The sequence below is a fragment of the Lactuca sativa genome, chromosome 2 (genome assembly GCF_002870075.4).
Source record: "Lactuca sativa cultivar Salinas chromosome 2, Lsat_Salinas_v11, whole genome shotgun sequence".
Classification (NCBI taxonomy): Eukaryota; Viridiplantae; Streptophyta; class Magnoliopsida; order Asterales; family Asteraceae; genus Lactuca; species Lactuca sativa.
In genome coordinates, this window is record NC_056624.2 from 185,986,084 (window position 1) to 186,058,172 (window position 72,089).

The 72,089-nt window shown below is 37.2% G+C and overlaps 3 protein-coding genes and 1 non-coding gene across 4 annotated transcripts in view; 1 reads left to right on the forward strand and 3 right to left on the reverse strand.

The window, feature by feature from the left end:
• LOC111876469 (uncharacterized) overlaps positions 1 to 487 on the forward strand; it is an 11,690-nt gene extending 11,203 nt beyond the window's left edge. Inside the window, exon 2 of the mRNA XM_023872998.3 lies at positions 1 to 487. This exon is cut by the window's left edge and continues 498 nt beyond it. Within this exon, the coding sequence (XP_023728766.1) occupies positions 1 to 223 (223 nt within the window). The 3' untranslated portion in view covers positions 224 to 487.
• Positions 488 to 33,324: 32,837 nt separating this feature from the next.
• On the reverse strand, positions 33,325 to 37,076 carry LOC111876423 (50S ribosomal protein L12, chloroplastic). Its single transcript, XM_023872948.3, has 2 exons — positions 36,396 to 37,076; positions 33,325 to 33,496 (listed from the first exon to the last, which is right to left on the reverse strand). The coding sequence occupies exon 1, from the start codon at positions 36,977 to 36,979 to the stop codon at positions 36,410 to 36,412; it is 570 nt and encodes a 189-aa protein (XP_023728716.1). The 5' UTR covers positions 36,980 to 37,076; the 3' UTR covers positions 33,325 to 33,496; positions 36,396 to 36,409.
• A 1,423-nt stretch (positions 37,077 to 38,499) lies between these two features.
• On the reverse strand, positions 38,500 to 38,571 carry TRNAP-UGG (transfer RNA proline (anticodon UGG)). The gene has a single exon. It is a non-coding gene; the product is annotated as a tRNA-Pro (tRNA).
• A 2,204-nt stretch (positions 38,572 to 40,775) lies between these two features.
• LOC111876422 (monodehydroascorbate reductase 4, peroxisomal) lies at positions 40,776 to 43,709 on the reverse strand. Its single transcript, XM_023872947.3, has 7 exons — positions 43,489 to 43,709; positions 42,871 to 42,922; positions 42,627 to 42,707; positions 42,250 to 42,368; positions 41,936 to 42,155; positions 41,747 to 41,865; positions 40,776 to 41,664 (listed from the first exon to the last, which is right to left on the reverse strand). The coding sequence occupies exons 1-7, from the start codon at positions 43,606 to 43,608 to the stop codon at positions 40,933 to 40,935; spliced, it is 1,443 nt and encodes a 480-aa protein (XP_023728715.1). The 5' UTR covers positions 43,609 to 43,709; the 3' UTR covers positions 40,776 to 40,932.
• Positions 43,710 to 72,089: the final 28,380 nt, after the last annotated feature.

Consider the following 72,089-nt stretch of genomic DNA (forward strand, 5'->3'; position numbering starts at 1 on the left):
GAAGAAGTTGAAAGATGAGGAGAAAGATGGAATTTCAAGAAAAGAGAAGGGAGAGAAAGTAGCATCGGGAAAAGTGAACGCCATCGGAGAAGATGATGAACAAGGAGGAAGCCGTAAGTACAGTGCAAGGTTTGAGGCTGAGAGGGTTTGGATGGAATTGTATAGAGTTGATAATTTGGGTTTTGGTAGGGTGTCCTTCAATGGAATCCAATCACTTGAGTGATGGTAGTGGTAGCGGTAGGGGTATTTTGGTCAATACAATGATTAAGATTTCGATTGATAACGATCTTAACGTGCCTTGTTTATATTGAAACGATATAAATGCACGTTTAAACAAGATTCAGAAAAGTTTATATTGCATTGTCTTTGTTGTACATGATGCTCTATCTGAATAATGGATGATCGATTGGGTTTCAAATTTGTAAAGATCATTACTGTGACTTTTTAAGTGTTTAATAGAAGTTATTAAACAGGAACTTGTAAGTTACTTTGGTTCTTTTTCAAATGCGTAAACATCATTTCTGTGACTTTTTTCTGAATAAAATTTTAATAGCAGTTATTAAACAGGGACTTGTTCGTTACTTTGGTTCTTTTTTGGATAAGAAAAATACAACTCTTCCTTAGATGATTAGATCTACTTGCTTCATAAAAACACCTACTATTCCATATGAATCTTGTGACTCATGAGTCATGCACATCATAATTCATATTTCGTAATATCTATTCATTGTGTACACGTCGTTTATAAAATTCCATTAACATAACATTTTTGTGGTTATAGTTGACCAATAAATCATTTTTAGATTTAACAAATCTTTTGTGAATTTGTAGCACTTGGAATTTAGATTTAACAAATCTTTTGTAAATTTGTAAATTTGTAAATTCAGATTTAACAAATCTTTTGTAAATTTGTAGCATAACATAAGGGCCACTAAAAAAACAAAATAGTTCATTGAATAAATTTTGATAAAATTGTGTTACTTATTTTGAATGCACTTTGAACTGCAAAATTAAAGTTATCATATTTGTCCAAATCTTTTTTAAAACAACTTTTAATATTTTTAATCTTTATAAATTGACTATTATATCTTTTTTATAACTCTAAATTTAAAACATCATCTATCAAAATATCATATTTATCTAAATTATTATTTTTAACAAAAAAAAAGTGAGATAATATACTTCAAATGAAACAAAGGCTACATGTTGGATCAAACATTGCAATTTTTAAGAAAACAAAATAAAGTTTGAAGGTGATACAAAACCTGATTGAGAACTTCAACACTATTTCTTTTATTTCTGGGATCTGCAAATTCAGCTACGAGTTTTGGGTACCTTGTATAGTTTGTAACGTTTTGTTAATGTTATATGAAATAGCATTTAGATTTAGAGTGTTTTGTTTAAGCAAAACCCTAGAAGCTTGTAGTGTCAAACGAAGTTTTCTGTTTAAAACGGAGCGTTTTGTCAAACGCTATAATCTAGAAGCTCTCAAACGCTCCGTGCCGAACACGTTCTTCATTAACAACCTATAAAAATCAAACTTTCCCTTCAATTTTGTATACATGTTTTTTGTAGAACGTATATAAAAATAACAATTACAAACCAAATAAAAAGATTAAACTAAATCTAATTGTAAGTGGTTCTTCCCACGTACTAATATAAAACAAAATCACAAAGTATAAACTTGAATCGTAGAGTTTATCTTTTCATATTAAACTGACGAAGTCCTCTTCCAACTTTATCCTCCAAGTTGACATCGTTTTTTCATCGACGTGTTTTAGTAAGGATATTGGGGGATTTTTCAATTTTGAAACTAACGGTATTATGGTCAATATTGGTTTTATTAATAATTAAAATGTTTTCAAATAACAAAAACTGATTAAAAATATTTAAAAATGGTTAAAATAAATTTTTTTTGGACAAATATGATATTTTAGGTGTTTATATATATATATATATATATATATATATATATATATATATATATATATATAAGAGAAATCATCATTGTTTACAAACTGTTTCCAAAATAAGATTCATATAAGAGAAATCCCAAAATCTTGAAATAAAAACATACGGAGGAGCATGATCACGTCTTTGTCTTTCTGCGATCCTGAGAAGTACCTGAAACATAATCCAACAACTGTAAGCCCAAAGCTTAGCCAGTTTCCCCCACAATACCACTACATAGCAAATAACACAATATTATTGTCACACCCCAAAACCAAGAACGGCGGAAACGTTCTGGGGCGGAGGACGTCATGTACAGTATCACAACAATGTAAAGTAGTAAACAAGCAACAACATCATCCATTACATTAATAATATATATATTATACAAGTGTGTTCTGTCAAATTATAAAAGACACAAAAGCATAAATCAAAATGAAAGATGAGTCTTGAATGAGCTCCATCTTCTCTAAACCTTGCATCTGTACATGTCTATAGATGACCTAAGGATACAAGTAATTTTGAAAGCGAGTATCAGCTTTGAAGCTGGTGAGATCATAAGTATTTTAGTGTCTTAATTTGTATGTATATAAATTGTAAGTATTGAAAATGTATATGAACTGTAAGTATGGAAAATGTATATGAACGGTAAGTATGAAAATGTTTGTAAAACAACTATAAATGTTTGAAAAACCCTAGAAATCCCTATGATTCCTACTATTATATAAGGGTGTCTTCTACCAAGACCTAACTGTTCTGAACGTAGTCTTCTACCAAGACTTAACTGTTCTGTATGTTCGTTTCTTGTAAAAGTGTGTAATTTTCTAAGTGTAACTATCATTAACAAAATATAGTTTTTATGTTTAATGATTAAGTGAAAAGATCACTAAATATATGTAAATGGAAAATTAATGTAGTACTGTAGTGTTGTATTATAGGAACTACTGTTGTACTAACTACCTTAAACCAGATTTATATTAAGGTATCATGTGATTAATTTGCACCATACTATTGACTTGTAACAACGACATACGTATGGTCGTAAAAAGAAATGACGTTTGGCACCCATAGACCTGCAGGTCCGGCTGTAGCTAGCAGCAAGGTGTAGGATAGTCAATCCAGTATAGATCTATACGCAAACTCACGCTCTACCTTCAAGAGACTCTGGCTACAACTCGGGCCATAACATTGAAGTCATGCTCCGATACAGGATCACAATTTTTGTCAATGTATATATGTATATGTAATGTATTGTTGCTCGTTCTAGTATCATTGTATATGTTCTCTTTATAGTATAGTTGTATATGTTCTTCCTCTAGTATAGTTGTATATGTTCTTCCTCTAGTATAGTTGTATATGTTCTTCCTCTAGTATAGTTGTATATGTACTCATAGTAATGTAATGTATATGAACGTATGCCTTTGCTACCCAAAGGTACTGAATTGACTGAAAGGAACTATTATGTCCATATATGTATACATGATATATAACTAATATTTAAACGACCTTCGGACGGGTACCCGATATCCTATCTGACCACATCCAAATCGAGGAAAAGGAAACAAGGTGGATAGCCTTCCTAAGTCTTTTAAACATTACTTATATGACTATACATATATAGGCATGCTTATAACAGAATCTCTATGTAAACGTAATCATGTAATTGTATAGTAATGTACTGTGTGTACTAGCTGTAATGTATGTTCATTCTATCTAGCAAGTATTGACTCATGAATGAACTGGCTCATTGTATGATATCGCGTTCTAGTAGTAGTTCTAGTATCTTCCTAAACTACCCATATGGTAGCTTACTAGTAATATAATTGGTACGTATGAACATGGATGTATACCCTTGCTACTCAAGGGCATTGGATGAACTGGAAAGACCTTTTATGACTATATATGTACACATGATATATAACTAATATTTAAACGACCTTCGGACGGTACCCGATATCCCACCAGACCACATCCAAATCGAGGAAAAGGAAATAGGGTGGATAGCCTTCCTAAGTCCTTTAAACATTTCTTATATAATTATACATATATAGGCATGCAATTTATAATATAAAATCATAAAATAAGTTTTGTAAAACCTTTGAACATAAATATTTTCTAAGAAAATATCGACTTGATGTCGATCTATAAATCGGTTTTGAAGGCATGGGTTTGATAAAACGGTTTAGTATAAAGAAACCTTTGTTTGCAAACACAATTGAAAGTAGGTTTGAAATGTAATATACAGAGTAAAATGTACAGTGTAATAAGGAGTTTTAAACACATAAAGTGTTTATGTAAAACATTTGAAGGAAACTGTTTGGTAAAACGGTTAATGAGTAGTAAATCATTTGAATGCTGCTTATTAATCACATGTGATTGATATAATAAGTAGCATGATTCTACTTGTATCCCCCCATAAAACATTTAAAAACAGTTTAAAACATTGATTAAGGGGTATGAACTCACCTGTTGTGGGCGATACGGATGAACTGAAGAGGTAGGACCGCTAGGTGTCAAGTGAAGTCTTGAACACACTCTATGATCCTAGTTAACATATAATTTCACATATATGTAACAAATTAGTCTATAAACAACTAATAAACAAGTCAAGACACCCTAAGACATGCTAAACACCTTTATCAAGTGTTATTAGCCTCTAGGATTGCATCTAAGTGTTTGTAGGGGAAGCTATTGTGTGTAGGGTTCAAGGAAAACTCCACAAGGGAGTTCACGACCCTAATGACACTACCAAATGAGTTTACAGTCGTAAACTCATGATTTTACAGCCGTAAGCTCATACTTAGGTTACCATTTGATGTTTGATGCTCTATAAGGCCCTAATAAGCATTTCTACTTAATGACTTGGTCTATGGAAGAGTTTAGGGCATAATATAACTCCTTTTAGGAGTTTACGGCCCTGGGACCATACCCCTTGGAGATTACGGCCGTAATCTCCCTTGGGAGGATGTTTATGGTGTTTTCAAGTCCCTAAATTAACTAGGAACTAAACTAGGCTTTTGTACTTGGCTTTAGAAGAGTTTATGGCACCATTTGGCACCATTTTATGGAGTTCATGGTCCTAGAACCTTTTGGGCCGTGAACACCTTACTCTTGGTGTTCTAAGTGTGTTATCTAGTCCTAAACTCATTTAGGTACATGTCCAATTTAGTCTCTTGGCTTAAGGAGGGTTTTTAGGGCATTTTGGCACCTAAACATGGAGTTCACGGCCCAAGAACTTCCTTGGCCGTGAACTCACTTTCACCCTTTGTTTCTAATTGATTTGGTGGTCTAAACATGTATTGGTGGCTTCTAGTTTGAGTTCCAAGGCTTTGAGGGACATTGGGACACTTTCGGCCCTTAAAATGGAGTTTACTCCCCAAGGTGTTCTTGGGCGGTAAACTCACATATCTTAGTGTTTTGACATGATTTTGATGTTTCTAAACACAATCTAAGCTATATAATATAACTAGATAGAAGTACTCACAATTTGGGATAAAAATCCGAAGATCCGTGAGAGAGAATTTTGGCTTTTCTCTAATTGGAAATGTAACTAATGAATTATTTTGGTTCAGATTTCTATATATATAGTCCTGGGATTTTTGGCAGAAAATATTTTTATTCCCGGAATGAACTCTAATATCCTAGAGTATTGGAATAACAGTGTTGCACAAAACCCTAGTGCATCCACTCTCCTGATATCTCCTTAAGTGCTAATCCTGAAATACTCAAACTTATACCCAAAGTCTGGAATTTCACTGTAACTGTTCTAACTTCTATTGGCTTCATATGGTTTGTTCAGAATGGAAATTTCAGGTTGTCACATCATCCCCTTGTTGAAGGGAATTTCGTCCCGAAATTAGAATTTAGGTAAGGAAGTAGGTATGAATGATCGAGTCATGAGGAGGAAACTTCCTAATTGATTGGTTCTAGCGCTCCTAAGTGAAATCGGGTTCTCGGTTGGTATCTCAATTAAACCTGGCAATGGGGCGGGTTTGGAGCGAATCGACCTTGATCCAAACCCTTTTAACAAATTTCAAAATCCGATCCAAACCCGCTCCGTGACCCGCAGGGTTTTGAATAGTCAAACCCATACCCTTATCCACCGAATCGACATATATCCAAACCCGCCCCGTAACCCGTAGGTTTTTTGAAAAATCAAACATATTTATCGTAAATCTTAAAATAACATTTATCAAATAAAACAAATGTTGATTTAGAAAACACATTAAGTACTCGAGGACTTTCGATTGGAATTAAACTCATTATTGTAGTAACTTCTGATTGATTTTTGACCGTCAATTGCATTGATAAATAATAGCAATTAAAAACTTTCTTTCGGTTGATAAATGACTTCATTGATATAAAAATTTAATTGATGATTACTTGATGAAATCCAAATGAATGACATCATGATTCTTAGTAGATGATTGGAAGTCTAGAAATCAAGTCCTCGAGACCCATGTAAAAACAGTTTAGTCTTTGGTCTTTTCTTTTTGGACTTTCAATTGTAATTAAAAGTAAACTTTAAGTAGTATAAAATACAAATATATAATTTTAAAATTTATAATTCTAAAACTTATATGGGGCGGGTTATAAATGGAGCGGATCAATGATGATCCACACCCGACCCTTTTAATAAAAGGGTTAGCGGGTACGGGTCGTTAACGGGTAAACGGATCAAAAACTATGCTCCAAACCCATATAATTGTTAAGGTTTTGGATCGGATCAGGGTCAAAACCCGCTCCATTGTCAGGCCTAATCTCAATGAACCTTCACTAATGGGCGACAGCGTTGATTCATCCGCTTGACCACTCGGTTAAGGGTCACTACGGTTCTAATACAAAGGTGTGGATCTCGACGAGTGGACTTACAAAATTCCTAACAGAAAGGTATGGTTTCACGATCGAGATGCGAAGAGTAAAATGTACGTTACTGAGTTCGCGGAGTAGGTCTAGTTTGTGAGGCACAGGACCGATTCTGGTAAGAATCTCAGAGGTCCTAACTATATTTGATTTAGCTTTTCACGCAATACGAAGCGTATTAAGCCATTCCCAGGGTGAGTTTTCCTAAAGAACTTGGTTTCTCACTTGAAATCTCTAAGGTTTCTTTTTCTTGTTTAACTTCCCAGTCAAAGGCCACCTCTTTTTGGGTCAAAGTCGTACCGGTTTCTGTAACTTGTGAGGAGTTCTGAATGAACTATGACAGTAGGTCTGTAAGACCTAGAATTTGGCGAATGTCTGTCGGCGTCTCTGGTGCCGACTAATTCCCAACGGTTTCGGATCAATTGCCAGAGTACTCAAGAATTTCCACATCACTAATAGTGTGTCTTAGGAAATTTTGACTCTTCAATTCCAAAACTTGAGTTTAGAGAACTTTGCGAAAAGTATCTCTGAAGGAAATGTTTCCATGGGTTTCTTCTTACTACGAGGGTAGATGAATAAGTCATTACATGGAGAAATGAAGAACTAATCCAAGTAAGAAGTACGTACCTTACTCATTTAGCTCCTGAAAACTATGGGCGTATTGGTCCTATCCGGAGGGTATCACTACGGACTCGAAGTGTCCGCATCGAGTTCGGAAGATAGTCTTCTGGACATCCTTCCCTAACACTCGAACTGGTGATATTCGGATCTCAGATCCATTTCTGAAAGTAATTCTTTCCTTGCATTTGCTCAACCATTTCATCTATGCGAGGCAGAGATAATGATTTCTAATGAAAAATCTTGACGGAGTCCTCGATATCCGAGGTACATATGATGCAATCCGTCGATCTCTGGAAGAATATGACCGGGGTTCTCCAGGGTCAGAAGCCTAGTCTTCTAATTCTATTTCTGTGTAGTTCGTTAAGTCGTCTATATTGTTCTTGTATCTCCAGAGTGTTTAGATTGAATGGAAATCTGTTTACGGGAGTCATACTGGGTTCTAAGTTTGTTCACATGATGATGTGATTACTCGTAGTCTTGATCAGTTCTCCATCCTGAAGTTCATATTAGAACTCATACATGGTTTCACAATCACAATCTCGTGTATACGAGTCGTATATAATTAAGATTGAAGAGGTAGTCGAATAACTGATTCTTCTTTAAGCTCGCATCCCATCGAGGAAAAAGAAGTTAAAGTGGAATCATCAATTCTAAACCTGTAGAACCTTGATTATATATCACTCTTATGTATACATTCCTCAGTGATAGATCAACCGCATGAATCCTTGGATTAAACTTGACGTACTGCATGAGTGGTACTTTGAGGATTTCTTCGGAAAAGAGAAGAACTAAGAGGTACTCCACGCATGATTACTTCGGTGTTTTGATATGACGGCTTCGCTGGAAAAGCGATCTAGAAGAAAGAGATGTACGTAAGAAGCTGATTGTTTCTTGATGACGACATGATTCTGATAGCACGAAAGATAAGGATTTTGTAAGCGATTCTGGTTGACCCTAGATGTACTTCGATTGCTCAATCAAAGAGTAAGAGTATGTTCTCGAAAGGTTGACCTACATCCCTATGATGCAGTCCTAGAACGGAATGGAAGTGTGTTCGCGAAGGTTTGACCTACATCCCTATGATGCAATCCTAGTAATGAGTAGAAGTAAGTTCGTAGAATAGTCTCAAGACGTTTGTCGTTCAAGCCGAGTTATCGTGGGTTGGTGAATAACAGGATCCAACCACTAAAGGAGACTTGGAAATGTCTCCGGAGCTAAATTACTATAGTCCAATGACTTGACTAAAGCATGTTTCAGATAGACTCCAATGAAAGTATGATAAGAGTACTTGAATGAAGAATGACACAGAAGTTAGCCGCCTGTCAAAATCTTTGATATTCATGACGTAAAAGTTCGGGAAAATGACCTTGTAAAGGTCTTACATCACATCTAGAGATGATAGTTCTTGACAGCATAAAGACCAATCCAAAAGTACTTATCGTACAAGATAATTTCATAGAAAATGCCACATCAGGCATAGACAGAAAACGATTACTTTCTAACAAGGAAAAATGAAGTAAGGCTGATGAGTTATTAATTAACTCTTTGATCGATTAGATCTTTGTAATAGGTATGCGATGAACGTAAAAACAGTAAACAAAACACAAGTATGAATCAAGATGTGTCGAATGATTAGATTACTCGATCCTCAGCAGAGCTCCACTAAGAACTTCCGTTGTAGAGGATTCTAGGGTTACAAAACAAGAAGGATAAATTTGCTGAACAATAAATCTCTAATCGTTACTAATCGTCCTCTCTTCTAGGATGCATGCAAGCATCTATTTATACTAAATCCTACAAAAATCACGGATGGACAGGACCATACCGGAGATACATATTGGACTAGCTAATGAGCCCAATAGACACAACACAAAATACGGCCCAACAATCTCCCCCTTTGCGTCAAATTGGAGCGAGACTACATCTTCTTCTTGCTTGGGCCAACAGCGGGAGCCTTCTTTACTGTATCAAACAGACGTGTGATAAGTGCAAGGATTGTCTGTCTGAAGCGAATATACCATTGAATCATATCATCAAAGTACTTGATATCATCCGCTGTGTTCTGCTTGCATCGATGGATGATCCCTAAAACGTGTTCCAAACAGGCAGTGGTGTAGAGATGTTTGTCTGCCAAGGCGAAAAGACATTTCTGTCCTTCGTTCCTGGTAAACATGATAGAGTTTCTCTTTGGGTCAATTTTTCCCATCTGCATCATATTGAGATCACTGGCAGAGCCAACAGGAGATATGGTAGGTTTCTTCTTGAACACGCTCGCAATCTCCTGATCCATCAAAGCAACCTCCATGATATAGCATACAAGCATCCTCTTAAAGTGGTCGATGATCGGACCATATTCAACTTCGTTTGTAAGAAGGATGTTGTGCAAGATAATCCAATCATGGGGATTAAGGTTGGGAAGATCTGCAAGTGAGATGGCATGTTCAGTCTTGGTAGAACCCCGTAGTACCTTGAACCGAATGTTGGTGATGTTGCCTTCCCTGTACGGCTTCAGGACCCGAACATTGATGATTTTCTGAGCACTCCAAGTCTGGTATTGGGGTTGAGCTGCCTTCAGTTAAAATTCGATTAAGTCCTGATCAACCTGTGGATGAGGATGAGGGAACTCTGCAATGTTGGAAAATGCATGAAAAATAAACGCCTTTCGGGTCAGTGGCATGTCGAACTGCGAGTCGACAGTGTTAGAACGATCTAAAGAGATCACAGGTTCTAGCCACAAGATACTTGGTGTGTCAATGGCTTCTTTAATCAGCCTCTCAAGAGTCCAAGAAGGAAAAAAGAGTTTTCCTGCTCTCAAGAAGGTCGTGGGCTTCTTTCTGTTTCCTTTCGGCTTCTTCAGCCTCTCTAGCCACACGAGCACTGATGTCAGCCTCTTTATCTCGACCTTGACGCTTCAGAAGGTCGGCAATTGTCTCTTTATCATCTTCATCACTCTCCTCAGCAATGTTTTTGCCCTTGTCTTTTACACCGGAACCGGAAGCTTGGCCTACTGGAGGAGGTTCGGTTGTGTGTGTTGGTGTTAAAGTAGGAGGCGGTTGAGACATAGTTTCCTTCTCTCCCCCTTGTTTCGGAATGGACACGAAATCAAGGAGCCCCACAATTTTGCTGAGTAGAGAAAGGGCGGGAGCGAGCTTCTCTGCAAGGTCACGCCTCACAGAATAATTAAGGATGGGGTCATGTGCTTCAAGGATGTTTGAGATTGCTGAGTGGACATCCGAAACACACGATTTAACCACCTCTCTTTCAGACCGAAGAGACTCAATCTCCTGTTGAGAGTTGGAGAGTTGAAAGCTCTTGATCTTTAGAGTGGTAGTCTTCCTTGCGAGAGCATCCATTAGAGTATTCTCGGCATCTAAGTCTACTTGAAGCTTGGAGAGACGTTCCTCAATGGTTGTTCTGAAAGCTGAGTTGTCGTCAGAGATGGTTTGACGAAGCGAAGTGAACGACTTCAGCTCTGATGCGACTGAGTTAGCCAGCTGGTTGACAATTGGTTCCAGCTTTGTCGAGGTGGCTTCAGCGGTTTCCTGTAAAGACTTTAACAAGAAAGAAGCATCAGTGAATAGTTTATCGACTTTTTCGATCGCTGCCTCACAAGCTTTGGTTGAGGCATCTATGGCTGCAGTGGCGGAATCAAGGGAAACTTGATGAGCTTTGGAAAAAGCCTCAACAATTTTCTGAATTGCTGCTTCAGATAGGGAGGACTGAGATGTGGAAGACGAAGCGATGAGCGAATCTATTTTGTCATGTAGCTCCTTGAGATGCCTCTTTGTGACAGGAGAATCGTTATCGTCGTCACTTTGAACTTGAAATGGACTGTAATAGACTTAATCAAAAGTCATATTCTCCCTGCCAAGGAGAGGTTCTTCTTCCTCTGAAGCATGAGCAGGAGAAGATGGTGGTGGTGAAACTGTAGGTTCGGTAGTAGTTGTAGTTTCAGGTTGGGTGGTGTGTTTGGTTGTTGGTGTGGGTTCGGGTGCTGAGTTGGATTTTGGTGCGTCAGTATGAACCCCCGTATCAGATACGTTGGTTCTAACATCTGCAGTGGTGGTGGTTGTTGCTTCGGTAAAGATTGGTGGTGGTATTGGGATGGAAGTAGGTGGTATTTGAGTGGTGGAGGTTATGGGGGAATAGAAAAAGGATTTGTAACGGGTGGAGAAGAGACAGGAGAAGTAGAAATATGTATCTCTGGGGTAGGCGAACGAGGTGGAGTGTTGCCACGTTGAGATCCATCCGAATCAGAACCCTCGTCCTCAGATTCGCTTGAGGATGAAGTGATAATCAGCTTTCGTCTCGGTTGGGTTTTTCTCCTCTTCTGTGGTGGAGACTGAGCAGCCTTAGTGGTTTTCCTTTTCTTGGGAGATGGGCCTTTTGTTCCCTTTGCCACCTATTTTCCCTTATCAGCCTTCTTGCCTCTAGGAGCAGGCTTGTCAGCGTCATGAATTGATTTCAGCATCTCTGGAGTAAGATCCCTCGGACCAGAACGTTTGAACTCCTTGTACGTTCTGATAATCCGGCTTTCAGCAGGAACATCACCATACATCGTTTCCGGGATAGACCCGTTGAAGGAAAATTTCGAAGCATCCGAGACAATGATCTTCATGGTATGAAAAGTACCAATCGAAGACATTGGAGCATCAACGACAATGGGGACGTGGTACTTGTCCATCACCCATTTCGTGACAATAGTCTAGAACCGGGCATAAGAAATCTCTGAGTGTCGAGAGGTGGAAGAAAGACTCTGAATGAGTTGGTGCCATAGGACCGACCCGTAGTCCATGTTGATGCCATTGTAGATCCCGTACATGATTGAGTGAAACAAACGACTTGCCCCATCGGATCCAGCACTTCGTTCAGATAAGCCCTTGAAAAGAACAGTGAACATCCGATTCCACTGAGGGGGCAGGCACGACTTTTTGAATTTCGTGACTGTAGTGAGCACCTCAGTGTACCCCATGTTGTAGAACATGTTGAACAGATGACCCATTGGAATGGTTTCAGGATTAACCCTCGAAGAATCAGGTTCAAACCCTAACAGCGTACAAAACCTTTGTTTAGAAATCGACGCCTTGTGCTCAAAGACATCGAAGAAAATCATGTCGATGACCTTGTCGTAGTGAGCTGTAGCAAAAATTTGTGACAGGAACTCCATTGAAACAGCTTCAGCCCTGGTAAGAGCAGGAGCGATTGGCGAGAACTTCAGGCATTCAATGATGGGAAACATGAAAGCGTCATATGCCTGAGGAGTAAGATCAATGATCAAACTCTGCTGGGGACGAATGGGCAAGATGTGAGAAGTTGCGTGAACACATGAAGAATCCGCCATTATTGAGATGAAAGTGGGAGAGATGATGAACATTAGAGGTTTAGAGGATTTTCTTGCTCTCTGTGAATGTAGGTGCAGTAAAGAGGTAAACGGTGGAACACATTGCCTTTTATACTGTGGGTAAAGGAGAGAGAAAAATCTTTCCCAAATCTTCGATTGAAAAGACAAAGGGTTTTTCGGAGATGACTGACGCGTGACAGTTGGGTGTGCCGATGATCACGCAGGAGAGAGAGTGTCAGTCCCTAATCACACGCCTTCCCATCAGGCGCCATTTGGAGATGAAACGGTTCCTATTCGCACGCTTTTCCCTGTTGCGCCGTTTGAAATCAAATCGATCGGACTCTCGCCTGAATCATCATTTCGTCATCTTATCTCTTTAGAGATTAACGACATCTTTAAAGTAAAATCCCCACGTGGATCAATATTAACCACAACCTTTTATAACAACCAATCCAATTAAAATTCCTTACAATTAATGAAACCAGAATTTTGGAAAATCAAAAAGATTTTCGTGCTGAGTGTGTAAAAGAAAAGGAAATAAAGCAACACTTTTGAGGGATTATGTGATGTGAATAAAGACACGAAACAATGGATCTCGGGCACGAATCTCTTCCTTCAAAGTCAAGAGAGACTTTAAAGTGTTTGTGTGGTTTCCCGTTGAATTACGATCAGACACTTATTAAGAAGTGTTGAAAGGCTTCTTTTAAGTAGGCTTATGGGGTGGCTTTCGCTTCGATTCATAATTCATGATCTTGATATAAGATAGAAATCGAACGAAGTACTTGTGAGACCAATGTAGTCTGTTGAACAAGTAGGTTGGAGATAATTTAAGTGGCAAGGTAAACTAATGTATGCGAAATCTCAAAAAAAAAAATTAAAACTGGATCCCAAGGGAAGAAATGTTATTGGATTTAACAATTTCATAGGAATCACTCAAAAGAAAAATACAGATTTCATGTTGTACCCCCATGGATAAGTTCGTCAATAGTGAAAGCTAGAGCAAGTTAATTGTTCACCGTCAGTGCATAGTAGGTATTGAATTGTGGGTTTCACTTAGCACGTAGTGACACGAAGCTAAGATCATGAACACAGAAATTGTGTAACCATAAACCTCAGTGGTAATGTCTGAGAGTCTCACGGGTTACGTTTGTGAAGCGAATGTGATGGAGAAAAGTAATGTAAGTGGTGTAAAGAAACCAAAGTACCTCTGCTATAAAAATAGGGACTAAGCAGAAAACTCTTATCTCATGTGAGAAGAGAGTTAGGTAGCTCATGATTAGAATAAATATGAGAGCCTAATTGGGAAGACAGGGTTTGTTTGTACCAAGTCAGTAAGGTTTTTATTCAGAATCAGATGAGGCTTTGGACACATACAGCAGCATGCTTCTAGGGACACTTAGCTAGTGAAATAAGTTACCCACAATGAAATAAATAAAAGCCAAAATAAAATAATAAAAAAAATATTTTTGGAGTTTTTGAATACGAAAGTAAAAGAAAAAAATATTTTTGGAATTTTTGATCGAAATATATAAGACATAAAAAAAATTTATACAAAAAAAAATGTTGGAACCGAACCCAAGCGTTCGGTTTATTTCGGTTGAGAAAATTTTTTTGAACCGAACCCGAGCGTTCGGTCTATTTCGGGTGAGAAAATATTTTGGAACTGAACCCGAACGTTCGGTCCATTTCGGTTGCCAAAAAAATAAGTTTGAAAAAGAAAAGAACTTCGACAATAAGATAAATGAGTTTGGAAAAATAATAGAAAAGATTTACAACCAAGGAAACTACCTTTGAGCGATAAGCGAAGATCAGATGATACAACCGAACCCAAGCGTTCGGTTCATTTCGGTACACCAGATCAAGACCCGAACTCGAGCGTTCGGTCCATTTCGGCATACAAGAGACCCGAAGCCGAACGTTCGGTCTATTTCGCTTCTTACTTTTGATCTTGAGAGGTAATTTTTGGTACTGATTCCGATTCCATCATTCCCTGTCCTTGTAGAATTTTGTTGAAAGAAGCTTCAGGAAGAGCTTTGGTGAAGATGTCGGCCAGTTGATCAGTTGTTCGAACAAAATGAATTTCGACGTTCCCATCTTCCACATGATCCTTAATGAAGTGATACCTCAGTGCTATGTGCTTAGTCTTGGAGTGTTGCACTGGGTTATGACAGATCCTAATTGCACTTTCAGAGTCGCAATATAGTGGGATCTTTTTCATATTGACCCCATAGTCCCGGAGCTGGCTTTGGATCCAAATCACTTGAGATGTACAGGAGGCAGCTGCGATGTATTCTGCTTCAGCGGTAGACAGAGATACACAAGTCTGTTTCTTTGATTGCCAGCTAACCAACTTCCCGTCAAGGAATTGACAGCCTCCTGTGGTGCTTTTCCTGTCTAGTCCACAACCTCCAAGGTCTGCATCTGAGTAGGCTTGAACGAAGAAACCTGAGTTTGATGGATACCATAAGCCGAGAGAGGTAGTTTGTTTCAGATACCGGAGAATGTTCTTCACTACAAGCATATGAGGTTCACGAGGATTCGCCTGAAATCTAGCACGGTAACAAACAGAAAACATTATATCAGGCCTGATAGCAGTAAGGTACATTGAAGAACCGATCATCTGGTGATATAGCGTAATATCGACTGTTGGCTTATCCAAGGATGGAGTGAGCTTGGTGCCGAACGCCATTGGAACTTTAACCTTTGAGTCTCCCATCATGCCGAATTTAGCAAGGAGAGTCTTGGTGTAGGCTTCCTGGTTAATAAAGATGCATTCGGGTCCCTGTCTAATATTTAAACCAAGGAAAAAGTTAATCGGACCCATTGAACTCATTTCAAATTTAGTCTCCATCAGCTTTCTGAATTCAGTTGTTAAGCTAGGATTCGTTGAGCCAAAGATGATATCATCGACATAGATTTGAACAATCATAAGGTGGTTACCTTCCTTCTTACGAAAGAAGGTTGGGTCAACCGAACCTTGTTTGAATTTGGACATCTTTAAAAACTTGGTTAGCGTTTCATACCAGGCCCTAGGTGCTTGTTTCAGTCCATATACCGCTTTGTCCAGAATATAGCAGTGATTGGGGTATTTTTCATTCACGAATCCCAGAGGTTGCTCCACGTACACCGTTTCTTCAAGTTCTCCATTTAGAAATGAGCACTTCACGTCCATTTGGTAGACCTCAAAGTTCTTGTGTGCAGCATAGGCAAGAAATATTCGAACAGATTCCAGCCTAGCTACAGGAGCAAATGTTTCCTCATAATCGATTCCTTCCTCCTGGCAGTATCCTTTCACAACTAGACGAGCTTTGTTTCTTATTACATTGCCTTCCTTGTCCATTTTATTTCTAAAGACCCATTTGAGACCAACAACTGAGGCATCTGGAGGAGTTGGAATGAGGCGCCAAACTTTATTTCTTTCGAACTCATTAAGTTCGTCTTGCATAGCTTGAACCCAATCAGAGTGATCAAGAGCAGTGTTTACTGTCTTTGGTTCAACTTTTGAGACGAAAGAGTTAAACATACATAACTCTACTTTTGAAAATAAAGATGTTTGCTTTGCCTTCAGTTGAGATCGGGTCAACACCTTTTCAGAGACATTACGCACAACCTGTGAAACAGGATGATCTCTAGTCCATTTGACAAGAGGAGGGTAATTTGGATCATAAGATGGATCCAATTCAGCATTTACCATCTCTTCTAATTCGGATTGACTGTCATTGTCATAAAACATATCGGCATTCTCCCCCTCGACTGATGAGCTTGCAGGGGTATCTTGACTTTCCGGTGCTACACGAGTTTCGGGTGCATTTGAGCTTTCGGTAGCTACAGTACCTTCGAGTGCAGTAGAACTTTTGGGAGCAGATGGAGAAGAGTTTTCCCCCTCAACTTGTGAACTCGGCTGTTTTGAAGAAGATGGATTCTCCCCCCTCAACTGAAGCACCTTGCTGAGAAGGTTTATTTGGAACTGATTCTCCTTCACCCATTCGTTTGGCAACGTCATCGACAATTTGCTTCAAATGGTCAACTTTGTTGTCTGTTGCATTGGCTTCTGAGAGAGTAGCCTTCTCCGGTTCATCAAATAACTCCACAAATTACTCAAACAAATTTGCAATCGACGCTGTGACTTGGCCTGTTTGAGAGAAGATTTCTCCTACTGATTCTTCCGTGGCCTTCAGCTTCTTGACATAGCTATCATCGAAAGTCACATTATACGTTTCTTCAATCTTCCTCGAATGCTTGTTTAAAACCCTGTATGCTTTCGAAGTGAGAGAATATCCCAGAAAAATCCCTTCATCGGCTTTTACGTCGAACTTGTTACGATGTTCTTTAGAATTGAAGATAAAGCATCGTGAGCCGAATACGTGGAAGAATTTGACGTTTGGCTTTCTGTTGTTGATGATCTCATAAGGAGTAAGAGTGAAACGCTTATTGAGATAGGACTTGTTCTGCGTAAAACATGTTGCAGCAATAGCAACAGCCCAGAAATATAGAGGTAGAAAAGCGAAACTTAGCATGGTTCGGGCCGCCTCACACAAAGATCGATTTCGTCTTTCGACAATCCCATTCTGTTGAGGGGTGTAGGGAGCTGAGAAGTTGTGACTGGTTCCTTTTTCTGCTAAAAAGTCTTCAAATTCTTTATTCTTGAACTTCAGCCCATTGTCGCTTCTAATGTTGCGAACGACTTTCCTCAGCTGCACTTCAACCTGCTTGATAAACATCTTTAGCTTGAGAGTTGCCTCAGGTTTGTGCTTCAGAAAGAACACCCATGTAAAACGTGAAAAATCATCAACAATAACAAGAATATACTTGCTACCGCCAATACTTTCGATAGAAGATGGACCACATAAGTCAATGTGAATTAACTCAAGTGGTTCAACGACTTTAGTGTTTATTATGGATGGGTGACTTTGACGACTCTGCTTCCCCATTTCACATGCAGCACACAAATGTTCTCGATCAAACTTGAGCAATGTAAGACCCTGAACATGACCTCCTGTGACAAGTTTGTTGATATCCTTGAAATTGAGATGGGAGAGCCTTCGGTGCCACAGCCAGCTTTCGTCAGAATGTGCTTTGGATAACAGATAGATAGCTGGATTTCCTTTGATAGGTTTGAGACTGAGAGGAAACATTTCGCCTTTGCGCTCTGATTTGAGAATCACTCTTTTTGTTTTCTTCTCTATTATTTTCGAACCCTCATCGTCAAATGAAACTTTAAGACCGGTACCTCCAACAAGCTGAGATACACTGATGAGGTTATGCTGTAGTCCTTCAACGTATGCAACTTTTCTAATCGTGAAGTCTTCATTTGTTATCATCCCATAACCTTTTATCGTGCCATATGAGTTGTTCCCGAACTTGACATTCCCGCCGTTTGGAAGAGATCGGAATTCCCTCAGCTCTTCCTTCCTTCCTGTCATGTGACGTGAGCAGCCACTGTCAATATACCATTCTTCGTCGAACTGCTCGTCACTGATAACCTGCAAAAATCAAGCAGATTTAGGAACCCAAAGTTTCTTGAGTCCACGTGAGCCTTTCACAGGAACAAGAATAGTAAGAGAAATGTCAACAAGATATGTTCTTTTTATTAAAGTTGTTTCATCTTTCTTCTTAATAGTGAAAACTTTAATTTTGTTGGGATTTGTTACAGTCGGTTTGGATTCAGGTTCAGGCGTTTGGGCCTTGGAATGCTTTTGATCATTCTTGACTGAGGAAACCTTCGATTTTCCTTTCAAATCTGTTGAAGATTTTGGATTTTGAGTTTGAACAGAATTGGATTTAGAATGGGGTTGAGAACAATTAGAATGAGAGAATTTAGACTGAGATGTTTTCTTGATTTGAGGTTCTAAGTGACCCTTTAGGTTTTGGTCATTAGTGGGACCGGACCTTGAACCTCGAAAGCTTATGCTCTCGGAACCGAACCTATGCTTTCGGTAGCTGGTGTTCTCTGAACCGAACCTTTCCCTTCAGTTGTTATTCCTTTCTTGCGGTTTGGCTGCTCTTTTCTTTGACTTTCTGTCATGATCAGAAAAATGGGTGTTTTGAGATCGCCAGAACTGTTTTCGCTCTGAGAGATTCTTCTTGTATCTCAGATTCCTTTGTTGCTTCTAATCCTTCACTTGCTTCGGCCGTCGGTGAATGTTGGCTTTTTGCTTCTGCTTTTTGTCAGCCGGTTCACTTTGAACTGATGATGTTTCGCTTGAAGGAGTGACTTCTTTTACAGGAACTTCTTTTGCACCACTAGTACTTGGCACATCGAAGTTGTCAGGCTTGTTTAGTGGCTTTGGCACATATCTGCCTTTGGTTTTCCAGGACGTTCGCTCTGACAGACCAACAGTTTCGTCTGCATTATCTATAGGAGCAGACCAGAAAAACTCATCACAACCATCTGCATTATCTTCGTTTACTATGGCGGTGAGTTCGGCTGTCTAATGTTCGGTTACTCCTGTGACCTTATACACCTGATTTGGTGTTGTTCTCACCTTTTGGTACACCACGGTCTTTTCTTCAAGAGTCGGGGACTTATTTTGGGATAAACGAGCGAACTCCACAGAATTTTCGGAAATAAGATTTTTGTGGTTTTCGGGTTCGCTCTTGACAAACTCAGAACAGTCGACTTCATCCTCTACATAAATTTCACTCATATCATCATCCTCATTGAGCTCATACGCGTTTTCAACATCAATTTTATTTTCTGAGCTCAAGTTGGCATTCAATGAGTCAAACTTTTCTATGGTTTCGATCCTTAGTTTCAGTTTATCGTTTTCATCCAAAATGTTTTTCAGCATGTCCCTATGGTCCTTGGACTTTATAAAAGATTCAATTTTGTCCAGACCATACATATAAGTCGGATTCACATCATCAGACGAAACTACACTTTCGCAATTATATGCTTCAGCATCGATTTCATCCTCCTTAAACTCAAGGAAGGGCAAAATCATGCGATGAATTTTCTACCCTATTTCACAGTTAAGATGAAGTTGAGTGATGTTAGCATAAAGACGTTTAGCATTTAAACAAAAAACATTTCTCTGTTTCAGAAGTTTTAAATTGTCTCTTTGTAAATAAATGTTTTCGTGTTTGGATTTAATCAGCTCCGACTCCTTCAGCTCTATCCACATCCTCCGTTCCTCACTCTTGGAAGACACCCTGCTTATTTGGTCAGTTAGGTTAGAATTGGTGACCCGTGTTTGAGTTAAACTGCTATCTAGATTTGAGATTCTTGAATTTAAGCTTTTTAATTCTTTTTCATACGAATTTTGTGGGACTTTGAATGAAACAAAAACGGATTGTACCTTCTTGATCAATTCATCTAGCTCATTGATCTGCACACTGAGAGGTTTTGCTGTGAAGCATAGGTCCTCTCGCTCCTTGGAGTCTTCATTCCCACCATCCGTATTGTATCCCCTCATTTGAGATACATCTGTCACCATCAAACACTTCCCACTGCTTTCTTCACCTCTTGCAACGTATGCCTTTCCATGAGATGGTTCCTGACCTCATCATCCTCTGAGTCGGTTGACCAGACCTGCATGCCCCCGAACTCATCATCCGCTACCGAACCCTGCACAATTAAAGCATTCATTGAAGGGTTAGCAGTAGCTTTCGTTCTCTTGATCTCTTCCAGCTTTTTCATCAATAAGGCCTCTTCATCTTTTTCCTCATCCTTCTCTGCCATTTTCTTTAGAACGCAATCTTTGGCATAGTGGTTCTTTCCTCCACAATAGTAGCAGTTCACACCTGAATCTCCTTCAACTTTCGCCTCTTTATTTGGTTCCTCTGTCTTCGGTTCCTCCCTAACCTTTTCAGAACTGTAGCTTCCCTGCCAATTTCGGTTCTTATTGGTAGGGAACCTTTTCTTAATGAACCTCTTTGGATTCGACACCATCATTGCATAGTCTTCAGAAGTAAGATCATAATCTTCTAAGTTGAGATCTTCATCTTCTACCACACTTTTGCTTTTGGACAAGAGGGTCAAGGACCCTAAACTGGAGACCACATTTTCTCTTGCAAAACAATCTTTTGTTGGGATTTCAAAATCCCCACCAGCTTTGCCAACGAATAAGATTTAAATTGCTCATGAGCTTTAACAGTGGACACAACCGCTCTCCACTCGGATCTAAGGCCATTCAAAAAGGTTACTTTTTGTTCAATCAGCTTCCTTTCTATATCATGTTTGATCATCTTGCTAAGAAGATGATTGAAGCGATCGAACGTTTGAGTAACAGTTTCATCAGAAATCTGCTTAAATTCACCAAACTCAGACAAAAGCAAGGTCTGAATAGAATGCTCCAAATCTTCATCTGTGGAATATAGCTCTCGCAGCCTATCCCATATTTCTTTAGCAGTGATGCATGAACTCACTAGCCTGAATGTATCTGATTGCAGAGCGAATCGAATCAGTCTCAATGCTTTAATGTTGCATTGAAACTTTTCCTTTTCGTCTTGAGCAACATCCTTTACGTCCTTTAACAGATCATTGTACTCTTTCTGAGTTTTAATGATTTTTGACGTTCCAGAGTGAGCAAATGGTCCAGAAACGATTGCTTCCCAAATAAGGTATCCATTGTCTTCCGATCCGATGACATAATCTTCAAAGTGATGTGCCCAGACTTCGTAATCCTGGGTGTAAAGAATAGGAATCTTCGTCGTCGATCCAATGTTGTTAGAGATGTTGATGGGATTAGATTGTGATTCGTCCATGCTTGATCGTTTTTAACCTGTTTGAAAGATCAGACTTGTAATATTTAATATTAGGACAAACAAATAAATGCTGAGTTACGTCAATAATGGAATGACGACTCAATAATGGAATGACAGCCTCCTGCTCTGATACCAATTGATGAGTTATTAATTAACTTTTTGATCGATTAGATCTTTGTAACATGTATGCGATGAATGTAAAAACAGTAAACAAAACACATGTATGAATCAAGATGTGTCGAATGATTAGATTACTCGATCCTCAGCAGAGCTCGACTAAGAACTTCCGTTATAGAGGATTCTAGGGTTACAAAACAAGAACGATAAATTTGCTGAACAATAAATCTCTAGTCGTTACTAATCGTCCTCTCTTCTAGGATGCATGCAAGCATCTATTTATACTAAACCCTACAAAACTCACGGATGGACAGGCCCATACCGGAGATACATATTGGACTAGCTAACGCGCCCAATTGACGCAACACAAAATACGCCCCAACAAAGGCATCTACTACTGGCGACGGTCATCCCTCTGGTGAACTCTCAGTTCAGCCAGTTGACGTTCCACGTCAAGTAGATGTCTTTCGTACACCCTCTGGCGTACGCGGAGCTCTATGACTTCAGCTCGTAATTCAGCTAGTGCTTGAAGCAGGGTTTCATGATTTCTCTCTGATCTCTCGCGAGCATCTTCTAGACGAATGGTGCGGAGGGTATGGATTCTCGCATCGGCGACAACTTCGGTAATCTAATGTAGGGTTGTCCTGCCTTGAATCTCATTTCGGGCCACTCTACGGACCAAGATTGGCAAGATTTTGTCTGCTGAGCCCCCATTGCTCAGGTCGTAAAAACTTCAGTCACCATTAAATGGCATGGTTTGATCTTGTCCTTGGCTCCATGTTTCCAAGCATTCCACCCACTCAGGCGTCGGGCCATGAAAAGCCGGACGAGGGTTAGGAATTGGAACGGGATCTGCCTGTGGTAGGTTCTCAATCTCGGGTTTGGAGTTAGCATTGTTCGAAAGGTTTTCATCATGGTGATCATTCAAAGGGATAGGATGATGTCACACCCCAAAACCAAGAACGGCGGAAACGTTCTGGGGCGGAGGACGTCATGTATAGTATCACAACACAGTAAATGTAAATAAGCAAACAACATCATCCATTGCATTAAATATATAATTTTAATACAAGTGTGTTCTGTACAGTTATAGACACCAAAAATAATGAAACACAAAATAGCATGAGATGAGTCTTGAATGCACTCCATCTTCTCAAAAGCTGGCCTCGGTACCTGTCTACTGATGACCTGAGAATACAAGTTATTTTGAAAGAGTTTATCAGCATTAAGCTGGTGAGTTCATAAGTATTTTAGTGTCAATGTTTCTTGTAAAAACGTTTGAACCTGTCTCAATGTATAAGTTTGTAAAAATGTAAGCAAATGTTTGAAAGTGTTTGTAAAAGTTTGAATCTCTCAGAAAATCCTATATTTTCTATAAAAGTAACCTTCTACCAAGGCTAAATTGTTATGTAAACTTGTCTGTTGTAAAAGTATGTAATTACCCAGGTATAACTATCATTTGTTAAAAATATAGTTTGTACACTAATGCTTAAGTGAGATTATCACTAAAATATGTAATGGGTAAATCATTGTAGTACTGTAGCTTTGTATAATAAGACTACTGTTGTACTAAATACTACTACCTTAAACCGGATTTATATTAAGGCATAATGTGATAAATTGCACCATGCTATCGACTGGTAACAACGACATAATGAATGGTCGTAATAAAAGAAATGACGTTTGGCACCCGCAGACCTGCAGGTCCGGCTGTAGCTAGCAGCAAGGTGTAGGATAGTCAATCCAGTATAGATCTATACGCAAAATCACGCTCTCCCTCCAAGAGAATTCTGGCTACAACTCGGGCCATGACATTTAAGGCATGCCCGATACAGTGGATCACAATTATTACGTATTTATGTATATGTATTATTTCTCGTATATCTGTATATGTATTGTTTCTCGTATCTCTGTATATGTATTGTTTCTAGTATATCTGTATATGTATTGTTTCTAGTATATCTGTATATGTATTGTTTCTAGTATATCTGTATATGTATTGTTTTTAGTATATCTGTATATGTATTGTTTCTAGTATATATGTATATGTATTGTCCTGCGTTACCCCGATGGTAACCAGCTAATGATTTACTGATGAGTATGAATATGGAAGTACTTTTATGTCTATATATGTATATATGATATATAAGTAATATTGAAACGACCTTCGGATGGTCACCCGAAATCCCACCAGACCACATCTCAAGGCACGAAAAGGAAATAGGGCGGATGGCCTTCCTAAGTCCTTTAAACATTATTTATACGTCTATACATATATGGGCATGCAATTGAATATATAAAACATAAGTAAGTTTTTATAAAACATTTGAAACATAAATATGATATCAAGAGGAGATCGACTTGATGTCGATCTATAAAACAATGTAAAGGCATAAGTAAAATAAAACAGTTCAAGTATAAGAAGCATTTGTTTAAATCACAGTCTATAAGTAAGTTTGGATAGTAAAACAGTTTGTAAAACATTTCAAAGTGAAGTAGTTTGAAAAACAGTTTGAACAGTTGTAAAAATCGTTGTTTTCCTAGTTATTAATCACATGTGATTAAATGCAATCACATGTGATTGAAGCAATAACTTATAAGTATTTGACTTGTATCCCCCCCCCCCATAAAGTATTTAAAACACTTAAAATCATTTCAAAGGTTGATTCAAGGGGTATGAACTCACTTGTGGTGAGTCGTTTGGATTGCAGTGTCGGACACCGTGCTAGTTGGCAAACGGAGACTGGTTTACACGCACGAGCCTAGTTATCATATAATAAGCATATATATATAACTAATTAGATATATAATAACTTAAATAAATAAATTAAGACACTTAGAAAACATTTAAACACTTTTATGAGTGTTAAGGTTCAAATGGTTGCATCTAAGTTGCTACGGGGCAAGGCAAAAGGGTTTGAAACATCAAAGGGCCTTGTATAGGAGTTCACCACCCAACAAACCCCACACCTTGGAGTTTACGGCCGTAAACTCATAGGTTTATGGCCGTGAACTCCTAAAAGGGTAGTTTTGGGTGTTTTGTGGTGTTATCTTGACCCTAGAACACTCCTAGCTTTATTGGAATAACACATGAATTAGTTTAAGGCTTTAGAACACTCCATATGGGAGTTTACGGCCTAAGGTCCTTCACTTTAGAGTTTACGGCCGTAAACTCTAGGAATTTAATTGATTTGAGGCACTTAAACATCAAGAATGGCATCCATGATTTTATCTAAGGCTAATGGGGACAAGAGGCACACTTTGGTGCCTTCACTTGGAGTTTACGGCCCAAGCCATGTTCCTTGGCCGTAAACTCCTTTCAAGGAGTGGTTTAGATGTGTTCTACTCTCCATTCTAGTCCCAAAGGTGCAAGGTAAATTGTCTAAAGGCTTAAGGGTTGCTTGGAATGATTTTTGTCCCACAAAAAGGGGTTTACGGCCCAAGAAGGGTTCTTGGCCGTAAACTCCTAAAAACTTATGGTTTTTATGGGCTTTTGATGTTCTAAACAAGCACAAGTACTAGTAGTTAAAGTCCTTAAGCATTTGGGGAAAGTTTTAGGGCATTTAAGCCCTTGAAAAGGGGTTTACGGCCCAAGGGAGTTCCTTGGCCGTAAACTCCTAGAACTTATGTTTCTTGGATGCTTTTTGGCCTACAAAGATCATACACTAAGTCCTTTACAAGTCCTCTAACATAGGAATGGGTCTAGAAAGCATTAAAGTTCCATTTTGGAGTTTACTCCCCCAAGAACGTTCTTGGGCGGTAAACTCCCGGATCTTGAAATCTAAACATGTTATTGTTGTTAATAAGCATTAAACAAGTATTGAAACACATTTAGCAAAGTAGACTCACAATATGGGATGAAAACCCGAAGATCCGTCAGAGAGAATATGGCTTTTCTCTATTTGGAATTGTGAATAATGAATTAATTTAATTCAGAAAACTATTTATAGTCCTGGAATAATTTGGCAGAAAATATTTTCATTCTTGATGTTGGACTGTAATAGTATGAAACTTGAAATGCCCAAGTTTCACAAAACCAGGAGCATCCACTCTCCTGATATCCTCTAAAACATAAACCCTAATGTACACAAACTTGTTCGGAAAAGCTTGAAAATCACTGAAACTAAACTAGCTTCTATTGAATAGATGATGTTCGTACAATGGAAATTTCGGGTTGTCACAGATGATCATTCTCTGGTTCTTCTCCAAACCAACCAGCAATGACCTCATTCGGGAGGTAAGGGTTGCCATGGGGATGGAGTCCAGCCATGTTATCTATGCGAGAATCGGGGTAGGAAAATAATTGTTAGACGAACTATCTAGATAATTATTTAGGAAATCTGCATTTGTTACATCGCTATTTGTGAAGTGTACCGGTTATATGTAATCGAAACAACATAGGCCTTCGAATAAGTGACCTTAACTCCAAATTCATACAGAATAGGGGTAAAGTAAAATTTTCACAGATTCTCAGTCTATAACATCCTAATTACATATAGCCTTAGTGTATCCACTTAGGAACTATCAACTTAGTAATGAAGATCCTGTTTTAGTTCTCAAGTATGAAGTACTTATAGTAACACCAGATACTACTATAGTATTTTAAGTTTAATGTTATGTTCTACTGTTCTCATTGTGGTAGGGTTGGTAAGATTTTAGCATTGTTGCAACCACACAACTACACTTAGGCACATGCTAGTCAACCCTCGGATAATATAGTTGATCAGGCTATATCTTCCCAGTTTTGACTATATGTCTCTAAGTCCACCTGTGTTGCCCAACAATCGTAATTCTTTTGTATTGTCCTAGTGACACTGATTTTAGTATGAATGCAGGCACGTATACTTTATTAAATATTTTATTATTTAAAGTATAAACTCTTGGTCAGAGTATTTTTTTATCCCTTATGTATTTATAGTTAGTATATCTTTTATAGGTTGATATACTTAATTCACTATAAACAATGCTCTATTACCAATCTGTAACACCCCAAAACCAAGAACGGCGGAAAAGTTCTGGGGATAGCCTTCCTAAGTCTTTTAAACATTACTTATATGACTATACATATATAGGCATGCTTATAACAGAATCTCTATGTAAACGTAATCATGTAATTGTATAGTAATGTACTGTGTGTACTAGCTGTAATGTATGTTCATTCTATCTAGCAAGTATTGACTCATGAATGAACTGGCTCATTGTATGATATCGCGTTCTAGTAATAGTTCTAGTATCTTCCTAAACTACCCATATGGTAGCTTACTAGTAATATAATTGGTACGTATGAACATGGATGTATACCCTTGCTACTCAAGGGCATTGGATGAACTGGAAAGACCTTTTATGACTATATATGTACACATGATATATAACTAATATTTAAACGACCTTCGGACGGTACCCGATATCCCACCAGACCACATCCAAATCGAGGAAAAGGAAATAGGGTGGATAGCCTTCCTAAGTCCTTTAAACATTTCTTATATAATTATACATATATAGGCATGCAATTTATAATATAAAATCATAAAATAAGTTTTGTAAAACCTTTGAACATAAATATTTTCTAAGAAAATATCGACTTGATGTCGATCTATAAATCAGTTTTGAAGGCATGGGTTTGATAAAACGGTTTAGTATAAAGAAACCTTTGTTTGAAAACACAATTGAAAGTAGGTTTGAAATGTAATATACAGAGTAAAATGTACAGTGTAATAAGGAGTTTTAAACACATAAAGTGTTTATGTAAAACATTTGAAGGAAACTGTTTGGTAAAACGGCTAATGAGTAGTAAATCATTTGAATGCTGCTTATTAATCACATGTGATTGATATAATAAGTAGCATGATTCTACTTGTATCCCCCCCCCATAAAACATTTAAAAACAGTTTAAAACATTGATTAAGGGGTATGAACTCACCTGTTGTGGGCGATACGGATGAACTGAAGAGGTAGGACCGCTAGGTGTCAAGTGAAGTCTTGAACACACTCTATGATCCTAGTTAACATATAATTTCACATATATCTAACAAATTAGTCTATAAACAACTAATAAACAAGTCAAGACACCCTAAGACATGCTAAACACCTTTATCAAGTGTTATTAGCCTCTAGGATTGCATCTAAGTGTTTGTAGGGGAAGCTATTGTGTGTAGGGTTCAAGGAAAACTCCACAAGGGAGTTCACGACCCTAATGACACTACCAAATGAGTTTACAGTCGTAAACTCATGATTTTACAGCCGTAAGCTCATACTTAGGTTACCATTTGATGTTTGATGCTCTATAAGGCCCTAATAAGCATTTCTACTTAATGGCCTGGTCTATTGAAGAGTTTAGGGCATAATATAACTCCTTTTAGGAGTTTACGGCCCTGGGACCATATCCCTTGGAGATTACGGCCGTAATCTCCCTTGGGAGGATGTTTATGGTGTTTTCAAGTCCCTAAATTAACTAGGAACTAAACTAGGCTTTTGTACTTGGCTTTAGAAGAGTTTATGGCACCATTTGGCACCATTTTATGGAGTTCATGGTCCTAGAACCTTTTGGGCTTTGAACACCTTACTCTTGGTGTTCTAAGTGTGTTATCTAGTCCTAAACTCATTTAGGTACATGTCCAATTTAGTCTCTTGGCTTAAGGAGGGTTTTTAGGGCATTTTGGCACCTAAACATGGAGTTCACGGCCCAAGAACTTCCTTGGCCGTGAACTCACTTTCACCCTTTGTTTCTAATTGATTTGGTGGTCTAAACATGTATTGGTGGCTTCTAGTTTGAGTTCCAAGGCTTTGAGGGACATTGGGACACTTTCGGCCCTTAAAATGGAGTTTACTCCCCAAGGTGTTCTTGGGCGGTAAACTCACATATCTTAGTGTTTTGACATGATTTTGATGTTTCTAAACACAATCTAAGCTATATAATATAACTAGATAGAAGTACTCACAATTTGGGATAAAAACCCGAAGATCCGTGAGAGAGAATTTTGGCTTTTCTCTAATTGGAAATGTAACTAATGAATTATTTTGGTTCAGATTTCTATATATATAGTCCTGGGATTTTTGGCAGAAAATATTTTTATTCCCGGAATGAACTCTAATATCCTAGAGTATTGGAATAACAGTGTTGCACAAAACCCTAGTGCATCCACTCTCCTGATATCTCCTTAAGTGCTAATCCTGAAATACTCAAACTTATACCCAAAGTCTGGAATTTCACTATAACTGTTCTAAATTCTATTGGCTTCATATGGTTTGTTCAGAATGGAAATTTCGGGTTGTCACATCATCCCCTTGTTGAAGGGAATTTCGTCCCGAAATTAGAATTTAGGTAAGGAAGTAGGTATGAATGATCGAGTCATGAGGAGGAAACTTCCTAATTGATTGGTTCTAGCGCTCCTAAGTGAAATCAGGTTCTCGGTTGGTATCTCAATGAACCCTTAAGCCCTCAGTACGAGTCTGGCATGCCCGGCCCGGCCTTGAACTCGTATCCGGAATGCTCATGAGTCCTCAATATGAGTTTGGCATGCCTTGTCTGGCCCTCAGCTCATATCTAGCATACTCTAGGGTTTCTTGGCTACAACACAAAGCAGTACAACCTAATCCAACCCACACAATATGTATACATATAACAGATAATATCGTAAACAGATAAACAAGCAATTCACAGGTAATCCTACAGATCTATCAGACTAGCATAGCAAGACTAACATGCATAACTATAATGTAATCAGCATATCAATAATATCAGGTTATCAAACCAATGGGCCGGCCTTGATGCCTTCAACCCGAAAGTATAGTGAGGAAGACTCACCTCACAAGCAGCTGAACTGATAAGATCTAACTCTGAAACTCAGCTCTTGAATCAAAGCCTGCAACCATAAATACCAACCCATCAAAGCCTCAAAATACCCAGAATGCCCTCAAAAGTCAAACTTGGTCATAGTCAAAGTCAATTGTCAAGGTCAACAGTCCATGTTAACCCACCTCGTCAAGTGCACATACCAACTCGTCGAGCTTCTTCACTACTAAGAGAAACGAGGAAAACCAGAGCCAACTCGTCGAGTTATCAAGACAACTCGTCGAGTTCCTAAAATTTCCAGAAAAGCGTGAAAACCCGATCCAACTCATCGAGTTGTCATGACAACTCTTCGAGTTTTCCCAGCTTAACTCATTCAGTCTTTTTCATCCCTTCTAACGCTCAAGAATGTAGATCTGGAACCCAAAAGCTAAAAAACCACGTAAAATTGCTAACTTTACATCCATACATAACACCAAGAGGCTAAAATACTCAAAGAAGGCTTATTAGGGGGCTTAGAACATGAAGGAAGCCAAAATCTAGATAAAGCTTGAAACTTTAAGCCCAAGGAGGCCACAAAACGTCCAGATTTGAAGTTATAACTTCATGACATGCTCAAACCAAGAACAAACCCAAAAATGACATTAAACTTCCAAGGAAGAGATCTAAGCAATAGATGAGCAAGTTTTCAACATTTTACCTCAAAAGAGCAGCTAAACTCAAGAAGATTTTGGATCTAAAGCTTCCCCTTCAAGCTATGCCCCACCAGCTTCAAGCTTCTTCAAGAGAACACTAAGGAAACACTCTTTAAGCTCACACACACTCAAAAATTGGAGAGAAAACACGAGGCTAGGGTTTCTGGATAGAGGGGGCAATTAGGGAGGCCGGCAATGAGACTTAAGGCCTTTAAATAGGGTGCAACACCCTAAAAATTAGAGTTTCATATTCAGCCACCAACACGTCGAGTTTTCTTTTCCAACTCGTCGAGTTGGTCCAAAAATATCTGCGACCCATAGACTTTCAACACGTCGAGTTGAGGCCTAAAAATATGTTTTTATTTCACGATTTTGGGATTTCTCTTATATGAATCTTATTTTGGAAACAGTTTATAAATAATGATAATTTTGAATGTTTTTAAAAGTTTAAACTTTTCATGAATTTGGTGGGTGTTACAATATATATATATATATATATATATATATATATATATATATATATATATATATATATATGTGTGTGTGTGTGTGTGTGTGTGTGTGTGTGCTCATTTGAGATCATGTTAATTTTGTGAGACCGTGAGACGTAATCTAAAAATAATTTTAAAATGCAAAATAAAAGGAAAAATCAAAAAATTCTTTTGTTAATTATTATTTTCGTCATTTTCTTTACCTAAAATAAAATAAAATAAAATAAAAATTACCATTTTTTTTTTGACAAAACTGCAAATTTGGTCCCTGTGATATGCATTTTTTTAGGGTTTTAGTCCAAACCCCGACTTTTTTGGATTAGTGGTCATTTTGAGCTAGTTTCGTTGCGTTTTTTGTCCGTCTGAATAGTGAAATGATTGTAATACCCTTGGGGTATTTATTTTTCATTTTTCTTTCATTTATTTTTTTAAATCTAATATTAATTTATTTATTTTAATAATTAAAAAAATAAAAAGGGTCTCTCTCTCTCTCACGAACAAGAACAAGAGGAGCATAGTTTCTACCCTAAAATCCATTGTTATACATCGTCTTTTCTCTGCATCTTTACGCCTCAATTTGGATTTGTTTTTCTTTTTGGAAATCGATTCAAATGGGTTCACATTCTTCGGTAGGATCAATTTTTCTTTTTTGGAAATCAATTAACAGGTAATGTGGAAAGCTATATGAAGATGAACAATCAAAATTTTCTGGGTTTTCTCTTCAAGAACAATCAAAATTTTGGGTTTGGTTCTGGAACTAAAAATCAATGTCTGAATCTGAAAAAGGATTATGGGTCTTCAAGACTAACCGATTTCTGAAAATTCGATTTCGTATGTGTGTTTTCATTCCATTTATAGGTTTAGGGTTAATAGAATCAAATAAATAAAGGATTGCATTGAATAAAATCAAAGCTGAATCATCCCATAACTCGATTGGGTCACGAGAATTAGAGCTAAAATCGAAGGTGAATCGAGAACACGGTATCATGAGAGGCTCATATCTGCAAGTTTGGAATCAAAACCTGAGAAAGGGGATCGAACACGCCATGGCTGCATTTTGTGTGTGTGTATGTTGGATCAGCAAGTCTGTATTTATGTGTATGTTGAAGAAGATGAACGCAGAAAAGTATTATGGTGCCTGAGGTATAAAGATGGGGATGTGGTTTTTGATAGATTTTTTTCCAGGTTCATTTTGTGTTCTTCCATTTGTGTTCATAACCACCTTCAACCTCCATCTTTATCAACCCAAGAACTATGCGCCCAAGTGATTCAGCAACCTACAATCTTGCTTTGCTCCCTTCTGGTATCGGAAGTAGGCAAGAAGAACTCACAAAGAGAGAGAGAGAGAGAGGTGGGTCCTCTCAGTTTATAATTATTAAAATGAATAAATAATTATTAAACATTTAAAAAGTGATTTTAAAAATAGAAAATAAATACCCCAAGGGTATTTAAGTCATTTCAGTTTACTGAGGGACCAAATCTGCAACGAAACCAGCTTAAAAGGACCACTAATCCAAAAAAGTCGGAGTTTTGACTAAAACCCCAAAAAAATGCATACCACAGGGACCATTTTTGCAATTTTGTCTTTTTTTTTTTTTTTTGAAAAATACGTGAAATTTTCTAATATAATATTCTGCAAATATTCCAATGTGATTTTTAGAATATTAGAATATTCTAGTATTCTAGTATTCTAGTATTCTAGTACATTTGTCAGATATATAAAATATTCTTATATTCTACTAAAATATTCTAATATTCTACTATAATATTTTACAGATATTTCAAAAAAACGGTAATTTTTTTATTTTATTTATTTTATTTATTTATTTATTTTTGGATAAAAAAGTGACGAAAATAATATTTAAAAAAAATAAAAAAATTTCAATTATTTTGCATTTTAAAAATGTTTTTTTTTATCTACAAAATAAATGGCTATGATTGTTTCTTTCCGTAATATATATATATATATATATATATATATATATATATATATATATATATATATATATATATATATATATATATAAAAGGCATATATGAAATTCTTCTATAAAATAGAGAATAAAATACCACTTCATATTATATTTAAAGTCCATTTTAGCATTATCTAATGATAGTATGGTACATTCATAATTTTGTTTATAAATCTAAAGCAGTTAAAATTCCCATCAAAAGAAAATGTTTGAAAGTTAATATTCTTGATTGCATTAACCATGTTTTCGGATCGACCCAATGCACTATTATACAAATAAATGAGGTACCGTTTTTAAAAAGAATAGACCAAATATCGCTCGACTCTTCCAGTAAATTGATCAAGCAATGTTTGTAAATCTTTACGCATTATAACAAGCCTTTGTATAGTGTTGCGTTTTAAAGTAGCGTGACTTGTTGAAAATGACGTTGTAACGATATTTGGATAAAATTGGTAACCAGCTAAAGATATCAAACACCCACACAATTTATAACATGGTCAGAGTTCTTCCAAATTTGTACCTTTCATTTTCTTTGCTAAAGATATCAAACACTTTCAAGCTCTATGAAGCATCGCTTGAGGTTTTTTTTTTTTTTTTTTGTAAATGATTAGAGATTGCAAATACAAACAGAAAGAAACATCCCTATATAAAATAAATACCTCAATACAATAGGCCATAAGCCAAGCGGAAACATCCCTTGTATGAGCTATTTGAAATAGTGACTTTAATTCAAGATTTTAGACTTTTTGAAAAACAAAATTACATATAAGATCCTAAATGTTCAACTTCATAACAGTTTAATAGCTAAATAGTTTAAAAGTAGGGGATCTATCAATAACATCAAGAGACATAAGTTAAGTAATGTCTTAACACATCATAATAAAGTAATAAAGACTTTTACAAATTCCAAAAGCTTGTCCCTCCTTTCATCTTCATTTAAAACTCATAATCTGAACACATATTAAAATAAATATGTTAGGTTAGGAAAGCCTAAGGAGCATTATCTGGGGACATTGTAAGGTGCATGACTTGTATAATCCACACACAATGCAAACCCGTAAAAGGTTACAAAACACATCAAGATTAGTAAAATTCAATATTTGAGAAAATAAACATTTCAATGATAAATATATTGTTAGAAACAATATAAAATCTTAAAAATATCAACCAACATGCTACACAGACAATCAAGGAAAGCAATAAAACAACAAAGATACTTAATGTGGTTCGGTTGATGTGACATCCGTCCATGGACAAGAACCAGAGAACTCTTCTATTACTCGAATGTTTTCAAAGTGATTACAATAGAATCTCTAGCTACAAATACTTATAATTCTAAACCCCGACAACTATAGCATCGAGCCTATATACAACTAAACAGGCCTATACTGCCTATACTGCAATGAGCTTTGGGCCTAACGACCATCAACCTACTACAATAACTTATCCCTTCCAAACCGTCTTTCTGGCATCTTCACTAAATTTCAAGTCACACTCTAACACAACAACGTTAACAGAATGCATGACATGCATCTAAAACAAATTCTCTAAGTCCAAAACATTTCACAAATGATGATTGAATCTATGTTTGTGCAAAAATAGAACAAAGCACACTAAACACTTATTATACTCGTTTAAACAAAGTTAGGTACAATTGAGTCATCACATAAGTACCACACAAAGAGTTGCAAGTCCCCCGTACAAGTGAGGTCGTCTAGAACGTCGTCATAACATCATCAAAAGTTCCAATTTTGGTACCTAAGTCATAAGGAGTCATACAAGTCTCAAGCTCATCTTAAGTTTGACCGATTTAACTGAGTTTTTCCGAGTTTTAGGAGTAGGGCAACTTGACCGAGTTGGACCGATTTCCACCGAGTTTTACCAATTCCGGTTTTTTGCCCGATTCTTAGATAATCGTCTCGACATATACCTGATTCCAAGTAATCGGCCAAGTAGGTCGAGTTTTACAACACTGCTTACAATGATGACTAGATGTTTAATGTCATCTAAAGGACAAAATGTTTGTCCAATTCACTTTAATATGCTCCTTTGTTGACATCAATGTTTTGACCGATTCCCTTTGTTTGACTAATCGCTCCCTTCAATGACAAACACCTCGACAGTTTAGATCTCTATCGTGACACCTTGACCTTCCGCTTCTTTGCTTCACTTTCACAATTTCGAACTAATCTTTGTTCCACCTTGAAATGTTCAACCTTGTCGGTCGACTCTCGACTCTGTAATCCATTGCCCAATGCCTTGTACCTTAGCTTACGATATTGTAAGCTAGATCTAACACCATCCATGATGATTGTCCCAACAAATGAGTTCAAAAAGTTATCATACGAAAAAACAAGTGTGATTTGATTAATAACATGTTGGTGAGGGGCTTTGTCATATAGAGCAACTTGTGTTTGAGCAACAAACTCATTGCACTTTCTCCATCGAAAGCCTCATATATAACTTCGCCATTTCGCCTGAAAGGGACAACATGATTGTGAAATGAGCCTTCTCTTCTTGTTGTTGGGATTAGTCTCATCCGTATTTATGGGTTTTCCATCGACAAGTTGTTACCGAAACCCTCATCTAGGGGCGGACGCAGGATTTTACGGTAGGGGTTACACGGGGGAGTTAAGGGTTGCACGGTAGTAGAAAAAAATAAAAATTTCGAAATTTTTCGAAATTTTTTCTACTGTGGCCGGAAAATTTAGGGGTTGTCGGTGCCACCGTGGACCACCCCTAGGTCCGCCCCTGCCCTCATCATTTAGCACTCGTCTTGATCCGCTAAAGACTAACGTTATTCTTGTCGATGAACTTCTCAATGACCATTTGAGGAGCCATTAACTTCTTAGAATTGAAAAAAAAAAATAGTGCCAACTTCTATTAAATTGTTGATATCAAGCGTCTAAGTGACTTCTATAACACAATTGTAGCCTTTCAAACATCCCATGTGGTTGATCTCTCCAACGGGTACTCTAGATGTCCAAGGAAAACTGAACAATTGTCGGAAATTGACACAACTATGTTAAGCACACACGTAGGTCTGGTTTGGGTACTATGACATGACTATGTTAATGACACTTTTGGTTCCCTCTAATCCTACATGTTTATATATGCTTATTCAGTTCATAATCAAAATTAGTAGCATTTCATCGATTGTGTATTGCTTTCATCTTCTATTATTGCTAGATCCATAATTCCACATAATATCCTCGTTGTTTCACCATTAAAAAATATGTAATAGAAAAAATATTATCATTGTGATTCTTCTTCTTTCTTCTTCCTGTATTACTTTCTTTAAAAAAATCTCATTTTTAAAATCCTTTTCAGCAAAGCAATTTGTTACTCATATCAACCATGTCATATTTACTTGTTTCACCTTTCAGCCAATATAAACACTTACTTGATGCAAGTACACACGAAGGCATCATTTTTATTTATGGTCGCTTGGAGAAATGAGACACATTGAAAAATTGAAAACAAGTTACAGATGCAATGAGATTCCTGAAAAAGATGACTTAAAGAGCAGAGTATATCTTCTGATTCATAGAAACAGGAATCATGGAATTTCTTAAGATTTTTTTGTTTTTTTTTTTTTTTGCTATCTCGTAATGTTCATCATAATAGATACTTTGGAGAATCGTAAGAACATATAGCAAAAGCTTCGGATGAATCAGTTACAGGAGGTATTAATATTTAATATCATCGGATTTAACAGAGAAAATGAAGAATAGGAGATAGTATCGAGAGTAAATTAAGGCATGAAATCGTAATATGATAAATTTCAACTACAAAACTCAAGAACTAATAACACATTGCATTAGGCAAACATGAAAAAGGAAAAGTTACCACAAATTCGTGATCTAAACAATCGAAATTTTTGCGCCAGCTTCTTCAAGTTGTTTCTTAGCCTCTTCTGCTTCATCTCTCGATATTCCTTCCTTGAATTTCTTCGGAAGTCCTTCAATAAGCTCTTTGGCCTCCTTAAGCGCCAGACTCGTTAAAGCTCTAACGGCTTTAATCGTCGCAATCCTCGCGTTACTAGGAACCTCATCAATCACAACATCGAACTCCGTCTTCTCCTCCACGGCAGCAGGTGCTTCAGCTCCAGCGCCAGGTGCGGCAACAACCGCAGCAGGAGCAAAGGAGGCGGCGGTGACTCCAAGCTTGTCTTGGAGGTACTCAACTAGCTTTTGTGCATCTGCAAGGGTTAGGTTCGAAATTTCATCGCCTAGCTCTACAACCTTCCCCTCGGCAACGGCGGCAACGGGGCGGAGAAATGTCGATCGGTGGGAGAGTTTAGGGGTTCGGAGGGGGAATTCTAGGGTTTGTTTGGGGGAAAAGGCTGCGGGAGATGCAGCTTGAGTGGTGGCAGCGTAGGAAGGATAAGAGAAGGAGCGCAAAGTAATTGTAGAGAGAGTAGAAGACGCCATTAGAGCAGAGCTCGGGAGAGACTGCAAGAGGGGACTGGGGAACGAATGGAGAGATAGGATAAGAGGATAGAGAAGTTTGGTTGATTTTAGATAAACGGTAGAGAGAAGTCGAGTTATTTCTCGATAAATTAATATAGAAGACCCTGATCTTAAAACAGATTGACAAAGATACCCTTCATTTCAAAATTTCTACATTTAAAGCCTTGGTTGGAAAGTTCTATTGGCAAGAAAATAGTATTAAGTAAGGTTGTAAAAATCGTTTGACGTTAGCTAGTCGGTGGACTAGGGTTAAGGGATTAATCGGCTAGGCGGAGATTAATCGGAGGATTAATCAGGGACCATTAATTGCTAATTTGTTGAATTTTTAAAAATTAAATATGACTAATATCATATAAAAGTTCATAAATACCACTAATATCATAACAAAATAGGTTAATTTAATTAATACAACACTAATTATAACTCAAATAGTTTCTATTGAGATATAACTTCTTCAAAGTGTTAAAATTTCATCAGGTTCTACTATTTCACTCATTGTGTATGTACGGATTAATCGATAGGTGTTCTTTTATCGGTCGAGTAGCGCCTAGGGATTAATCAAAGATTAATCGGGCCCTAGTCGGAATTTTTACAACACTGGTTTACACTTATTATTGGAAAGTTCTCTAAGTTTATATTTTCTATTGGTATTACACCAAATTCTATCATTTTAATGATTATATTCATTTATCTAACAAAAATTCAAATATAACAAAACATTGTTGCAACCTGATATGGTGTGCCATATGGTTTTTATCATTTTTTGGTCTGAAAGTAAAAACATAAAAAAAGGTGTGATGTTATGTTTCAACTTCGTAACCTCAAGATGAAGGCAATGGCTCCCCCACTAGACCAAGGCGTAAAGGATAATATATTAATAATGATTTTCCACAAAAATATATTGTTCTGGTTGTAGAGCATTCGTCTTCTTTCTTTTGAGATCACATGTCTAAAACATATCAGTACTCTTTTCTTGTCTTTTTTACTTTGAGGCACAAATAACCATGTCAACAACCATATGGCATGCCAAGTTAGGTTGTAATCAGGAAGAAACTAGTATTTTGGATAATTTCTAGAATAATCTCACTAAAGATATCCAATTTGGTGCAAGTCAATTCAAAGTTAATTATTTTTAAACAAGTCTCGGGTACTTGAATATCCCACCTCATGGCTCATGTATCAAAACAATTGTTTTCTCAAATAATACAAAATGTACAGAACAGTCGATGCTGCTCATGCAAGGCAAGCCGTGTACAGAAATCCAAACATCCTATATTTATTTGTTGGAGTGTTGCATCCAATGATTTGTCCTCAAAAAAGTTGTACTTAATGCAAATTAGCTGTAAAATTCTGCACTTTACTCTATTAACTTATGATTTGGTGAAAGATGGAAAAAAAAACTTTAAAAAGGGGCATTAAATTCTGCACTTTACTCTATTAACTTATGATTTGGTGAAAGATGGAAAAAAAAACTTTAAAACGGGGCATTCCGAGAATCGAACTCGGGACCTCTCGCACCCAAAGCGAGAATCATACCACTAGACCAAATGCCCAACATGTTTAGTATGTCAATAAAGTTTTATTTGAACTATTCATAGTAGGAAACAAACTCAAGCAAACGTGAACCATGGAAGCAAGAAAAAGAAAAAAAAAAGGACATGCTCAGTGCTCACGAAGTCACAGATACATCAAAGTGTTTTTTTATTATTTGATCTATTAAACGTTTACTTGAACTTGTGGCGATAAATAAATTATTCGTATAAAAACAGAAAAGTTACTTTGAATGAGGTTGGGAATTTTTCCGATATTTATCGCAGCCAAATTAAAAATCAAAGAGTCGCCTCCACCATTTTGGATGGGAAGTGGAAACACAATTCAAAGAGGTATAATTTTGAAGTGTTTTTTAAAATGATTTATTAAGTTATTGTTTTTCAAAAAATTAATAACTGAAAAAGGTGTTTAGTAAACCAATTTTTCAAGTAAAAAAATAACATTTTTCAAAAAACAAAAAATTTATGGTTTTTCCAAAAAGTCAATAAGTTGCTTTAAAAACAAAGTCAAACACTGTCATCTCGCATGACTTTTTTTCTTAGCAATTCATAAAGCCTGCTGTAACACTAACAATTTTTGATTTTTTTTTTCAAATTTAAATAAACTATATTTTTTAATACACAAACATTTTATATTACATAAATTATATTTTTTTAAAACACAAACACATAATACTAAATAAAAAATGGTTATGATAAATTAAAACATAAAGTATGATTAATAGATTAAAACATGACTTACTTCCTAAAAACTTGACCTAATACCTAAAACACAGCTTAATACCTAAAACATGACTTACTATTCGACTTAAAACATAAATTAAAACTATATTTAAGACATAAAAATATTACTATTTATCCAACTGATATTGTTTAGTAATCTTCGTCCTTGCATTGTTGAAAATTCGACAATCATCCTCAGACAAGTTCTTTGTTTTTTTAAGAAAAACTTTAACGTACAGTTCATTTCTCTTTTCTTTCTCAATTCCATATATTTGTCAAGCTTAGTGTCTAACACTTGGATGTCAGTCCTTATCTCCTCAATTTCACACGATGAACTTTGAACTCTTTTTAGCTTTCTTCTTGTTTTGTCTCGTGATCTCATCCCATATACGAGTTGGAGCTTCATATGGATCTTCATTGTTGAGGTCAATCCATATATGCACATCATAAGATTGACTATGGGTTGACTCGAAGTTTCTGTTTCGTTTGGACATACCCACAAAATCAACACTTTTTAGATTCAATCATTATGGTTTGGTCATCACAACTCCCCAAAACGCCTCATTTGCAAAAGCTTTTCTGATTTTTGCCTTGTAAATTTGACGACATTTTGCTATGACATTCACCTCATTTGCACTTATTTGCAGGTTGTGCGTTGCGTTCATGTAGATGTCGTTGAACTTCATTGAATTTTGTTAGCGGTCCTCCATTTTGAGTACACTTACCTAGTAATGCAGTACTCCTATTCATTCGGGGTACAAAAACTTTTCCAAACTCCAAATTTAAAGGTTGTCGAATTTTGGTCACCCCCAATCGCCAGATCCTCCGATAAAACTAGTCATTCTTGCGTCAATGACTTCTCTTCTTTATCCGTCCATCCTTGGCATTTTGTCTTTGCTTTTTTTTTTTTTTCGTTTGGGGCCAACTTCTGGCTTTTCAACGGGTCTTTTTATCGGAAGAATCGGTTAACTCATCGATTAGGTGGCGTAGTTCGGATTGAGAATTAGTTTGAGGTTGGTGTTAGGAAAAGAATTAGGTTTCTTGAACCGTCTCAAATGGATAAAGTTCGGAATTTGGATGGGGTATAGGTTAGGATTGGAAATTAGTTTTGGGTTGGTTTTGGTAAAATGGCATGAGTTGAGATTGGAATTGCATTGTTTATTTATAATTATTATTGGATTATAATTTGAAATTTTGAATTTTTAGAGTTAAAACGGCTACTTCTTTTATTAAAAAAAAAAAAAAAAAAAAAAGGTTTTTTTTAGTTCGAAAAATGGTCAAATGTGGTTTAAAAATCTAGTCAAAGTCTAAGATTCCAAGCACCAATCAAATTCAAGCCTTGCTCTCTCTCTCTCCCCTCTTGCTGAAATAATGGTGTATCCCCGGTGGCCAGCCCCCTAGCACGAGCCACACGCAGCCTGGCGAGTGCTAGCGAGACTCTCCCCGCGCCTGACTCCCTATAGCCTAAAGATCCAATCCACCGATTAAACAGTTGTGCACATGGTATATAAAATAGAATAAGAATATAAGTTACTACACTATAAAGTTTTATCAAGTCTTCGTGTATGAATACTTGTTTTTTTTCCTTCTAATCAAATTGCACAACAACGCCACAATCAATCAAACCACATTCCTCATTCCTCACCAGCGGCGGCGTCTCCTCCCATACCAATAAGCAAACGCCGCTATCGATGCCGCCACAACAACCCCAGCCGTTGCATGCCACGGATACACCGCTTTCTCCAAAACCACCAACGAACCCGACCTACCCACATCCACAGGCGGCACCACCACCGGTTGCTGACTCACTGCCACCGCAAACCCAAGACCTTGTCTCTCAAGCTCACTCAAATCCTCAATCTCCGGTTTAACCCTAGTCACATTCGCAATAGCCTCATACTCTTCTTTACTTCCACCTTCAAGAAAAGACCCAACTAATTGACCTTTATTCACCCAATACGCACCGAAACTAGTCCCTGAAAAATCACCAAAATACACAGCTTCCCCTGTATTATCCCCGTAAAACTGCCATGACAATGAGAAGACGCGGGAATAGAAGAATGGTAAGTAATCGAATTCTGGCGTCTTTTCCGGTTCCATTATCGCGGAAACAGCATGTCGGGCAGATTTCCGGGCAGCGTCCACATGCTCGAGTCGTCGGATTTCACCGAAAGTTTTGACCGGAAATGATGCCACGTCACCGACTGCATACACCGAGGTGTTGCTTGTTTGTAATCGGCTGTTGACTTTGATTCCGCCTTTCTCTAAAGTGAGTTGACCTTCAAAGAGGCTTGTATTTGGACGGATTCCGATTCCGACCACTACCAAATCTGCAGGAAGATAACTTCCATCCTTGAGATTAACTCCAGTAACCTGTACATAGTTTTTAACACTCAAATTGATAAAAAAAATTGCTAAAAAGAAAAAAAAATGTAGCATTAATTTTACATTTTACCTTCCCTTCTGCGTTGAAAACAAATGACGAAAGAACTGTGCCTTTGACAAAATTTATGCCCTTAGATTTGTAAAATTCTTCATAGTAACTTGCAATCTTGGGGGTGAATAGTCGACCCACTACAAAAAAAAAAAAAGGATTGTAAAAGACTTCATATTAAGATATGAAAGGTGGATTAGAGCTGCTTACTGCAATGTGGCTCAGGGAACACCATTGAGACATTTATCTTGTTTATGACCAAGGAAGCAGCACATTCCATTCCGATGTAACCACCACCAATCACCACCGCGTTTCCGCCAGTAGATTTTTGCATGACATCAACAAGTCTGGTTGCATCAGCCACATCACGGAGATAACATACATTTTCAGCATCTGATCCACTTACACCAAACTCTTCAAGCCTCAAAGCCTATATATAATAAAATCCAACAAGTAACTTATCAAATTCTTGTTTTGAAAATCTTTTTATTGAAGGTTTATAAATAAATGACCAGTTTCAGTACCCGGGCACCTGTTGCAATGATGAGAAATTTGTAGCTGATGGTTTCTCCTGTTGCAGTCAGAAGTGTCTTGCGTCTCACATCAGCAGACTTTACCCGAGTACCCAAAATCAGTTCAATTCCTGAAGATTTTTTACAACACCAAATATGAGCAACCACTTGAAAAAACATCACCATTTAATTTCTTACAGTATCTTATTGAATTTAAAGATCATCAAATTTACATGTTTGTTACTTGTTACAGACTTACAGAAAGAAAGATCCAACCATTTTGTGTATTATGTTTTCATTATCAAATATCAATTAAAGAAAGAAAGATCCAACCATACAAAATAAATAAATTTTATGCCAGAAAATGATTTGTGTTCAATGGTTAATACCATGTTCCTTGTACCACTTTGGTGTTAACCTCTCTTCATTGGCACCTACACAGGTATGAAATGCAGGGAGGCGTGCAGGAGCTGTGAAGAACAACAAGTACAGAACATAACAAAGTCAGACAGGAAAACGATGAGACAATAAATGACCCCAAAAGCATGAGATCAATCTTGGAATATGTATTGATTCGAAATAAGGGAAACTAAAATCTGAGATTAAATAATGAATTTTGTAGGAAGGGGGTACCTTCTGGAAGTAGAAAGCCTTTGCTGAGTGCAGGTCTCTCATAAGGAGCCACCTGTAGATAATAAAGATGTGTATCAAGAACAATCAGATTATGTGGATTTTTCTCTCAAACATAATTCAAGCTAGGGAGAGATTTCATCAATAATTCACTGATTTCTTGCAAGTGCAACTGTAATGAATCAGCTTAAGGATTGAATTGAAATTCACTTCATCCATCATTTAAAGTTACATGAAATTATGGTATACGCATGTTAGGTTCCGAAAGGAAAAAGCGATCCATTAATCCAATAGTCATTAAAATCCACAAACAAATAGACATGTAATAGCTTTTATAGGAAAATCGCAGTTACGTGTGCAAACTTTAAGTTCCCACAATCAAGCAAATAGTCAAATCATTAATGATTATTCAAGCACAAGCAAGGACGCAAGCAAGCACATGAGGCAAAACGGCGAACACTTGGCGTGCAAAAGTGTAAACCGAACAACAGCGACCAAAATTAACAAACGAGAGATGATCAATGATTTCAACGTATTCCGCAGACGAAAATGGAAAGAGTAGATTAAAGTTGGCACAGTTGTGAACTAAGAAATTCGATGATAACGAAGATGGAAAATTACAGGTTCTTCGGAGATGATGCAGAGTTCCCCATGTGAGACGCCTTTTTTGGTGAATTCAAGAGCTGCGTAACCGGCGGCGACGCCTCCACCAAGTATCACATACACAAAAGCTCTTCCCATTTCCCCTTCTGTGTGTCTCTCTCCCCCTCCCGCCCACCTAGCCCCTCAAATTCTTTATCTATTTCTAAGCTTCTCTCTCTAGAGAAACAAATAAAACTGGCCCCCCACTCTCTCTCCCTCTCTAGATTTAATTTATTTATTATGTGTATCCTCCATACCCATCATCCTATTATTTAAAATGAAATTAACAATTATGGAATGAATTTAACCGTAGTGTTCCCGAGTTCTAATTAAGGAGAGAAATTGGAGGAAACAGTGGAAAAGTGAGGGGTGTAGAAGAAAAATCGTGTTCCCGAATTTCATTAATGAATCGAAAGTGAGGGGAGGGGAAAGATTTTGGAGTCATATTTTCCTTCCAAATTTTCCTCCCAAATTGGGCGGATTTGTGAAGAAAGCGAAGGGAAGGAAAATTTTAAGTTTTATTTTTCTTTCATCCTAACTCGGGAATACAAAAACTTAAAATTTTCCTTTCATTTCCTTCGAACTCGGGAACACGGAATAATGAATATTTTCATTCACCTCCCTTTCTTTCCGTCAAAATTTTCTTTCTCTTTCCTATAATAAATTTATAAAAAAACTCGGGAACAAGGCGTAAATTCAACCAAAGAAAATCATGTCATATCGAATTCGTAATCTACAAGTAATTAAATTATTTTTTTCGTGATTCATGTTTAAAAAAAATCCATTCAAAAACTATGCTTATGAGAGGATATTATAAGTGAATGCTAATTTAACATCTATATATCCGTGAAAGTTCTAATACATAATTATATATTTATAATCTAAATATAAATAATTATTTTAATAATAATAAGTAAGTTATATTTTTTTTTAAATGACTACAATCTCCGGAACATAGCATTCCAGAGTAGTAGTGTTCATTCCGGAAGCTTTTATTATGGAGTATATATTTGTACATTCCGGACGGACAGAGCAATTCTGGAATGCAGTAGTCAACATCGTACATAGACGTGACATTACGGAATCACGGACACATGTTTCGGATTCTAGAAAACATTTTTTTCCGTCCAATATATAAATGGTATCTCATGTAGTTAGTCACTTACTTTGAATCATTCGTAATTATTTGTTATAACTACTTCAATATGAGTTTCTCAGACGGTGACTGCGAAGAAAGATTTACCAACCTGTCTGTTTACCTAAAAAACCTTCAGCGGACCAACTCTTATAGATATATCAACATCAAAATAGATGCGATGGATCGTTTCCACTTTGTCTCGTGGATATTGGATCTGTGGTAAAATTATTTTGTGTCATATTTTAATTGTTTCTTTAAAATTTATAACGTTTATATAACTAATTGGTTTGTTTTCCCAAAAGAAATACATTTTCATGCATCCATAGGTTGCTTGTTTCCTGTCATCGTTGAGGTAGTATTCGTCTACGAGATGACTACCTAAAAACAATGTTTTTAGCGATTGATATGGACAGAAGCAACCAAGTTGTGTCTATAGCATTTGACGTGACAAATAATGTTGACTCTTGTACCTGTTTCTTGATGATGTTGAAGAAAGCTCTCTGAGAGGGCAGGGAAGCGTCGTTCATAACCAATATATGTCATTAGTTATTGCATAGGTCAAGTATTCTTTAATTATTATCATGGTTATTGTTGTAAAATTGTGTTCATGTATTTACGAACAAAAACTGGTGGAAACAGACAATTAGAACATTTATACTTCCATGCATGCAAATCATATACTATATTTGATTTTCAACAAACATTTTGTCGGCTAAGTCATGATGCAGGCGAGGTGCTTGTCAACTTGCATAAACGTATACAAAATTAAAACCACGTTGCAAAGATGTATCCATAACAAAAGTTATAAATTCGCAGTTAGTCTATAATAATAGGTTTGTCTAAACTTACCACGGTCCCTTTTTCGGAGTTCTATCTGTTTTCAATTTAAATTTTAACACACTTTCTGATTTCATTCTTAATTTTATAGGTGTCTTTCATGGTTTTTTTTTCTAACTCGACATCTTGGTTTTTTATTTGCATAACAAAATTACATCATCATTTTAACATATTACTATGAAAATACAATAAAATATTTATTACAAATTTTTTTTAATTCGGTTTTACCTTTTACAGGCGCAATTCTGAAAGACTCTTGTAAATAGAATACAATTTATTCGTCCGTTAAACTCACTCTTTTTAATAACATTCAAGCAAATTGGTCTTCAGACTAATACATGGTATTTAACAATACTAAAAACAATATATATATATATATATATATATATATATATATATATATATATATATATTGAATTTTTATTCCAAAATATCATTTCAGAATCACTACTACAAAAACAATCTTTAATGGCAAGCATTGTGTGTCATAAATGATGGGTTTTTAGCACTACAACAATCATATGGTATACATACAACCCTAATTGCTTTGGATCTAAGTTTTTCTCTATTGAACATGCAAATACAAACTCCAAAGCAATAACCCTATGACTAGCATACAATTTCCAAAATTGACACATAAATTAGGGTTCAGATGTTATCTCTCTTGTTATGTTGTAATAACAAGTACAAATCATTGATTGATCTTGACTTCTGAAAGCCTAATGCCTCAAGTGTTGCACCTCCAATGGAGTCACAAACACTCTATGCAAAGGATAACTTGGAGAGGTAAGGAAAATCTGCGAGTGTTCTTCTTAGAATGCTTAAAGCTGAAAATACCAACTAGAGGGTCTTTAAATAGTTGTGGTTGCTATGGTTTTCAAGTAGAAATCCTAATACCTTTCTTAGGCAACAAGCAGCCCATGGACTCCCTCCTTAAAGCCCTTTGACGAAATCTATAGGGCTTCCCCCTTAGGATTTCGTCCACTCAACTCTATGGAGTCCATCAGCCTAATTCTGCAACTATTAATGATTTGTAGAACAGTCCCTCAATTATTAATCAGTTCCTTTAATCCCAAAATTAATACTAGGTTAATTTCTGGTTAATTACCAATTAATAATATGATTTCCAAATAATATATTAATAAAATCATTTTGAATACCAATTTATTAGTCATATAATAAATCTTACTATCTTTCCACTTGTCATCCTATTAAGTTGCATAAGTGAAGGCAACCCAAAAGGACCATGCTCATAATCAAATCAAGTACATACCAAATATACTTATGGGCTTAGACACCTAATCCAACGGTCTCCCACTTGGATAAGTCTAATAACTATATTTGCAAGTACGACTTCAGAATTTGATTAGCAATCGTAGCTTTCAAAAGTCGTTGTCAAACTCTGATCTTATCAAAAACGCGTCCTTTAGATAAGGGATCAAATATTCCTCCATTCTACAAGATATCATACGGACATGGGACATGGATTATAATCATCCTCTATGTTCATGTGTTGTTTCCCGTTTTCTTATTTATGACGTCTGACAACATACTACAATTGAACACATCAACTTAGTCCAGGCTTGGCCAAGCGCTTAGGGTGTCATCACTAAATCATCGAGGGGCCCACATATATCGCTTTTATCCCACTTTGGGTAAAAGGAACGGATAAACTTCGACTCATATGCTTGTACTATTTACTCATTAAATCACACACAACAATATGCTTTATAAGATGTCTTTACGTATTATCAATGTGCAACCGACTCATAAACAACAACTCATATGTCTTCATTTCAAGAATATAAGATATTATTGTCTCACAATCACTCGTGATAAAATCCATGAAGTGATTCAGATGAGTGTGGGTTTAATCCAATACTCAAATCTTATTTCAGGAGTACTCATGAACATTGCAACAAACTTTTGCTATGTCTAAACACTTAGACAATCTACAGTCGAATTAATATAAATAAAACACTTATTATTTAATCACCATATTGATTAGACTTTATTCATTGTATAATGTTTCGAACAATTGACTTAATACTTGAATTAAAACAATAGTCATCCTATGATCCAAGCATGCACACTATGTTTATTTATAGTCCTTACTTTGTGAAATAGATCAATTGAACACATTTCCAATGATGCTCATTTCACAAATCCAAATCCTCAATGTAACAATACCAAATTCTTGTCACTATGAGAATCTTGTTAAATCTAAACTTACATGCAATGTTCCTTTTGTAATGTCAAGGAACCAAAGCCACATAGACTTTGCTAATGATATTACAAAACATTATTGGGGACACTTGTTACAGAAAAATTCCATAGAGATGAAGTCTCACATTCAAGGTACATTCCTTGAACATCCTTCTTGCATAAAAGTTTATAATCTACATATAGATTCTTAATATCCAACTCTCATTATGGAAACATTTCCATAATTTCCATATAACAATCTATTCTTAATAGAGTCTTATATATTCATAATTATATCAATATGGTCCATCCATTACTATACTTCTAACTGTCCACAAGCAATCAACCTTTGGTAAACCTTAGATTGTCCTCGACAGTCGTTTAACAACTTTAGTCGTATCCAATTCTGACCTTTTTTCCCTCTTAATGCGCTAAGCATTTGGAAAAATCAGAACAACCGAATATTATAGCATATGCAATCGATCCTATACCCGAAGCTTATGGGATACAATTCATAATTGTCTTACATAAAGACATGATACTAGACTAGTCTCTTACTATAATATTTCCATATATAGAATTTCCTATGTTGAAATATTTCAACATTATATTCATATATATCCATGACTAAGTCCCATTAAAATTTCAATCTAAGCTTTTAGCTTCGAAATGAAGTATGATTGCCCTCTCCCTTAAATTTTAATATAGTGAAACAACTTTTCAACCTCTGCAACTTTGCAAATTAAAACTTTGTTTCCTAAATAATATTTCTAACTTGCAACACTTAACATAATAATTATGCTCCCACTAGCATAATAATTATGTTCTTACCAACATAACAATTATGCTCCCACTAGCTTTGACATGTACTCAGAAATAAGCTAGACTTCTAGAAATCAACACTTATTGACTTTCTTACCAAAGTTCATATTGCTGATACGCGAAGCTTCGATAAGTATTCGTCTAGACTTCTCAAGCTCATACACCTTTGATTAGATAGCTCATGTGTGTGTCTAAACCTTTTCAGAACTTATAGCAATAAGTCCCGAATGTTTAAACTAATTGTCATTTCTCACAATTCGAACTATGAAAAGGGATGTCGTAATCATACTTGAATTTGAGAACGCAATTATCACAACTACTTACTCTAATCCTTTAAAATCTACCCGTGAAAGTGTTTCCTCACAATCATTTTCATGAAGTACAGAGAAAACTCTTACCACTTAGATTTTATGGTGTATATGTTCCTGTCCATTTGAATTCGTCATTTCCGACCACTATCATAAGACAAGGTTTATGACAAATTCAAACTCATATGGACTGAACTTGCTTATTCTTAATTTATTGCCATCCGGTAGCACAAGGGCCTACCATTGCTTCCAATTTATTGATCAGTTCACCTACATTGATCAATGTACTTTCACTAATCAGGGTGCTTTGCCTTATGCAGTCAAATGAGGACTCATAAGACTCACATGCATAGTCAACTTAACTGGAATGGGCCCAAAAATAAGAATATGTCAACATGATATGTTATCAACCTCAAGTCGTGTGCTAGTGATTAGCGATAGGTTTATTATTGACTAGTTCCTTAAACTATTCAAGTCTATTTAAGACTCCCACTAACCTCTTGACATATAAGATTCTCTATCAAGCAACTTTCCTTGACAAACAAATATTCAAGAGTTGGTGCGTATTCTTATCAAGATAACACTTCATGTAATTGATCTTAGTTGGTCTTTGTTTTATCCAAAACATCATAACTACCAATTTAAATGTGCAAGAGTAAGATGTTGGATATAGTGTCTAAGTTTATAACTTTATTTGGTATGTACTTGACCCGACCCGGCATGGTCCATTTGGGTTGCATGGCATTGCAATACTTGGATAGACAAAATGAGAGAAGTAAACTTGTGATTATTAATATATTATAAGTTCTAATATATTAATAATAATATTATTTAATTAGTATTGATCAAGTATTAATCTAGTATTAATTTGGTGATCAAAGTGAGACTAATTAAATATATAGGGTTGATTATGACAATCATCAATTCTTTTATGGTGGATTAATGATCCATGGTTTATGGGGTTGGTTATAACCATATGGAGCTCCATGGATAGTCCATGGGAGTTACAAACCCATGGGTCATGAGAAACGAAGAGTCATGACAATTAGGGTTTACATTTGTAACTCCTAATTATGACACACTATAAAAGAAATCCTATAGCATGCAAAATCAGCACTAGAGTGTTTCTAGAGAGGGCATAACCGATTTTCAAGTGTAAGAAGTATTCTCTCAAGTTATTCCAAGTTTTTTGGTGTTGTGTGAAGCATTTGAGGCACGACATTTGGGGTGCTAGGCTCACAAAGTCTTGAAGGAATCCAAGCAACAACAAGGTATGTATTTCTACTAGTTTTTATGTTTTATGTAATCCCCATGCCATGCTAGTTAGGAAATAACCTTGAAAAAGAAATTTGCATGTATATAGAGAAAACATAGATTCAAGGTTATTAGGGTTGCATGTACACTTAGGAAGTGTTAGAATGCTCAAAACCCATCAGTGGTATCAGAGCCTAGGATTGTTTTCTGTATACTTGATGCAATTTGCAAGAAAAATCGTTTTTTTGGAATCTGCCAGTTTACCACGAGGTGGTGACTGTTCAGTGGAAAAAAAATTTGTTTTTGGCATGTTTTGGATTAGAATCATTACCACAAAGTGTTTTTGTTCTTAAAACTTGATTTTGATGTTATGGTAATGTTTATTCTCATCCAAATAAATGGTTATTATCAAATTTTCAAGTTTTATATGGTTTATTTATGATTCTTGAAATTGTTGATATGAATATTAGTTGCTGGAAATGGATTAAAATCATTATCCCAATCTGTTTTGGACTTCTAAAATCTGTTTTTCAAAATGATAATGATTATGTTAACCCATTTTACATGACTTTTATCAATTTTCAAGTATTGTATATGTTTATATGATTTCTTGAAATTGCTTGACATGAATTTGTGTTCTTATGATTTTTAGAAAATCATAGGAATTATGTGTAACCTCCATGTGTGTTTAATTCATGATCTTAATGGCAATGATGGTGTCCATAACTTGTCCTCAAGTTATGGATAACCAAAAGTCACTTCTTTAAATTCTGATTAAAGAACTAAAGAGGTTTCATAAAATGAAGAGTTTTCATTTTTATGAACCATTAAAACTCATAAGTTACAAATTCAAGAGACTTGGAATAGTTTCAAATCTTGCCCTCAAGTTTTGGAATTTGTAAAGTCTTACACATTAATTCCAAATTAAATCTTTTTTTTAAAAGTTAAAAAAAATCAAACTTTATGGACTTCATTAAATTAGTTAAAGTGTTTAATTAAAAGAGTTAATAACTCCATAAAGACATGGTTTAAGTTAAATTAAATTAAGAGTATAGTTTAATTAATAGATTAAACCACCAAGTATTTTAAATGTTTAAAATACACCCTTATACTATTATTATAATTTTAATTATATAGATATGTATAAGAATAAGTCAATCTTACCATTAGTAGGCCTCATTCACGAAGCCGGTCTATAAGGGGGGTATAAGTTTACTGCCTATAAAATGGCATTTAATGGGTGTCCACTCTCACCCACCGCTTCCTTTACTGGTGGTGGGTCGTTAGCCGAAAAAGGTAGGATAGGACCTTAATCCTCATTAAAAGTATAATGAAATTATAAAGTAACTATACCTTAATAATTCCCAATCTTAGTTACTTTAGGAAAATGTGAATTTGGTGCTAACCCATAAAATTACACTTTGTACCTTACCAAGTCGTTAGTGGAGCATGTGTGGTTAATCGGCACACTAACAAGGACTAGTAAGTGTGGCAAGGGGTAACTTAACCTTTTTATAGATTGGTGGAGCTATGTGGCTAACCGTCACATCGATTAGGTGATAAAGTTAAGGGTACCAAGTCAATTTGTATGGTTATTCACACCTTGTTTGTGATCCTTGGCATCCCAGTCACAAACTTGAGAGGGCATAATCGAGATTCAAACATGCCATTGAAAGTTCAATGTATCTCAAAAGATCTAGGAGTTTCAAATCCAATTAAAAACTTAATTATATTTTGTTTTTATGGTGGAAATTGGTAAATCGTCATTTACCTACCTTCAACTATTTTATAATTTGGATTACGGAATCCCTCTTCCAGTTATAAATAGGTTGTTGGGTCCTAGCCTTAATATTTCATATTGGGTGTTATATTAAGGACTTTAAATCAACTAACATGAATTTCTCCCATTATAGATGTCTAGTTTAGACAGCTATGGTCTTCCCAAATCTTTAGGAACAAGCTTCCTAATGAAGATGATATCCCAAATGGCAACCAAGGTGAAATATCAATCCCTTTGTTGTGCATTAGTGGGACTGGAAATCATACTTCACTTCCTCCACCTCCTCCAATAAATCTCCCTATCCCACAAGTTTCAATACCTAATAAGTTCTAAGTCACTCAATCCCTATTGGCAAACAAAGTCTATATGTGCTTAGGTCTTGGAGATTAAGTCCCATATTGACAAGTCGGGAGAGTCGGGTGTCGAAGTCTCGAGGTAGCTGGCTGTTGACTTGGTTCTTCAGTCACTCCCTGATGACAGATCACGACATGACCCTTAATGATCTCACATATTTGCTTGATGATGCTGAATCAGCAATGATTTGGAGCATTGGTGTAACGCCCGGGTTTTGGGGCTAAGTATTTTTGACAATGTAATAGTCTAGGTCAACTAGTAACTCTTTTTGAAGTAATAAAGATGAAATATTTGAGTATTATGTGAATTATTTGTATTTATGTGCTTATTATTTAATTATAAATGTATAATTAATAAAGAAAAAAATAAGCGTCAAAATTAAAGTGTGAGATAAGCCTGATATCTCTACATAAAGTTGTTGTGGTCGAAACAAGGATTCTGGGGATATAAAGAACACCGAAATCCGAGTTATAACGAAGAAGTTATGACCCGTTGAAGTTTCACGATGGAACCGGCGCGACATCGGGAAGCGTAAATAGTGAACTTATGATAGAGCGACTTGTAGCCTTAGAAATCTAAATGAAAGTCGTAGAATATGTTAAACCAAGAGTGTCCATAAAAATAACGTCCAAATCTGACTTCCTATGAAGAAGTTATGAGATTTTAATGGACCAATCCTGTCTCGGCCTGTTAAAAATATAACTTTAAAAATAAAGTCAAAATTAGCCGACGGAGTCTAAACGAAAGTTGTAGAGTACGTCTCCACCTACGCGTGGATATAAAGAACGTCAAAAACGGAGTTCGTATGAACGAGTTACAAATTATAATAGCATATTTACGTATTAAAATAAAGTATAAATCATGTATACGTACACATATATATACATATGTATATATCATTAGAAAGGTATCGACGATGCGGTCATTATAAGACTAATGTTGAGTTCTTTCGACATTATTTTAGTACAAATATCATTAAATCCATTTAAAATAGTATTATAGAGGGGTGTTTAGTTGTTTATATAACTAAAAGGTCATTAAGTAATTATGGAGGGTAGTTTTTGAAAATTCAATTAGTATAAATAAGAGTCTTGGGCTCTCATATTTCTTGCACCATTCTCTTGATTCAAGAGTCTTTCTCTCCTTATCCCCCGAGCATTTCGGTCCCTCGTGATTCGACTTCTTTTTCTGTAGTTTAGTATAGTAAGGTGAGCGCTGAAGCGCTGCACGAATCTTTCTTAGAAAGATTCAGCGACGAAGTTCTGCCCCTGCAGAGCTCGACTCCTAGCTAAAGCCCCCTTGTAAGTAAGTTATGTTTACCCTATTTTAATATAGCTTATATTTAAAATTAGTATTGTTATTATGAACATATAATAAATATTTGAGCTATTATTATAACTTATATAAGTGTCGTTATAATATTTTTTTAACTACTCGCGGTACGGGAAATCTGATTTAAAGGGCCGAATAGGGTTATTGGATTTCAGAAGTGCTATATGCCAAAATGGTCCTGCCCTCCGGTGTTTTATGTTTGACCCCTTTCTGTACATAGTGGTTGGAAAATATTGTTTAACGCTTATATAATAATAATAATAATAATAATAATAATAATAATAATAATAATAAGACTAATAGTTGGTCACGGTAAATATTAGACTAAAATTTCACGATAATAATGCTAGGTTTCGTCGAAGGAAAATAGAATCGTTAGAAGCAAGCGCTGCCCGATTTTGGAATCATCACTTTAACAAGTGAGTACATAGTTACTTTCAACTTACACATAGATATGAAGTATTTTATATAAATTACGTGCTATGTGTGTATATTATCTGAATACTTGCTATCTATGTTGGATGAACGTTTTTATACATGTTTTCAACGATTTAAACTGTATATGTATTTTATATCTACAAAAATGTTGGGGTAAAACATGGGTAGATGTAATAGGTGATGTGTGATAAAATGATGAGAGACCTCGATGCTGTTGTTGTTGATTCTGTCATCTAGCGGAGTATGGATGACGACCACGGACTCTTCTAGACAGTCCAATGGAACGCTAGCAGGCTCGCAACCTGTAGGTGTTTGTGAACGATGTGTTCACCGGTGTACTCCATCCCCCTCATGGTTGCCTTTAGGACATTTATTGCTAAGGAACCTCTTAGCAGTAGTGTCCATCCCGATGATGATACTTAGGCTAGGTCCCTTATGATAGGTGTTTAGGGACGTAAAGTGAGGATAACGGGAACGGGTAATCAGGTTATTGTTGATTGATGAAATTAATGAACTTATTTATTGTGGGTTGAAAACCCTATGTGCTCACCAGGCTCCCAAGTCTGACCCACTCAGTTTCATGTATTACAGGTAGTGGCGCTTGAGCATAGATGTGATGTTTTGGATGATGGATTACGGATATAGGCCTGTAGATATGGAATAATGTAGTAAGGCTTATATTATACTGTTTATGCTTTTGATCTGTATCGAACATGACATCCCAAGTCTTTTAATGAAATACATTTCTTTGGAAATGCTTTTGATAAATCTTTATCATATTTTGTTTTGGGACAAATTCCGCAACACTTTTATTTAAAATGTTACTCTGATTTTCAAACAAAGCATAAACAAAAATCGGTTTTTTCTGGTCGTGAAAATGGGTATGTCACAGTTGGTATCAGAGCATTAGCTTAAGCGAATTAGGAATTTGTAGGATTTCTAGACTTAAACTTAGAATGCTAAGCGATGATTGTGAGATGTGAGCACTAGCTTATTTTAGAAATTGTGCCTAAAATGCTTTTATGTGCTAAATGCTTTGTGCCTGATATGCTATTATTTGTTCGGATCTATGGTCTGTTGTCGACCGGATCTGGATGTAGAGTAAGATGTTTCCTATTCTTGTATATTTGAGATTGGTAAGTTGTGATGTTTTGGATAAAATAAAGACCAGCTAAGACCAATAGTGAGAAGTGTTTAACTTGATAAAAATCTGCACTATCTCTTGAATATTTGTATTGTCAAGGAACGGTTCTTGACAAAGAGAAGTCTTATATGTCAAGAGGACAGTGGGAGTCTAAAAAATTCTGAAATAGTTTCAAGAACTAATCAAGAGTTTTGTTAATCACTAGCCCACGACTTAAGGTTTGTAACCTATTGTGTTGACATATTCTTATTTCTGTGTCTATTCCAGTTAAAAGTTGATTATGCTTGTGAGTTCTATGAGTTCTCAATTGTTTGCATAACAACCCGGAAGCAATGTTGGGCATTATGCTACCAGGTGGGAAGAAATTAAGATTAAACAAGTTCAGTCTATATGAGTTTGGATTTGTCACTAACCTTGTCTTGTGATTATGGTTATGACAAATTCACACGGATAGGAACACATACACCATAAAAAATCTAAGTGTCATAATGTTTCTCTTCGATTCATGAAAATGATGGTAAGGAAACTCTTTCATTAAGTAGATTTTGAGTAGATAGCAATTGTGAGAATGACAAAAGGTCTAAACATTATGATTACGGCATCCCTCTACATAACTGTTTAGACACACAAGTGAGCTATCTAAGGAAAGATGTATGGTTTTGATAAAGTCTTATCAAAGAAATTGCGTATCAGAAATCTGAACTTTAGTAGAAAAGTCAATAAAGTGTTGGTTTCTAAAAGTCCACCTGATCTCTGGATAAATGTCAAAGCTAGTGGGAGCATAAGTGTTATGCTAGTAAGATAATAATCATTATGCTAGTGGGAGCATGATTATTATGTTAAGTGTTGCAAGTCAGCAATATTAATTATAGAAAACAAAAGTTTCAATTCGTCTTGAAAAAGTTGTTTTGTTATAATTAAGGGAGAGGATTTTATACTTCACTCCAATTCTACAAGCTTAGATTGAGAATTTAATCTACTTTAGTCAAGAATATATATGAATGTTATGCTGGAATGGTTCAACATAAGGAAATTCTATATATGTTGTGTTCTCAAAATTCGATTATGATTACGGCATCCCTCTTCATAGTTTGAATTATGAAAACATGGCAAATAAAAAAGTTTATAGCATAAATCATGTCCCATATGCTTTGGGTATAGGTTTGATTACATGTGCTATAATATTCATCCATTCTAAATTTTCCAAATGCTTAGGGCATTAAGATGGAAAAAGGAATAGAACTGAAAATGACTAAAATGATTAAGCAAAGTTGTCGAGGACAATCTGAGGTTTACCAAAGATTGGTTGCTCATGGACAATTAGAAGTATAGAGTAATGACCATATTGACATATTTTGAAAAGAGGCAACTCTTGTTCAGAAGTGATGGTCAAAATGGTAATATGGAATTTTCTCCGTAGGTGGAAGTTATTCTTTGAATCTGTGTAAGATTAAAGAACTTAATGCTAAGAAGGATGTTCAAAGGAATGTACTTTGAATTTGAGACTTCATTTCCATGGAATTGTTTTCTATTGGAATACTTTGTAATGTCTGTTTCCAAGTCTTTGTGACTTCTGTGCATAGTCATTACAAGGGGATCATTGCATATAAGTTTAGAATCTAACAGATTACAGTAAATGGCAAGAGTTTGGTATTCTTGCATTTAAAACAAGGATTGGAATTGTGAAATGTGCATCATTGGAATATTGTCAATTGATCTATTTCACAAAGAGAGGACCATATGTAAACATAGTATGCATACTTAGATTATGGCATAATTGTTGTTTGGAAAAACATAGTGTACATGCTTGGAGCATGGGACAACTAATGTTTTAATTCAAGCATAAAGTTGATTAATCGAAACATAAATAATGAGTAATCAATATGGTGCTTAAATAAAAGGTGTTTTTATGTACACTCGAAGTGTTGGGGCCATATAAGATTAGTATTATTCTTGTGTTTCACTTTGCATGTTTTGACTTCCAGAATAATTATGTTATGGTATATATCATATTATTCAAACCATCCACAGTCAGTCATATGTTGGAAGTAGATATGAATCAAGACTGTCATGAATTTGGCTTGTATGATTTGTCTAAAGTGCTTTAGACAATGCAATGGTAGCTACAACATTCATGAGTACTCATAAGGGCTGAGTATTGGATTCAACCCACGCTCACTTGCATCACTTCATGGAATTTATCTCGAGTGATCGTGAGACGGTAATATCATATAAATCTTCAAACCTAGAGATATGAGTTGTTGACTATGAGTTGGTTATTCATTGATTGTACGAAAATGCATTGGTAACTCGATGTTATAAAACGTGCCTTTGTGAATAATTCAACAAGTAGTTAGTACAAGCATATCAGTCGAAGTTTATCTGTTCCTTCTAGAAATAGAAGCGATATTTGGGCCCCTCGATAATTTGGGTTTGACCTATGTATCGGGCCTGGTTAGAACCTAATTGATGTGTTCAATTTAGCTCTATGTCGAAACAAATCAGAGATCGAGAAACAAATGCTGGACAATAAGTAAGACCATGTTCCATGTGTTTGTTCGGCTGATATCATGAGAACAGAGGATTATATGATCACTTATCTTAAATGGCGTATCATCATCATCTCAGTTCCGAGAGACTTTGAAAGAGCTATGATTGCTAGTCAGATTTTGAAGTCATATTTGCAAATATAGTTATTAGACTTATCCAAGTGGGAGACTGGTGGATATAGTGTCTAAGTTTATAACTTTATTTGGTATGTACTTGACCCGACCCGGCATGGTCCATTTGGGTTGCATGGCATTGCAATACTTGGATAGACAAAATGAGAGAAAGTACACTTGTGATTATTAATATATTATAAGTTCTAATATATTAATAATAATATTATTTAATTAGTATTGATCAAGTATTAATCTAGTATTAATTTGGTGATCAAAGTGAGACTAATTAAATATATAGGGTTGATTATGACAATCATCAATTCTTTTATGGTAGATTAATGATCCATGGTTTATGGGTTTGGTTATAACCATATGTAGCTCCATGGATAGTCCATGGGAGTTACAAACCCATGGGTCATGAGAAATGAAGAGTCATGACAATTAGGGTTTACATTTGTAACTCCTAATTATGACACACTATAAAAGAAATCCTATAGCATGCAAAATCAGCACTAGAGTGTTTCTAGAGAGGGCATAACCGATTTTCAAGTGTAAGAAGTATTCTCTCAAGTTATTCCAAGTTTTGTGGCATTGTGTGAAGCATTTGAGGCACAACATTTGGGGTTCTAGGCTCACAAAGTCTTGAAGGAATCCAAACAATAACAAGGTATGTATTTCTACTAGTTTTTATGTTTTATGTAATCCCCATGCCATGCTAGTTAGGAAATAACCTTGAAAAAGAAATTTGCATGTATATAGAGAAAACATAGATTCAAGGTTATTAGGGTTGCATGTACACTTAGGAAGTGTTAGAATGCTCAAAACCCATCATAAGAATCATTTCTACTCCACATTTCATGAGGTGTAATAAACCTACTTAGAAACATGTTACTCAAGGTACAACTTGAAGTAACTAGAGTATAACTCTTAAACGCGACTTTGGAACGAAGTATGATTTATCCTTTTGATTTAACCATTTCAGCCATTCCCGATTCCTCTTCTTAGCCAAGTAAACGCACTAAGGTGTCCTTAGAGGATCAAATGTGACATAGTTCCATAATCATTAGAACGACCATAAAACATGATACTAAAGTACTCTCATTTCCTTTTAGATTGGAGAAAAATTTTATCTTTTTTCCTAACTGATTCTTCTTATTTGTTCTGCTTGTTGGGTTTTAAGCAATCTAACACTCCTATGGTGTACATGCAACCCTAAATACCTTGGATCTATGTTTTCTCTATTATACATGCAAATATCAATTTCCAAGGTATTTATCTTAACTAGCATATTATGAAGTACAAGTAATATAAAATCTAGTAGAATGACATACCTCTTTGTTGGTGCTTGATTCCATGTAGCTTGAAAGCCTAGTACCCCAAGTGTGACACGTCAAATGGTTCACACAACATCAAATGCATTTGGAATAACTTAGAGAGAAAATAGAACACTTCAAAAATTGGTTTGCCCTCACTTGTTTCACTACTCCCCATTTCTTCAATAATAAGATCATTATGTAGTTAGTCACAATTAGGGTAAACCCTAATTGTCATGGCTTTCCATTTCCTTGGATCCATGGGTTCAAATACACCATGGAGCATCCTAGGGGTTTTAGCCCGACTTGATAATCCATGGAGCATTAGCCTACTATATAAGTATGGATGATTTACACAATCAACCCATATATTTAATTAGTCTTCTTTTGATAGCTTAATTAATTCTAGATTAATTCTTGATCAATAATAATTAAATAATCTTATTAACATATTAGAACTTATAATATATTAATAAACCTTAAGTGTTATTTCTCTTGTTTTAGTCTATCCAAATGCATGATGCCATGCAACCCAAATAGACCATGCCGGGTTGGGTCAAGTATATATCAATTATAGTTATGGACTTAGACACTAATCCAACACTGCTATACTTTGAAACTTTTCAAGGTATTAGAGTCACACTTAATATTGTAAACATAACCATATTTACTGAACAAACAGTAAATTATGACGAATAGATTTTATCGTCCTTTGCGGTGGATCTGACCAGTGCACATCAGTGTGTACTAGATCCTTTATTCCTTCACTTGACTCACATACATGTGTGAACAAGGGATCATTCCCAATTTCCCAAGGATTAAGAATCTCATACATCACACGGTTCAAATCGTATGATTCCAAGTTTCTGTCCAATTGAGACTTGGACGATGTGAGTCTTTCCTTACTTAGAAAATTGTGACACTACCACAATCGATATAACTAAGAATCAAACCATTTTCAACATTGCTATTAATAGAAACGTGCAAACAACAATTTTCACAAATGTCATTGCAAGGAAACATAAAATAAAACAATTTTATTAATGTGCGGAAAAACTTGTCCTTACAACGCAAATACATATGAAAACTATGTTTCTAAATATTCTTAAGCAATCTAATATAACTCCTAAGCAACAACTCAAATTTTGATCATCAAACCATGCGACCAAAATCCACTTCTTCACGTTCAGACTCAGCTTACTTTTCTTTTAAGCTTCCTTCTTTCTCTTTAGATTCTGCAAAACATCAAAATGTAACTTTACATCATGTAATATGAATTTATAAATAGGAACTTAACAGAGTTAGATAGTGAATATACCTGAAGTAGAGCCGTACAATTTGACTTTACTATCTTTTAGATATTTCAGGTAGATACGGAAGCTTCGCATCCAATGCCCCTTCTCTTGGCAATAGAAACAAGTAGACTCTTTGGGAATGACACATGGAACAGTCTCAAACTTAGCCTTTCTCTATTGGTCAAACAATTTGACCTTGGTTGATCCCTTTCCATTAGGAAGAGAAAACTTTTATGGACTTCCAATGTTCCCATTGTTAATATCCATGGAATTTTGGGAGATTGATCTTGCGGTCAAATTTGCTTCACCAATGCACCAAAACATTGTTGATTCAGCAACAATTAGCAAATATGTCAGATCAATAAGGGTCACGTCGTGATCTATCATATGGTAGTCTTTAACAGATTGACTATACGACACATGAAGTGATTGAAGAACCAATTCAACAGTCAGCTTCCTCGGGAAAACAACACCCAACATCCATATTCTATCAATTTGTGACTTCATCCTCAAGACGTGTGCACACACAGACCTTCCATCTTGGTGTTTGCTTTTCGATAGGGCTTGAGTGACCTTGAACTTTTCAAGTTGATGAAATTGTGGGTCAGGGAGAATTACTAGAGGAAGTGGAGGAAGGGAAGTATGATTTCCGGTTCCACTTTTGCACGAAGAAAGGATTGATCTTTCACCTTGATTGACATGTGGAATATCATCTTCGAACGGAAAGCCATTTCCAAAGGATTGAGGAAGACCATAGTTGTCAAAACTAGACATCTACAAAGGGGAGAAATTCAAGTTAGTTGATTACGTCCTTAATATAACACCCAAAGGAAATATTAAGGCTAGGACCCAACACAGTATTCTACAACTCAAAAGAGGGATGTCGTAATCCAATCGCAGAATATTTGAAGGTAGGTAAATGTCGATTTACTAATTCCACAACGAAAATGAAATTTTAAACGAATTAAGTATTAAATGAAATTCTTAGAATTTTTTAGATTTATTGAACTTTTCAATGACATGTTTAATCTCGATTATGCCCTTCAAGTTTGTGACTGGGATACCGAGGATCACAAACAAGGTATGAATAACCATGCAAATTAACTTGGTACTCTCGATGTCGTTTTGTAACGACCCAATTTTCACGTCCAAAAATTTCATTTTTGATTAAGTGATTTGCAAAACATTTGTAACAAAATATCACCCGATCATATAAAAACATGTCTTGAGTCTGAAAACCAAATCGTAAAACATAATAATGTCAGAGTACAATTCCCATAATAACTCATAGTACGGAAAACAATGTGTGTATGATGTGCCGCAACTGCGCCAGCTCCTTCCCCTTCGCTGAAGAGGTACCTGAAACCAAAACTATAAACTGTAAGCACGAAGCTTAGTGAGTTACCCCATCGTACCACATACCATACAAACACATAATATACATACTGTGGGGCAATTCTGGGGTGCCCGACCTACCCGGTACGACCATTCTGGGGTGCCGACCTACCCATGCGGCCATTCTGGGGTGTCGTCCTACCTGTCGGTCCTAACAACCGACCCTCGGGGACTATTCCACCCCCTACTGCTACTATCACATATATCATAACATTAACATATTATCAGAAATATCGGGGGTGTCTGAACTACCCTTCGGTCCTAACAACCGAACTTGGGGACTATTCCCTTCCTACTACCACAATCACATATAACATATCATGCCAGCATATAAACGTATCATCACATACTGTCAGACATATCTGGGGTGTCTGACCTACCCTTCGGTCCTAACAACCGAACTCTACTACTATCACATATAACATATCATGCCAGCATATAACATATCAGGTAGTAGCAACCTAGATGATATCAGAAACACAATCATCTAACACACAAATCCTACTGGTGGGCCGACATTGTGGCCATTGACCCACAGCTACTGGAAGGTAACTCACCTCGTAGTAACTGCTGAACTGTGCGGGAATCCTCTAACTGCTGCCGCTGCTGCTCCGGGAATCCTCCGGCTATAATTCCCACAAAACACTTAGTCATACACTGCTAACTGTTCTTAGGGTAAAATGACCATTTTACCACTGTCCAAGACAAAGTCAAAGTCAAATTCCAGTTGGCCTGACTCGCCGAGTTGGCTCGCCAACTCGCCGAGTCCCTATCCCTTTAATCGTCCTCATCCATGACCCCACTCGTCGAGTTGGGCCGTCAACTCGACGAGTTCTTCTCTCATATGAACATCACATGAAAACTCATCCGACTCGCCGAGTTGATGAACAACTCGTCGAGTTCACCTTCATCTGATGAACAAGTTCTGTCCTCGACTCGCCGAGTTGATGAACAACTCGTCGAGTTCATCTTTATCCTTAATAAGATTGCCTTGGACTCGCCGAGTCTGCTCATGCACTCGCCGAGTCCCATGAATTTCTAGAACAATGGCTTAGTCCAGAACGTTGGGTCACTCCCCGGGACTCCCTAAAACCTTTCCACACTCAATTGGGTCCTTTTGACCCTCACTGAATGGGACAGAAACCTTGGACTCGCCAAGTCCAAGAATGGACTCGCCGAGTCGGTCACATCCCTTCACTAAAACTTCGATTTCTGATGTACAACCCTCGATCAAAAGATAGATTTATGCTTCTACAATCGATCTAGCACGTAAAGTTACAACCTTTAGGTGCTTGCATGGGACTTTGAGCTTAAAAGGTCCTAAAACAAGCTCTTACAATGCATGGGGACTTCTTTGAGTGCAAAAGCCACTCCTTTTTGCCTTGTAACCCCTCTAAGGAACCAGATCCAAAACATCAACCCCAAACCATGCTTGCAATCATGGTAGGTGACCAAAATGGCTTAGAAAAAGCCCTAAAACTCCACAAAATGGGATCTATCAAAAGAGCAAACAAGGTATAGAGTTCATACCTTCTGTAGACTGCAAATGATGCTCAAAGTCGGATCCCTCTAGCCTCTTCTTCATCCTTCAAGCTTTTCCTTCCTTCCTTGGATCACAAAAGCACCAAAATCACTCCAAAAGCCTTAGATTGCTTCAATAACGACTAGGGTTTGCTATGGAGTTGGTAACGGTTCTTTACCGTTACCTTGTTCAGCTCCCGATAATCTATACACATCCGATGCGACCCGTCCTTCTTCCTCACAAACAGAATCGGGGCTCCCTAGGGAGAACTACTCAGTCTAATGAATCCCTTGTCTAACAGCTCCCGCAACTGTGTTGACAACTCCTGCATCTTAGGAGGAGCCAACCGATACGGTGCCTTGGCTATCGGAGCCGCACCAGGGACTAGGTCAATCCTGAAATCCGCCTGCCTCTCTGGAGGTATCCCTGAAAACTCCTCAGGGAAATGGGAATACATCCGTAAACTCTCGCACCACGGGCACATCATCCACTGTCGCCTTACCTGTCTCCCGGGTGTCCATGACATAAGCGACATATCCTGCGTAACCCTGCTGAAGGTAACGCCTAGCCCTTGCTGCTGAACATACCGTTGGTCCTTGCTGTGGCCTCTCGCCCTGAACTACCAACTATTCCCCACTCGGGGTCTTGATCCGAACCAGCTGCTGTGCGCAATCTATCACTGCCCCATTGGGGCTCAACCAATCCATGCCTATAATCACCTTGTTCCCTCTCAACGGAATAGGAACTAGGTCTACCAGATAAAGCTCCTCGAATATTCTCATCATACAGTCTCGGAATACCGTCAATGCTCACACCGATCGGTCATCTGCAATCTCTACCTCTAAAGGGCAATCCAACATCCCCGAACACTCAGTGAACTTCTTGCTAAGCGCAAGAGAGACAAATGATCGAGTAGCACCCGAATCAAACAATATCTGAACCGAAATACCGTTCACATGGAACGATCCTAAACAGAGCACATACATAACATATCAAAATCACAGCAGCATATCATAACAACATAAATAAGAACTCATACCCGTCACCACATCGGGTGCAGCGCGTGCCTCCTCGGTAGTCAACTAAAATGCCTGGCTCCTCACCACTGGAGCCTCTGCCTTGCCCAGCTGGCCATCAGTGATCTGTAAGGTCGCTGGAGCTGGCGCCTTCACTGGCGCTGATGCTGCTATCAACTGGGGGCAATTGGCCCTCTTGTGGCCCCTTTGGTTGCAGTGGAAACATAGCAACTCAGACGTCTGAATAACCGGTGCAGGGGCAGTACAGTCCCTGCTGAAGTGCCCCGCCTTGCCGCACTTGTAGCAGCCCGACGATCCCAATCTACACGCCCCCTCATGTGGCCTGCCGCATTTCCTACAACGGCCTGTACCTGACTGGCCTTTCGGCCTACCATTTGATCCCTTGGGCTTCTTCCCCGAAGCCCCAGTCGTCTGACCCTCCTCAGTCTTCCTCTTCCGGACATGCTCCAGATCAATCTCTCTTTCCCTAGCCCTGGCATTCATGGAATCCAGGGTAGGGCAAGCGGAAAAACTAACATGCTCCCGAATGTCGGCTCGCAGCATGTCATGATAGCGGGTCCTCCTCATTTCCTCATCTCCCGCATACTGGGTCACCAGCAATGCCCTCTCCCGAAACTTGGCGGTGATCTCCGCCACAGTCTCCGTAATCTGCCTCATGTCTAAAAACTCTTGGGCCAGCTGCTGAAGCTCTACAGCTGGCGCAAACTCCGCCCTTAATCTGGTCACAAAGTCCGACCACGTCATAGCCTCCACAGCCGAGGCTCCCAATGAGTCACCAACAGACTCCCACCAGTCTCTAGCTCTGTCTCTCAAACACCCTGCTGCATATCTCACCTTCGACCCCTCGGGGCAGAAGCAGGTCAACTGTGCGGACTCAATGTCTGCAATCCAGCGTCTGGCAGCAATGGGGTCCTTCGCCCCATGGAAATCTAGCGCACCACTGCCCCTGAAGTCCTTAAAGGACAGTGTGTGGGATCGTGACTGGCCAGACGCCACATCACTCCTGAACTCCATGAGGTGATCCTCCATCAGCTCAACTATCACTTCCTTGATCGACCCGAAGATGATGGGGGTCAACTCAAGGATGCCTCTAGTGATCTCTGACGTGATGAACTCACGTAGCCTCTCATCTACTAGCTTGAAACCTGATCCCGAACCTGATCCCTCTCCTAAACTACCAACTACTGGCCTCTGTCATAGTACCACCATTCTGAAAGACATAATACCAACCGTTAGTGATGCCGATACCTCTAGAGGGATCACATTCGCTATAAGTTCCCAAGTCTTGTCTCAGCCTTCCTTTCAGTAGTACGGGCCTATACTAATATCCAAATTTATCCGTACCTTCCTCAAGGTCTGCCTTGACTCCACCAAGTCCCTTTCACCACTGTTGATTCTATGTTATTCCCATTCTAGGCTTACCCTAGGGAAAATCTCTGACTCCACCCAAACCGGTCCTCAGCTGCTGAAGGCCTCCTTGTAACGCCAATTAGCCATTACCTGAATACCATCACATATGATGAGGCTCAAATAATCCTTCGAGTAACAGACTCGTCCCTACAACGGTTAGACTCAGACAAGAGCTGCGTAATAGGGCCAAATCCAGCATTCTGAGATTATTCAACCTTGATCACATGTGACGTAACGTATTCACCTAATGGCTAACTCTCATCACTCAGAGTCCCTCAAAGCACAAAGCAATAGGTATTCGGACGCAGGAAAACTACTCAAGCAAATATGTTCTCATGATGAGAAGCTACACTAGCATACACTGCTAAGCTCCTACTGTCAGGCATAACCTAAACAGGCTATCCTACTGTTGTCTACTCAATACTAGAATGCAATTCACATAAGTTGAAGCACATAGAGCAGGCACATAAGGCATCAATCCTAGATCATTAGTCCTATTCTAGCATGTTGTTCTACTGAATCTGATAAACATAGTATAACATTATATGGGTACTTTAGGGAATACTTACTTGAGCTCGGTCGGTTGCGCACATCACACACTTGTTCTTTCTCAAAAAATCTTCTGTCTTATTCTTTAGCAAATCATTTTCTTATAAAATCTTTTAATCCCTCGATTTGAGTCCATACACACCCGAAGGTGTGTCCGAATCCCTCAAATCAGGGCTCTGATACCAACTTGTAACGACCCAATTTTCACGTCCAAAAATTTCGTTTTTGATTAAGTGATTTGCAAAACATTTGTAACAAAATATCACCCAATCATATAAAAACATGTCTCGAGTCTGAAAACCAAATCCTAAAACATAATAATGTCATAGTACAATTCCTAGAATAACTCATAGTGAGGAAAACAATGTGTGTATATGATGTGCCGCTACCGCGCCAGCTCCTTCCCCTTCGCTGAAGAGGTACCTGAAACCAAAACTATAAACTGTAAGCACGAAGCTTAGTGAGTTCCCCCATCGTACCACATACCATACAATCACATAACATACATACTGTCGGGCAATTCTAGGGTGCCCGACCTACCCGGTACGACCATTCTAGGGTGCCGACCTACCCGTACGGCCATTCTGGGGTGCCGACCTACCCGTACGACCATTCTGGGGTGTCGACCTACCCATGTGGCCATTATGGGGCGCTGTCCTACCCATGCGGCCATTCTGGGGTGCCGTCCTACCCGTCGGTCCTAACAACCGACCCTCGGGGATTATTCCACCCCCTACTGCTACTATCACATATATCATAACATTAACATATTATCAGATATATCCAGGGTGTCCGAACTACCCTTCGGTCCTAACAACCGAACTTGGGAACTATTCCCTTCCTACTACCACTATCACATATAACATATCATGCCAGCATATAAACATATCATCACATACTGTCAAACATATATGGGGTGTCTGAACTACCCTTCGGTCCTAACAACCGAACTCTACTACTATCACATATAACATATCATGCCAGCATATAACATATCAGGTAGTAGCAACCTAGATGATATCACAAACACAATCATTTAACACACAAATCCTACTGGTGGGTCGGCATTGTGGCCATTGACCCACCGATACTGGAAGGTAACTCACCTCGTAGTAGCTGCTGAACTGTGCGGGAATCCTCTAACTGCTGCCGCTGCTGCTCCGGGAATCCTCCGGCTATAATTCCCACAAAACACTTAGTCATACACTGCTAACTGTTCTTAGGGTAAAATGACCATTTTACCCCTGACCAAGACAAAGTCAAAGTCAAATTCCAATTGGCCTGACTCGCCGAGTTGGCTCGCCAACTCGCCGAGTCCCTATCCCTTTAATCGTCCTCATCCATGACCCCACTCGTCGAATTGGGCCGTCAACTCGACGAGTTCTTCTCTCATATGAACATCACATGAAAACTCATCTGACTCGCCGAGTTGATGAACAACTCGCCGAGTTCACCTTCATCTGATGAACAAGTTCTGTCCTCGATTCGCCGAGTTAATGAACAACTCGTCGAGTTCATCTTCATCCTTAAGAAGATTGTCTTGGACTCGCCGAGTCTGCTCATGCACTCGCCGAGTCCCATGAATTTCCAGAACAATGGCTTAGTCCAAAACGTTGGGTCACTCCCCGGGATTCCCTAAAACCTTTCCACACTCAATTGGGTCCTTTTGACCCTCACTGAATGGGACAGAAACCTTGGACCCGCCGAGTCCAAGAATGGAATCGCCGAGTCGGTCACATCCCTTCACTAAAACTTTGATTTCTGATGTACAACCCTTGATCAAAAGATAGATCTATGCTTCTACAATCAATCTAGCACGTAAAGTTACAACCTTTACGTGCTTGCATGGGACTTTGAGCTCAAAAGGTCCTAAAACAAGCTCTTACAATGCATGGGGCCTTCTTTGAGTGCAAAAGCCACTCCTTTCTGCCTTGTAACCCCTCTAAGGAACCAGATCCGAAACATCAACCCCAAACCATGCTTGCAATCATGGTAGGTGACCAAAATGGCTTAGAAAAAGCCCTAAAACTCCACAAAATGGGATCTATCAAAAGAGCAAACAAGGTATAGAGTTTATACCTTCTGTAGACTGCAAATGATGCTCAAAGTCGGATCCCTCTAGCCTCTTCTTGATCCTTCAAGTTTTCCCTTCCTTCCTTGGATCACAAAAGCACCAAAATCACTCCAAAAGCCTTAGATTGCTTCAATAACGGCTAGGGTTTGCTATGGAGGTCTTATGGGAGCAAATGGGACGAAGGAGGCCGAGTTAAGGTGTTTAAATAGGGTGCAAACCCTCGGATTAGGGTTTTTGTCCAGACAGGGCCTACTCGTCGAGTCCAGGACCCGACTCATCGAGTCCACAGCTTAAACTCCGCGTCTCATCCCGCTTCTACTCGGCGAGTTTGTCCTTCAACTCGTCGAGTCCAAGGCCAAAATGCAAAATATTTAAAAGAAGGGAATACGTACCGAGAACCAGGTGCTACACGTTTATCGCCTAATCAATGTGTCGGTTAACCACATACGCTCCATTGATCAACGATAAATTACGAGGTACCCATTGTCATCCTTCATTAGTCCCATATTAGTGTGACGGTTAATCACACACGCTCCACTAATGACTAATAAGGTGCAATGTGCAATTTAATGGGTTAGCATCAAATTCACATTTTCCTAAAGTAACTAAGATTGGGAATTTTCAAAATGTTTAGTTACTTTGTATTTTAATTATACTTTTAATAAGATTTAATGTCCTATCAAATCCGTTCGGCTAACGACCCTCCAATAGTCAAGGGTGCGATGGGTAAGAGTGGATACCCAATAACGGTCATTTTACAAGTCGCTTCCTTAAACACCCATTATAGACCAACTTCGTGAAGGAGACCTATTAACGGTAAGACCAACTTATATATATATATATATATATATATATATATATATATATATATATATATATATATATATATATATATATATATAAAAACTTTTAATGTTATAATAGTATAAGGGTGTATTTTAAAATTTTAAAATATTAGGTGGTTTAATATTTTAAATAAATTAAACTTTTAATTTAATTAACATTAAACCTATCAATGGAATTATTAATTGTCTTTTAATTAAAACACTTAATTAATTAATTAATAAAATTCATGAGAGTATATTTTAAACTATTAAAAATACCAAGGTTCTAAATTTAAGATTTTTAAATTAAAACAATTTAATCAAATTTAAATTACAAAACAATGAGGGTGTATCTTTAAACTATTTAAAATACTAGGGTTTAAATATTTAAATTACCAAAAATTAAAATTTTTAATTTCAAATTTAAATTATAAACCATAAGGGTGCAATTTGAAATTTTCAAAATTTAGGTTAAATATTAAATCAAAATAATCATATCATTATCTAAATTTAAACAAGGGTATGGTGGGTAAGAGTGGATACCCAATGACTGTCATTTTACAGGCCATTTCCTTAAACACCCCTTATAAACCAACTTCGTGAATGAGGTCTGTTAACAGTAAGACCGACTTATTCTTATACATATATATAAATTAAACTTTTAATATTATAATAGTATAAGGGTGTATTTTAAACTTTTAAAATAGTAGGTGGTTTAATCTTTTAAATAAATTAAACTTTTAATTTAATTAACTTTAAACCCATCAATGGAATTATTAATTGTCTTTCAATTAAAACACTTGATTAATTAATTAATAAAATTCATGAGGGTATATTTTAAACTATTAAAAATGCCATGGTTCTAAATTTAAGATTTCTAAATTAAAACTATTTAATCAAATTTAAATTACAAAACAATGAGGGTGTATTTTTAAAGTATTTAAAATACTAGGGTTTAACTATTTAAATTACCAAAAATTAAAACTTTTAATTTCAAATTTAAACTATAAACCATAAGGGTGCAATTTGAAACTTTTCAAAATCTAGGTTAAATATTAAATCAAAATAATCATATCATTATCTAAATTTAAACAAATCTATTATTTTGATAAGGATATCATATTATCATTCAAGAAATTCAAATTTAGGCAATAAAAATGAATTTTGGTAATATCCTAGTCAAAATTGAATCTGAAAATCGAAATTTTTGTTGACTGACGAGTCAACTCGTCCAGTCTGGCTGCCAGACAACAAAAAATTCCATTCCATCCAAAAACCTACCACCTCCTCCGAGTGGGCCCCATATTCAGAGGAAAACGCCTGACACTTCTAAGAAAAGCACCACCTCGATTGCTAATCTAGGAAGTTTAGGATCCTCAGGGATCCAGGATCTGACTGCCTCAGTCACTATTGCAGAGCTTTTTTATATGATAAGGAAAATGACGCAACAGGTGACCCAACAATAGGAGGAGAATAGAGCACTACTCAAACAAGTGGAGAGGATGAAGGCAGAATTTCAGAAATCCCAAGAAACAACGCCCACAATTGTGCAACCAAGGATCCTGGACTTCGATAATGCAGGATCCTCAAAAAATCGCCAGAAGAACATGGTTCCTACCACCGTGGCGTCACCCTTGGGGACAACTATGGACAACCGAGCATCTATGATCAATGATCTCAATGAGCCTTTCAACACTCCTAGAAACCTTGATTCTAGTAACTTCTTAAACAACAATACTATTAATATTAACTATACTAAAGTTGATGTAGGAATAAACCCAAACATGGCTAGGGAACTTCGGCAGTCGATACAAATGATCTTGAGCGTACCCGGGATGGTCCAACCCATACCAGAAGTGTCTCCAAAAAGTCTCAGAATCTTGAGATTTTCCCCCACAATGGCCGATACCGAAGTTCCTAAGTGCTTCCAAACTCCTAGCATGAAGCTATACGATGGAACTTCGATCCTGAGGAGCACATAACACAATACTAAGAAAGGATCGAGATCATTCCTATCCCAGGGTACTTGAAGGAAGCTTGCCTATGCAAAGGATTTGGCTCAAACCTTACATGATCAGATCTCAAATGGTTTCTAAACATTCCCCATACTCTATTACTTCTTTTGCACACTTAGTCAATATTTTCAATAACTAGTTTTCTTGCAGCAAAACCTTCGAGAAGATCACTAGTGATCTTTATCGAGTGGTCCAGGAGCCTATGGAAAGTCTTTGGGATTTCGTTAACAGGTCTGGTAGGGAAGCTCTGAGCATCCCCAACATCGACATGGTTAGTGTTGTATAGGCCTTCAAGATGGGACTAAGGAAGGACTTACCCTTTTACGAAGATGTTGTGATGACCCCATGCAAAAGATTGGACAAAGTCAGGTGTCGGGCGTTATGTTTCATAAGGCTTGAAGAGGACAAATAAATACAGAAGAGAAGCAACCCCTCAAGTCAATATGAGAACCCCAACAGGAAGGCCAAATCCTCAACCCAAAGATCCTACAAATCGAAGCCCTATTCCAAACCGGATCATCACAGGGTTATTTCCCGTGAAGATGAAGGAGAAGAAGAGGAGCTTCCTAAGATCATTAACTATTGTTTTTCTGTGGATGTTTCAGGTGTAATTCATGTTATGCAGGATCTTGGAGACAAAGCGAGATGGCCAAAGAGGGACAACAAGTCCACCACTTGGAAAGACAATTCCAAATGGTGTGCTTACCATGAAGACTTTGGCCACATGACGGAGGACTGCATAGCCATAAGAAAAGAAATCAACTACCTCCTTAGTAAAGGACACCTCAAAGATATCCTTGGGAGAAAAAGAGAAAAATCCTAGTAGAACAGCCAGGATGGTCACAGGATCCCAGAAAAACCATGATCTCCA

Bases quoted from the DNA above. Each gene is read 5' to 3' on its own strand.
- LOC111876423 (XM_023872948.3), bottom strand. From the start codon at position 36,979: ATGGCGTCTTCTACTCTCTCTACAATTACTTTGCGCTCCTTCTCTTAT.
- LOC111876422 (XM_023872947.3), bottom strand. From the start codon at position 43,608: ATGGGAAGAGCTTTTGTGTATGTGATACTTGGTGGAGGCGTCGCCGCC. The intron at 42,923-43,488 runs GTAATTTTCCAT...TATTATCTACAG, and splicing joins GCATCATCTCCGAAGAACCT to GTGGCTCCTTATGAGAGACC. The intron at 42,708-42,870 runs GTACCCCCTTCC...TGTTCTTCACAG, and splicing joins AGGCTTTCTACTTCCAGAAG to CTCCTGCACGCCTCCCTGCA.